Below are 72,089 nucleotides of genomic sequence, written 5' to 3' on the forward strand. Positions count from 1 at the left end.
TTATTTTCCTACAGCAACATAGTAGGAAAGGTGTGAAATTGGTAATTATGTTATATTGTAATCGAGTTATCTTTCCATTATGTCACTGTTTTGTCAAAACAAATAGAGTAGCTAGTAGAGCACTCTTTGCTAGTTAGTGCATGTTCGAATACAGTTATTTTGTAGAAACTCCTGATATCATTTCGGGATGTTCTCAATATGTATATTGTAATAAGGGGTTTAGGCTCTATGTCCCCCCCTCCCCCCCCCCCCCCCCATTTGGTAGTTTCATTAATCAAGGTTTGTGGGCAGCCCACACCAGCTTTTTATTCAACAAAAAAAAAATCTATATGGGTTAAGTATTAGTGGGTTTCTCCTCTAGGTATGAAATCTTTGATCGCTAATGTAATGGATAGTTATACTTGATATTAGTTCAAGTTCAATTCTTGTTCGGCTTGTTTGAGCTGGTTCACAAAAGCGAGTTTAGGCTAATAAAAAGGACAATTAGTTGAGGTAAAATATAACATTAATTTCATCACTGTTTAAGGAAAATTGAAATTGGGAGAGAATTGAGTCGTGCTTTCATTGATAATAGGGACCTCTTTATATAAAAGATTACAAGACATAGAATCAGAGTTTTACAAGGAAATATAATCGTACAATTAATCAGATATCTATGAATATCTCCGAGATTATCTCTAATTTTAAACCCTATTACAACTAGGTCAAGTAACCTAGAGTTTGGGCCAGACACATAGTCTGGATTTATTTGAACACTCCCCCTTGTGTCGCCCAAACGTGGTGCTCCTTTCGTTGCCTCATTAAAAATCTTGCCGAGTAACAAAAACCCAGTGGGACAAAAATAACCTCGGTCGAAGGGGAAAAAGAGCACAACACACCCTTCACGTTTCGAGACCATCCGTGCAGACATCTCCCCCTGATGTCTGCATCTCCTCGTGATGACTACGGTCATGGGAGTTCTGATAACTTCCGCAAACGATGCTACCAACACGTTTCTCAAAAGTAGAATTTAGGTTATGACTTAGTGAGCAAGCTTGCCACACTGTCCTCAGATTGAACCTAGTTCACTTTGATCTTGAGGAGAGTCTGTTGTTGTTGATTATCCTTGGTGTTGTCACTTTTGATGTAGCCCTACTTCATTTGTTCAAAACAAGCAGCATTATCCTAAATGCTCGTAGGTTCATCTGTGGTAGACTTCAAACCACAATTGTTTGAACATGCTTAATTATGGATCCAACTCATATACATTCACGAACCACTTCTTGAAGAGCAATGATCACTGCATGGTTCAAAGCTATGGCGACTAGGGTTTGTTATGTAGACCTCCAAGATATCATGGTCTTTACCCATGGTGAACACTTAACCAGTTTGGGAATGACCTTTGTCTGGGTCAGAGAGATACCCAACATCAGCACAACCTTCCAAAACACTTACGTCGTTTTGGGATGGGGATAGAGGACGCAGTCCAATGTTGGTGGCGTTCTTAGTGTGTGATTGGTCCAAATCCATCGTCTCTCTGTAGGGATAGAACAAGCCTATATCAATCATACATCTCATGACAGGACCCGCCCTGGATTTCACCCAGAAATCCGAAGTGGCCCTGCGGGGCCCACCTTAGAAGAAATTCTACCTAAAATTTGGCGGAACTTCCCTTAAAAGTGGACTACCCAAAACCTCGATGCATGCAACGTTTATAAAACATATTTCTTTAAACTCCAAATCTTGTGAAAACATACCAGCCCCGCTGGTTAAGAGAAATCAGACTAGGCCCCGCTAGTCAAGTAATAATAGGATATGGGGAAGAGATTTCACCATTTGGGTATAGGAGCCCTTAGGCTCTACCCTCGACTGCCACCCACACATAGATTGTGTGAGGAGGAGAACTAATAACCTCGACTACCACTCACGTGAGGAGGAGAATCCTCGACTGCCACTCACAAACACAAAGTAAGTGAGGAGGAGACACAATCCGAACAACCTGAGTATGGTGAGGAAAACAATCGAAAACCAGTAAATCCATAAATCCATAAAGCTTCCCCAACATCTCACGAGAAAAAAAGTATATTCCAATGACGTGGCTCCGCACGCCAAAATATTCTCAAAAATCATAACGAATAGGCGAGATCAATTTATAAATCATAACTCAGAAACAAAACCAAAACCACAATCATCAATAAGGCATTCCCAATGCCAAAACCAAAGGTCGATAAACAAATAAGAAAAATATAACTTCATCGAAATCCCATTTCAAAAATCGTTTCAAAATCTCAAATCGACGAATAGAAAAATAAAATAAAATATGAAATTCCTGAAATTACCTCTGAAAATAATTCGTCGAAAATCAACATAAATCATAAATTCGAATCCGAGCATAACAAATTAATATCCGAAAGTCATAACCGAGATAAATCATAATCAATCTCTGAAAATCATTATTGAAAGCAAAACCACGAGATAAACTGAAATCAAATTCCGAAATCAATTCATATGCTCGAAAAGTAATATGATAATTAAATAAATCATTAATTCAAGAAAATAGGCGCATGCATCATTATTTAAAACAGAAGTCCACTCACACTACTATTCCGACGATCACGTATATGAGTTCCTTCATCGAGTAAGAGCTCGGTACGTCGCCCTATACACAATTATATTCCGTAATCGACAATTCGACAATTTAAATACGATTCTAATATCTTATCCTCCTAAATCAAACTTCACCCCTAATACCAACTCATTAGTTTAAAGGTTCTATGGCAGAATCAAGAGAAATTCGACGGTTAGATTCTCGTAATTCAATGATCGACATCCCAAACTTCGGTATTACAAAATCGATACAAAACTCCTTCAATTTCCACCAAACTTCACATACATAAGCTCTAGATCAAAAAAAGGATTTAACTAGCAAAAAAAGAAGCCAAAAACCTGCCCTATACGCCTCCACGTGCCACCCACAGTGGCGGCGCGTGGGGCCCACGCGCCGGCGGCCACCACCTCCGATGACCACCAAATTTTGACAGCAACAACTACTCAACACGCCCAACATTTTTCTCAACTACAACACATTCCAATTTTACCTTTAAGTGCACGAAATAGGCCGGTGAAAAAAAAACTTAGAAATTTCAAAACCCTAATTTCGAAATTTCTTCTATTCTCTCTCCACTGCAAATCGAGGCAAGAGGCTAAAGGGGAAATGATCCACGGCTCAAGGCGCTCCGATTAGACCCAACTTCATCGCCGGAGATGGCCGGAATTGGGCGAATTGCCAGAAACTTCTCACAAATACAGTAAACTTCCAGTCGTCGATTCTCACATCTCCGGGAAAATCGTCGTGACCCACTACCACCGGCGTGTGCAGCGGAAGGAGGCGGTCCTAGACTAATACTGACGGCGGCGAATCGAAAGGAGGAAGATGGAGGCCGAAAGGGAAAGAGGGAGAGCTCGGGGGAAAGAGAGAGAAAGGGTGGGTTTCCGGATTTGGAAACCTACCACAGTAAAATTCCAATATATATACAAATTTACCATGAACAGTAGGGGTGAGCATTTTGTGCCGAAAATACGGTTACCGACCAGAACCGCACCGAACTAAAACGGTGTCGTTTTATGATCCCACCGCACCGAACCGTATAAAAGCGGTTTGATTGCGGTTTCGGGTCATAAACCGCCCGATTTAAACCGACCCACACCAAATTTATTTTAATTATATTTTATTTATTTATTATTTCTCCATTGATGGAAATGTTGGTTTTCAATATATAAGAAATCCATTTTTGATTAGGTTTTCAGTTTGTAACAAGTTGTTATGTTTGCTTGACCATTGATATATATATATACAGTCCGGCTACACTAAGGATGTCCTTAGTTTTTCTTAGGTACGAATTTCCGGTTTTCACCCACTTTCCGATCAAATTTTCACATCTTAACCGTTCAGTTTTTAGGTCCTAATGTATAGATCACCTCTGCAAAATTTCAGCCAAATTGGTGATCATTAAGGCATCCAAAACTGCAAATTAGAACAATGTAAATGAACGGTTCCGGTTCGACAGATTCTGTTCATTCGTGTAAATTGCAGTTTTGGACGCCCTTAACGATCACCAAATTGGCTGAAATTTTGCAGAGGTGATCCATACATTAGGACCAAAAAACTGAACGGTTAAGATGTGAAAATGTGATCGGAAAGTGGGTGAAAACAGTAAATCCGTTCCATAAGAAAAACTAAGGACATCCTTACCTGAGAAAAATCCTATATATATATATATATATATATATATATGTGTGTGTGTGTGTGTGTGTGTGTGTGTAATAAGTTGCTATAGTCTTTCTGCAAGTTTCTTGATATTTGGGTGACATTTGCTGATTTATGTGGACTCTAAATGCATTCAAATTTTATTTATGCCTTGTTGAAATTGTTAAGTAAAAATAAGCCTAATTTTGGCTCTCTCTTTGTAGTTGAAATTAATGAATCGCTCCAAACCGAAACCGACCAGCACCGCATCGAAAAATGGTGTAACCGAAATAATCGGTTCAGCCCTTTTGTAATGCAGATGCGGTTTGATATATAGGCCAACCGAAAAAAGCGATTTGGGCCTCAAACCAAACCGAACCGCACCACGCCCACCCCTAATGAACAGTAACTTTCATTTTTCACTCATAACTTTCGCATACGAACTCCGATTTTTACGTACCACATATGCACGCGCTCGGTTTAACGTCCTCTACGACTTCCATGAAGAAAATTTTCTCAAATTTCGACCCGAACAAAAAGTCATCTTTTAGGGCCCCCTAAAAGTACCGAAACAACAGTAAAAGTGAAAGTAAAGGTCGTTTACCGTTCAAATGACTAGTAAATCGGTAAACTCAGGTTCGGGACGTTATATCTCAAGTACCGAAAGATATCTTTTACACCAATCTAATGGCGTCGCGTTGGCGCAGAGCTATACCTTAGCTAACAAGTTCACTGTAAATGAGATGTCTGGTCTTGTGCATTGAGCTAAGTACAATAATGGGCCTATTATACTTAAGTAAGGCAGTTCTGCCTCTAGCACATCTTCATCATCATCTTTTGGATGAAGAGGATCCTTTTCAGGATCAAGACTACGGACGATCATGGGGATGCTTGAAGGTTTGACCTTGTCAAAATGCCTAAGCATATATCAACACAATGCTCAAGTTCCAAACTATGACATAGTCGTGTTCTCCCAAAATCATTCATCTCAAACTTGGATTTCAAGTGTTCAGCGATTTCCTTTAACTCTTTAAGGGCTTCCAATGAAGATCATGTCCATCATGAAACGCGATAGAATCTGAAACTTCTTATGGATATGCGCGGGCATATCCCTTCCCAATCAAGTAGTCACTTTAGTGAGCGTTTCAAACTTATTGTAAACAAGCTCCGTGGTCTAGAGCCACTTGACTTGGGTAAATGAAGTTCACAATGAACCTTCATGTATATTAGATCCCTATCGAGATACGTAGTGACCACATTCGTAAGCTGCATGTTCAGGTATTCGAAAACTACCAAACTGACAAGGTAGTGGAGTGCAATGACATCCATTACGAGAGAATATGTCTCATTGTAGTCGATTCCAGGGCATTTTGTGAGAAGCCTTGCGCCATAAGGCGAGATTACTATATCTTTTTCTTAACACGCTTTCTAACGAAGACCCATTAGTCAATAGGTTTTATGTTAGGAGGTGTTGGCATCACTGGCTCAAAAACCTTCCTCTTCATTAGAGAATCCATCTTAACCTGGATCGCATCTTTCCATTTAGGCTAAATTTCTCTACGTTGGCATTCATTCATCAACGGAGCGTGGTTTGATATCATCAGACTCAACAGACTCATTCGCAACTACATCATCAATTATGATGGAGTTTCTATCCCACGTCTCATGTACACTAGTGTAATTTTCAAAGAGCTCTATATTCTCAGGAATAGGTTCTGCCGTTGAGGCATCCCCCAACGATAACTATAACCCAGAAGATTCTCATGAGACGGATTTTGAGTCTTGATGATCAAAGGATAGGAATGTGCCAAAGTATCCTTCGAATCCACAGGCATCCCACTCATTCTAGCTGGGGCCAAGGCCTATACCGCCAGAGTGCCACTTTCTTTGGCGTTGGTGCCATGCCTACCTCCATGTAGGGTGGCGCTACGTTTTCTCGTCGGGACGTCCTTCCTTGCAGGCATGTTTGCATCAGATATGTATGATCTCGTCACATTATTGGGGATCGAGATGAGACATAGTGAGGACAGGCCACGACAATTCCTGTTTTTCCTGCTGAACATCCGTGTTCTTATCTCCCCCTAACGATGGGAAGACTGTCTCATCAAAGTGACAACCCGCAAATTTAGCAGTAAGGAGATCGTCTTGCAAGGGCATTAAGTGGCGAACGATTGTTGGAGTCTCAAATCCAACGTAGTTTCGCATTCGTCTGTAAGGACCCATCATAGAGTGTTGTGGCGGTGTAATTGGCACATAAATGGTACACTCAAAGATGCGTAAGTACGATACTTATACCCAGTCACTAGCTGTAACGCAGAGGTAGATTGAGTGGCAATGGGTCGTAGACGAATTAGCATAGTTGCATGCAATATTGCATCACCCCAAGCAGATATAAGGAGACTGGTGCACATTACCAATGTCCGGGCTACCATCGTAGTCTTTTCTGTGAGACCATTGGGTGTGTTCATGGGAATATGATGTCCAACATCAGTCCCAATGCAATAACAATCGAAAGTCTTCGATGTAAACTCTCTAGCATTGTCAATTCCAATTGACTGAATAGGATGATCCGAGGAGTGAGCCCGCTGTTATATGGTATAGGCTAGGAGTGTAGTATAAGCAGCATTTACAAATGGACAATGGCACAACACGTGACCAGCGTGTTTGCTTGTCAACCAACATCATGAGATATTTAAAGGTCCGCAAGTTGGTTGAACTAGTCCACGGAATCCCTACGGATTCTACGTAAGAATAGAATGAGTATTTTCATATCCTTTTCATAGGATGGTCTCAGTCCTAACTTCCCTAAGGAACAGGCTTTTGTAAAATGAGCGACAGCCTTTAGAACCAACCAATGAGGATTTTGGTTGGGCTTGAGCGTCTGAAGCGTTATTTGAAGCAAAGTTGGTGATTGCAGCATCACCTAGGGTGCCATCATCATAATGGATGCCATCCATGGCGTCATGGATAGGGACTGTGCCAGCCCTAGGCTGGTGGTGGACAGTGGCGGTCACACTTAGTCTAGGAATCAACTTTTGATTCATGCTTCGTTTCGCTCTAGAGAAAGGATGTCCATGTGAAGTCTTGAGTAGATGGATCATCATCTCTTGACTAGGATGACCTATACAGTCGTGACAAAGCCAATATGTGTCTAAATCCAAGAGATCTCTCATAACGTTATTGGATTTAATAGCTCGAATAATGATATAAAGTCCACTAGAGAGACACATAAACTTCTCTAAGATGCACCTTTGTTTGCAATCGTTAAAGGCATTGCAAAGGAACTCATTTCCGTTCTCTACATGCGTTTTCGCATGGAATCCGTTGGTTATTCATAGGTGCGATTTGCCCTAGGAGCGTAGAGAGTTTATGTGACAGTAATCATGGTGCCATTTGGCAAGGGGAACTTGTGCTATTCCATGTCCTTGAATTAATACTGATGGCCCAGCCATCGTAGTCACAAACTAATATGCTCATAATCAAAATGAAGTCATAATGAAAAGAACTCGAAATTTTATTCATAAGCCAACGAAGTACATCATTGTCTCTTAACCATTAGGAGAATATAATCCAAATGCTAGCTAATGCAAAACAATGGTAGTCATTTGACTTCTTTCTGTAACTCCAAAATAAATATGACCAAGTGAGTAGAGAGATGCCGGTGGAGCAAAACTGGCTTAAGTACCACTTATCTCAAAACCTTCCTAGACATCATACTCACTTTGGATGAGCCTATATGAAGAAAAACTAAACCAATGACATTTACTACAAATAAGTATATGGCAATTGCTAATTACATCTCTTAGAAAAATAAAGACTTAAACAAAATTGGCGATCTATTGATCCTAGCTAGATTTGTAGTCTTTAACCCTTCACTCTAGATCATCTTCTTTATCTTCTTGTTCCGCATAGTGAGCTTCTCTTGCTTCACAATATGCTTTTTAGGCGGTGACAATTTCTTCACGAGCTCTACAAATGAGTGCCCAATGACCGGATACTCCACATCGAGAACATACATCTCTCTGCTCAGACTCCATTGATTGAGGCGCTTTGAAAGCGTCATTTAGATGGCTCTTAGTGTTGGTGGCGCCACCGACATAGCCAGAGGGGTTGCCTCCCTCTCTCTTTCCACGTTGACCTCTTCGGTTCCGTGTTCGCCTATTTTGGCGGTTACCTTCCCAAGTAAAGCGATTATGGGGACCAGAACGTCAAGAAGTATCATTAAGATTAGGGTTTCGCTCTTGGCACCCTCTCTTAGGGGCGCGACTATAATTGGATTCCGGAATATGCTTTTTTCCACGGATCTCGAATTATAGTTCTTCACAAGGATGTTGTCATGATTTTCAGCGACATTCATAACTCCAATGAGCTCATGAAACCTTGTGATCCGTCGTGCAGTAACATCGATTCGATAGTTCTTAGTAATGCAAAGATGGGGAAGGTAGAGAGAGTCTTCTCAATCAACATCACATTTGTGATCTCTTTACCACATAATTCCATTAAGGATTTAATGCGAAGTGCTTCCAAGTTGTAGTCAAGAACTAACTTGAAATCACAGAAGTGGAGGCTATGCCATCTCACTTCTAGGTCAGGAAGCAGGGAGTCATGGACGTTGCCAAATTTTTCTTCGAGTGAGACCCACAGCCTTCTGGGGTCTTCTTCATTCATACACTCGTACTGGAGCGAATCATCCATATGACGAGTCAGTAGGATGATGACTTTCGCCTTATTTGCCTCTAAGGCTGCTCTATTTGCATCCAAAGCTGGAGCTTGCTCAATAGTTATCACGTCCTGGCTAGGCTCGAGAATCGTATCTAGGATTCCATCGGCCTTGAGATGCTGGCGAACATCACGAACCCACCTGTGATATCCAGAGCCGGTTGTTCCCAATGGAGCAAAGTCCAATTTGTTCAGGTTACTCATGCTGAAAGAGAACAAGAAATTAGGGTTAGTTTCGGAGCGAAAAATGCTACCACGAAAACAATAAAAAAATTTGAGCATAATCGCTTCCAAGAAATTCAATTCCAAGAGGTATTGGATTATATCGAAACAATGACGTAAGTGGTCGATCATAAATTCTCTACAAACTCTAAGTTTGGAGATCTCAACAAGCTCCAAGCTTGGAGTGAGCACGAACCTCCACAGTTCGGCTTAATTAGGTCTTTCCTATGATGAAGAAAGGGGGGTAGAAGAAGGGAGTTTGCAAGTCCCCGAAAAAAGAAGAGAAATTGAAAAAACTCAAAAACGGGAACTTTTAGTAAAACATACCTCTTAGGGTTGCAATGTGCCTTTGATCCTTGTTGTAGGATTGCAGACGAACTTTCTATCCTTGGTCGGGATTGTAGAAGCTGCTTCAATCCTAATTACATGCAGTAGAACTTCAATCTTGGTTACGTGAAGTCGAACTTTAATCTTGGTTACAGGATTGTAGAGGCCGCTTCAATCCTTGTTACGTGCAGTCAAACTTCAATCCTTGGTATGGGATTGCAGAGGCTGCTTCAATCCTGGTTGCCACAGATGGCGAAGCAGATTGCGTGCGTAGCTGATGCCGAGGGTTGAGGAGCCGAGGAGGGGTCCTTAATGTGCAACGACAACGAGGGTGTAGGGGCGGTGGCTAGGGACAACAGAGGCGTCGGCGGTGGCTAGGGTTTTCGGGTTTTGGTTTTTCGAATTTCAAGGTTAGGGCTTTGTGCTGATAACGTGAATAAGGAAAACTGAAATTGGGAGATAATTGAGTCGTGCTTTCATTGATAATAGGGCCCTCTTTATATACAGGATTACAAGACATAGAATCAGAGTTGTGCAAGGAAAGATAATCGTACAATTAATCAGATATCTACGAATATCTCCGAGAATATGTCTAATTCTAAACCCTATTACAACTAGGTCAAGTAACCTAGAGTTTGGACCAGACACATATTCTGGATTTACTTGAACAATCACATCAATTATCACAACGTACATGAAAACCGGAAAAAATTGAACAATTCTTAGGTTCACCCCTAGGCTGAACAAGCATATTCACCTTCACTTTTACTTAATAAATTTATAATCAAACAGTCCATATCTTAAATTAGCCTTTAAAGATTATCTCTATAAAAAAATCAATAGAATTGAAAATTATTTAATTATCTAATTGAATCAAACAAATGGACGGTTCTAATAACACTTACTGCAATTATGATGAACCGTCAATGTATTTCAGAGAAATAAATAACTAAAAGGTCTTCAATTTGATTGATTTTTTATAGAGCTAATCTTTGTATTACATTATACAACATGAATGGTTGGATTAGAAAATTATAAAGTTATTATGTGTTAATCACAAGCGAGGGTGAATATGCTAATTCACTTAAGGGGTGAACTTAAGAATTGTTCGAAAAAATTATCGACTTTTTGGCATAATCACATACGAGAGTGAGATTGCACTAGGGTTTGCACCAAGGTTTTAAAACGCTAAAGGCGTACCCGAGGCGTTTTCGGGAGAGCCTTGCAGCCTTGAGGCATAAGGCGCATAAGGCGTAAGCCTTACGATATAAGAGCAACCAAAAGAACATTAAGAGCAACCAAAAGATCACCATCCAAACTATCACTACCATCACTATCATCCCTGAAAATTCTCTGCAGTGAGAACAACTTGTGAAAATCATAGCAATATAAGCAAACATCCTAGCCTTCATATATCTGTTTTAATCAGACAGTAACAAATTAATGCAACTCAGGCTCCATTTACTGTGAAGTATTTGATGGAAGATAGAATATTTCAGCAAAGAAATGCTTTTCCCAAATAACTAGAACAGAATCTAATTCTGCTCAAACAAAATTTAATCCTCAAACAATGATCAGGTTGCTCAAATTTCCTAATGAAGTGGGTACAGAACCAGAAAGTTTATTTTCATGGAGATACAAATCATACAATGAAGTTAGGTTCTTCAAATCATAGAAGACCAATTTCTGGTGGGATTTGCCCAGACAACTGGTTAACAGACAGATCAAGATATTTAAGAACCAAAACGAGTTGCAAACATAACCAGTCAAAATGTATATGTCTCCAACTTCTCCAAACATAACCAGTCAAATTTTGCAAATTTCCTATGAAAGATTATAACCCACATCATCTCGATGTCCACCCATCAACAAGTGATGCCCAAAAGTAAGACTTCTCCTTCAGACCCAGATACATATAATCATATTCATATATGATTGTCTAGACGGGAACAAGTCGAACAACTCAAACCCAGATCAATATAGCCTTGGTTCAAACACTATTTTCAAGATTTATAATGGAATCAATTGGAATCATACCTTTCAATGGCCTGTTGCGAATCAAGCTCCAATACCTTCAAATGGCCTGCTGCGAATCGAACTCCAATACCTTCAAATGGCCTGCTGCGAATCGAGCTCCGACACCTTCAAATTGACTGCTGCGAATCGAAATCGAGCTCCAAACTCGAACTCTGGGTTAGGGATCGAATTTGGTACCTTTTGGAAGAGAGAGGGCTGAAATCGGCTGTCCAAAGTCGAAACACCTTCAATCGCGACCTTTAAACCCATTTTGTTCCAAAAGACCAAAACGACGCCATTTTTCTTCTTTTCCAGAGCGTACGCCTTTATCGCCTTGAGCTCTGTTTTGGACGCCTTAAGCGCCTTGAAGGACGCCTCAACAGCCTCGTCGGCTAACCAGTGAAACACACTCAGTTTCAAGCCGGAAATCCGCTTTTTGAGCCTCAGGGGCGCGCTTTTTAATTCATTGGTTTGCACAAGCAAATGAAAGGAGGTCCTCTTCACTCTCAAATATAGCCATTTCTTCTTCATCCAGTGTCACCCACACTTCGATGCCATCTCCATGTTTTGTGTCGATCAGGAGAAATAGATTCTTGTGGTTGCTTTGGCTAGTGACCCAAGTTGGTTTCCCCCAACCAAAATCAATTTCATATACGGGGAGCTTGCACAAACTTGTACCCCTATAAAGATTGATGCACCCCTTTGTGCTCTTAAAGAACTCACCCCTCTCTCTAAGTGACTCGGACACCACCCGGAATCCATTTTCGCCTTTGAATCTGTCCGCCTTCTCCTTGTAGAAGTCTGTTACTCCTTTCCTCATTTTAGCAACCAACTCCTGCAGTTATGTCTCGTTTTGTTTGAATACCACTTGAACCGACCAAAACCAATTACCCATGACATTTGGTGCTACCGCGGCCCGCGGGGACTATTCTGTTGCGGAAACTTACTATTTGGGACAACACAGTTGTGCTTGAAGTAGTCTCCGGCTTCGATTTATGAGAAGCAGCAAGAGCACTTCTGAGGATGATTGCCGAAACAAGTTCTACATGTGTAGTTGTGTACCTCCGATTTTGGCCTGGAGACTTCCAATCTTTGTGACATCAAACACGAACCTCCTTGTTGTCAACTTTTGATTTGGGATTAATCCCAAGTTGTTTGGGAGTGACAATTCTCTAGAAGGCAGCACAGATGCTCCATTAAACTCCGGTAGCACTAGTTGATCGGATTCACCACGATGTATGGCTGCCCATGTTTGTATAAATTTGTAATATGCGCCGGCATCTCCGATCTTGTGTATTGGGGAAGCAGCAACAGCTATTCCTCCACAGTTGAAAAGACTCACTTGAACAACCAACACAACTGAACCCAAGGCCAACTGAACTGTTTTAGGCTCAAACTCGGGGATAAGGTTGTTAAGCAACTTGTGCTCAGGAACTTTAAGTAAATCCGAGAGCTGGCAGCTAACTTGGGCCTCAAGAAAATGGGCTCCTTCGTCGTTGCAGTCGACGGAGGCAGCGGTTTTCAGTCGGCCAGCGAGTGGATAGAAGAGAACCAAAGCATTGGAGAGAGATGCTTGCAAGCTCTCTGAAACAGTGGAAGCGGGATCACTAGTAGGGGAAGAGTAGAAAAATATGATAGATGGGTATAAAGTAGGAGGTAGCAGTTGGTCCAGAAAAGAGAGCTGGAGATTTCTTTGGTGATGATGAGGAGTTGGAGATGAGGGTTTAATCATCTTCCTCGAGGTGATTTTTACCAGTGGATGGGTGCATGCTTCAGCCATTGATAATGGAAAACTCGATCTCTAGACGCTCACACTTCAGAATGACCAATCAACTTTTTTTTTTTTTGTCAAAATTAACTTGTTATGGTGCTTTTATGCATGGATTTGTCCTTGCTATATATAGTCGAGAAGTTTTGTGAGACTTGCAACAACACAGTTGAGTCAATTAGTTAAATTCTGGTTTTGCTGGATAAAAGTTAGATTAGTTGTAAAATGAAATTAAATATCATCGAACTCGTGTTTCATTGTTTATTCAGTCAATTAATCTGGCGTACGTCTTCTTTAATCATAAAAATATATATATGAATATAGTCATATTTTATATTTAGTCAACTTAATTTAGCTGGAAACACTAGAGTGATATCACAGCTACTGATGATATCAAGTCATCCACGTACTCGATGATCATATGCTTCCAGCTACTGCATTACTCATTTCGAAAATCTCAATTAAGGAGTCACATGGCAACCTAATACTCTCTCTCTCTCTCTCTCTCTCTCTTAAATCTTGCAAATTGCTCCATGTTCAAGTAAATCCTAATTTGTGTTTGACCCAAACCCTAGGTTACTTGACCTAGTGGTAATAGGGTTAAATTAGAAGGATCTAGATTCCTATTCAATGTACGATTACTTTCCTTGTATGATTAAGATTCTATGCATTGTAATCCTCTATATAAAGAGGCCCCATAACTGTCCCCGCGACCTCGCGACATCCCCGCAGCAGTCGCATCCCCGCAGTGGCCCCGCAACAGTCCTCGCGGCATCTCCGTAGCGTCCTCGCGACATCCTTGCAGCGACCCTGCAGTATCACTGCACAGCCCAACCAACATCTTTTCCGATCAAGAATTCCGGCATCTTTTCAAGGTAAACTTTTCTAAAAGTTCCCATTTTTGAAGTTTTTCAATTTCTTCTTCTTTTTCTCGGGGACTTCCAACATCCCTTCTTCTACCCCCCCCCCCCCCCTTTCTTCTTCATAGGGGAGACTAATAGCCGAACTGTGGGGGTTCGTGCTCACTCCAAGCTTGGAGCTTGTAGAGTCCTCCAAACTTAGAGTTTGTTGAGAAGAAAACGATCGACCACATACATCGTCGTTTCGATCTAATCCAAAACCCCTCTTGGAATCGGATTTTCTTGGAAGCGACTATGCTCAGAAAATCCCTAATTTCTTGGAAGCGACTACACTCAGAAATTTTATAGTTTTTCGTGGTAGCCTTCTTCGCTCTAAAACTAACCCTATTTTCTTGTTGTTTTTCAGGATGAGTAACCTGAACAAGTTGAGCTTCGCTCCACTAGAGACAACAGGCGCAGGATACCATAAGTGGGTCCGTGATGTGCGCCAGCATCTTAAGGCTGATAGGATCCTGAGTACAATCCAAGAGCCAAGTCAGGACGTGCGTACTCCTCAACAAGCTGCTGCTTTTGAAGCAAATAGAGCTACGAGAGAGGCGAATGAAGCTAAAGCCATCATTCTCATGACAAGGCACATGAATGACGCGCTCCAAAATGAGTACCTCAATGAGGAAGACCCAAGAAGACTATGGGTAGAACTCGAGCAGCATTTTGGCAACGTCTGTGATTCCCTGCTTCCAGACTTAGAAGTGAGATGGCATAGCCTCCGCTTCTGTGATTTCAAGTCTGTACTTGACTACAATTCGGAAGCACTTCGTATCAAGTCTATGATGGAATTCTGTGGACAGAACATCACTAATACGATGTTGATCGAGAAGACTCTCTCCACCTTCCCCATCTCTGCATTGATGATAGCCAAAAACTATCGGATTGATGTCAATGCTAGACGTATCACAAGATTTCATGACCTCATTGGTGCCTTGAACGTAGCTGAAAAGCACGACAACATACTTGTGAAGAACTATAACTCCAGACCCGTGGGAACCAAGTCAAATCCGGAGTCTAATTATAGTCGCGCCTCCAAGGGAGGACGCAAGGAGCGAAACCCTAAGAGTAGGGATAATTCTGGACGTTCTGGTCCATATTCTCGCCCTAAAGAGGAAGGAAATCGCCAAGATAGGCGTGCACGGAACCGTGGAGGTAAACGTGTGAAGAGAGAGAGAGGCCAAGCCTCCGGTTATGGTGGTAACGCCACCAAAGGCAATAACCGTCCACAAAACGCTCCCAGAGCGCCTCGATCAAGGGAACCTGACCATAATGATGCTTGTCTCAGATGTGGATCAAGTGGACATTGGGCAAAGAAGTGTACTGCATCCCAGAACGTTGCAAACGCATACAAGATGTATTGTGAAGCAAGGGAGGCAAATTACATGGAACAAGAAGATCAAGATAGAGATCTCGATCTAAGGGTGGAAGACTACAAGGATCAAGACCCAGAAACTGGCGATTTTGATTAAGTCTTTTTATTTCCAAGAGATGTAGGCAATTTCCATATTATTTTTGTAGTAGATGCCAATGCTATTAGTCTTTCTTCAAAGTAGGCGTACTCAATGTGAGTGTGATGTCTAGGAAGGTTTTGAGATAAGTGGCACTTAAGTGAGCCTCGCTCCACCGACATCTCTCTACTCACCTAGTCACATTTACATTGGAATTACCGGAAGGAGTTAGATGACTACCATTGTTTTGCATTAACTAGTTTATTGGATTAGATTTCCTTTTGTTAAAGAAACGATGATGTAATTCCGTTTGGCTTATTAATAAAAGTTGAGTTCTTTTCTTTATGACTCCTTTTTAATTACGAGCTTTTCTTTTAGGAATGGATGAACTTCAATGTCTTGCGGATAGTGCGACTACGCACACCATTCTACGACATAGGCAATTAGTCTTGGAGATGTTGCCTACATATTCATCTGTGACTACGATGGCTGGGCCATCAGGTTTAGTTCAAGGACATGGAATGGCCCAATTCCTTTTGCCTAATGGCACCTTGATTAAAGTCACTGAAGCTCTCTACGCTCCTAAGGCAAATCGAACCTTATTGAGCTTTAAAGATATTAGAGCCAACGGATTCCATGCGGAAACGCATAGTGAGAACGAAATAGAATTCCTTTGCATTACCTCTAATGATTGCGAAAGAAAGCGCATCTTAGAGAAGCTTATGTGTCAATCTAGTGGACTTTATGTCACTACAATTCGACCTATTGAATCCAATAATGTCATAAGAGAAGATCTATTGGATTCAGACACGTATTGGCTTTGGCATGACCGACTAGGACATCCTGGTCGTGATATGATGCTCCGTATACTAAAGACTTCACATGGACATCCATTCTTCAGAGTGAGAAGAAGCAAGAATCGAAAATTGATTCCAGGACTTAGCAAGACCGCAACAATTGCAGCATCTGGCGCTGCAGCCGTCTTGGGACGCCATAGGGCCGCCCAAGTCCCATGTGATGATGCCATCAATGGCGCCAAGCATGAGCATGACGCCATGGTTGTTCCTCCCAATGGCCATGACGCCATAAACAGAAATTCCCATGGCTCGAATGCCATGATGGGAGATGTAGTCACACATTTTGCTTCTAATAGCGCTACAGTCGCTCAGGCCCAACCAAAATCCTCCTTAGTTGCTTCTAAGGCCCCTCGCTCTTTCTGTAAAGCCTGTTCATTCGGGAAATTAGGACCGAGACCGTCCTACGCAAAGGATCCCAAAATACTCATTCCGTTCTTACAGAGAATCCAAGGGGATATCTGTGGACCAATTCAACCATCATGCGGACCTTTTAAATACTTTATGGTATTGGTTGATGCGTCGACACGCTGGTCACATGTCGCTCTATTGTCCACTCAAAATGCTGCTTATGCTAAACTCCTCGCCCAGATTATCCGTCTACGGGCTCACTACCCTGACCATCCTATTAAGTCAATTCGACTTGATAATGCTGGGGAGTTTACATCAAAAACATTCGACGACTATTGCATGTCACTGGGGATTGATGTAGAGCATCCAGTTCCCCATGTTCATACCCAAAATGGTCTCGCAGAAGCCGCTATCAAACGACTACAGATGATAGCCCGGACATTGGTTATGCGGACCAATCTTCCTGTTTCTGCTTGGGGATATGCAATATTGCATGCAGCGACGCTAATTCATCTACAACCCAATCTTACTCTGCGTTACAGCTAGTGACTGGGTACGAGCCTGATATCTCGCACTTACGCATTTTTGGGTGTGCTATTTATGTGCCTATTACGCCACCACAGCGTACTAAGATGGGTCCACAACGACGAATGGGCATTTATGTTGGATATGAATCTCCAACGATCGTCCGCTACCTTGAACCCTTGACAGGCGATCTCTTTACTGCTAGATTTGCAAATTGTCACTTTGATGAGACAGTCTTCCCATCGTTAGGGGGAGATAAGAACACATATGTTCAACAGGAACGACAGGAATTGTCGTGGTCTGTCCCCACAATGTCTCATCTCGATCCCCGTACCGTACAGTCCGAACTTGAAGTGCGAAGAATAATCGAGCTCCAGAACGTAGCAGACACTCTACCTGATGCGTTTTCTGATGTTGCCAAAGTGACGAGATCACACATACCTGCTGCAAACGTGCCTGCAAGGATCGATGTCCCAAATACTGGACATCACGCCTCTCCTGTGACACCAGGAGATGGCGCCATTGCCCAACATGGCAATGATGTGGCATCTATGGCCGCAGGTCCCGCAAGAAAGCGCGGTAGACCGATTGGTTCGAATGATACTCGCCCTAGAAAGAGAGCGAATGAGGCACAAACAAATCCTTTGATCATCGATACTCAAAATCCGTCCCATGAGAATGTTCCGGATTATGGTTATGTCCAAGAGACATCATTGGGGGACGCCTCAATGTCAGAACCTATCCCTGAGAACGCAGAGATCTCTGTTAATTACACTAGTGTACATAGGACGTGGGAAAGAAACTCCATCATCATTGATGATGTATTCGCGTATTCAGTGGCGCGTGAGATTATTGAGACCGATGACATCGAACCACGCTCCGTTGATGAATGCCAACGTAGAGCTGATTGGCCAAAGTGGAAAGATGCGATCCAGGAAGAACTTGATTCTCTAGCGAAAAGAAAGGTATTCGGACCAGTTGTGCCAATACCGCCCAACACCAAACCAGTTGGTCACAAATGGGTATTTGTTAGAAAGCGTAATGAGAAAAACGAGATTGTAAGGTACAAAGCTCGCCTTGTGGCGCAAGGTTTCTCACAACGCCCTGGAATCGACTACGACGAGACCTATTCTCCCGTAATAGACGTCATAACGTTCCGCTACCTTGTCAGTTTGGTAGTTTCCGAAAAACTGAACATGCAGCTTATGGATGTGGTTACTGCGTATCTATATGGGGATCTAGATACAGAGATATACATGAAGATTCCAGACGGAATTCAGTTTCCCAAATCAAGTGGCTCTAAACCACGGAGCGCGTTTGCGATTAGATTGAAACGCTCACTATATGGATTGAAACAATCAGGACGGATGCGGTATAACTGTCTAAGTGACTACTTGATTGGAAAGGGATATGTCAACAATGAACTATGCCCATATGTGTTCATAAAAAGGACAAGTTCCAGATTTGCAATAGTAGCGGTTTATGTCGATGACATGAACATAATTGGCACCCTTAAAGAGTTAAGGGAAACCGCTGAACAGTTGAAATCCGAGTTTGAGATGAAAGATCTTGGGAAAACACGGTTTTGCCTCGGTTTAGAACTTGAGCACTGTAGAGATGGTATCCTGATTCATCAATCAGCTTATACCCAAAAGATGCTTAGGCGTTTCAACACTGACAAGATTAAGCCTTCAAACACCCCAATGGTCGTCCGTAGTCTTGATCCAAGGAAGGATCAATTTCGTCCAAAAGATGACGATGAAGAAGTGCTAGAGGCAGAAGTGCCCCACCCAAGTGCAATAGGCGCATTATTGTACTTAACACAATGCACAAGACCGGATATCTCATTCGCTGTGAACTTGCTAGCTAGATATAGCTCTGCGCCAACACGTCGCCATTGGACTGGTGTTAAAGATATCTTTCGATACCTAAGTGGTACGATCGATATGGGCTTGTTCTATCCCTACAGAGAGAAGATGGATTCGGACCCATCAAGTGCCAGGGACGCCACACATGGTGGATTGCGTTCCCTTTCCCCATCCCAAAACGATATAAGTGTTTTGGAAGGTTTTGCTGATGCTGGGTACCTCTCTGACCCACACAAAGGTCGCTCCCAAACTGGTTATGTTTTCACCATGGGAAAGACCGCGATATCTTGGAGGTTTACAAAGCAGACCTTAGTCGCTACCTCTTCGAATCATGCAGAGATTATTGCTCTTCACGAAGCAGTTCGTGAATGTATATGGCTTCGGTCCATAGTTACGCATGTTCGAAGCAATTGTGGTTTGAAGTCTACCATAGATAAGCCAACAAGCATTTATGAGGATAATGCTGCTTGCATTGAACAAATGAAGCAAGGCTACATCAAAGGCGACAATACCAAGCACATATCGCCTAAATTCTTCTACAATCAACAACAACAGAAGCTCCTCAAGATCAAAGTGAACCAGGTTCGATCTGAGGACAATGTGGCAGACTTGTTTACTAATTCATTGCCCAAATCCACGTTCGAGAAACATGTGGCAAGAATTGGCTTGCGGAAATTATCTGAACTCCCATGATCGTAGTCATCATGGGGAGGCGCATACATCAGGGGGAGATGTCTACATGTTCGTCTCGAAACGTGAAGGGTGTGTTGTGCTCTTTTTCCCCTTCGACCGAGGTTATTTTTGTCCCACTGGGTTTTTGATACTCGGCAAGGTTTTTAACGAGGCAACGAGAGAAGCACCGCGTTTGGGCAACACAAGGGGGAGTGTTCAAGTAAACCCTAATTTGTGTTTGCGCCCAAACCCTAGGTTACTTGACCTAGTGGTAATAGGGTTAAATTAGAAGGATCTAGATTCCTATTCAATGTACGATTACTTTCCTTGTATGATTAAGATTCTATGCATTGTAATCCTCTATATAAAGAGGCCCCTATTATCAATAAGAATAGACAGCAAAATTTCTCTCAATTTCAGTTTCTCTACAACACTCCAATAATTTATACAAAAAATAAAATTAGCCAAATCAACTTGCTATTTCATTATACATAATTAAGCAACAAGTGATATTTAAGTACATCTCTTCTGCATTTGAGGAAGCAGATTCCAATGGAAACGGAAATTCCATGACTAGTTGATACAACCTAGTGTAAAACTGAGTCCTCTCATAATCTGTGATACAACCTAGTGTTCCAATTCCAAGTTGAAATTGACCGGAAAAAAAAAATCCAATTTGAAGGGGATAAAAAAATCTAAGTTGAAGGGGATGTCAAAATCAGTGATCTATGATAGCTCAGTGAGTTAGAGCACCTACTATCTAAGATCCAGGTCATGGATTTCAGTCATTATGGGTGTAGGAGTGAAATCTTTTGATCCTCTTTAAATAATAAGGAAAAAAAAAAAACAGTGATCTCTTCATCACAAGTCATGCATACATCCGTAACAATTTACTTGCTTATGTTGAACCTTCTCAACATATGGTAATCTGTTGGCGTTTTATTGAAGATTGTGTTGTAGTATATTATGTATTATACTATAAATGTCTATATCATGTATTAGGTGTAATAGTAAGAGATAAGTGTAATGGAATGTAGTAGTTGTAATAGTGTGTTTTCCATGCTTTTTATCCCTATATAAACCCTCAAATGTGAGAAGAATAAACACACCAATTCACTCTTCATTCTCTCCATCTAAACTCTCTCCCTCTCTCTGTTAGTTTATGATTTTCCTTAAACACGTTATCAGCACGAGATTGCTCTAGAATTAGAATCGAAAATTGACAAGAGTAGAGGGTTCATCATCCAATCGAAGTCATTTTTCCAAACCTACAAAAAACCTCCAAACCCTACCACATATCAAAGCCCTTGATCCAAGAAGCTCAGAACCGCCAGAACCGGCCGGAAACCGCCTGAACCGGCCACCAAAAAAATTGAACCGTTGCCGAGTTCTGCGCAGCAACTGCCGAGCACTTTTTCCGACAACTTTCGGGCGACTTTTTCGACAACTTTCTGGCAACTTATTCGACAACTTTCCGGCGACTTTCCCGACAACTTTCCGGTGACTTTTCTGACAACTTTCCGGTGACTTTTCCGGCAACTTTCCGGACACTTTTCCGGTGACTTTTCGTCATTTCCGACAAACACTATTTCGAGGTATTTCTTACTAAAAGTTCCCGCTTTTGAGTGTTTACTTCTTTTTCCTTTCTTGCTTTTTTTTGGGAACTTGCAATTAGAAAGCGGAATTGTGGGGATTCACGCTATACGAACTAAGAGCGTTCGTAATCAATGAACTAAGAGTGTTCATAAGACTTCGGACTAAGAGCGTCCGTAAGCATTGAATCGTGGGGATTCACGCTATACGAACTAAGAGCGTTCGTAATCAATGAACTAAGAATGTTCAGAAGACTTCCGACTAAGAGCGTCCGTAAGCATTGAATTGTGGGGATTCACGCTGTACAAACTAAGAGCGTTCGTAATCAATGAACTAAGAATGTTCATAAAGACTTCGGACTAAGAGCGTCCGTAAGCATCGATTTATGACCATATAAACATCATTGTTTCAGTCTAATCTAAATATTCTTGGAAGTTGATTTCTTGGTAGCATAGCTCGGAAATCTTATTATTTTAGTTTTCGTGGAAGTTTAACTCCGAAACTAATATATCTTTTCTTCTTATTTTCAGAATGTCGAATAAACCTAGACTCGACTTTCCCATGCTTGACTCAACAGGCTCGGATTACCATAGCTGGATAACCGATGTTGAGAACCATCTCACTTTGAGGGAGATATTGCCCATAATCCAGGCGCCTCACCAGGGCCTTGTGTTCTATTGAACACCCATAGAGCATGCTCAAGCAATTATCTTGATGCGACGTCATATGGACAAAGCACTCAGGTTGGAATATATGTCGATCAAAGAATGCAAGAGAGCTATGGGTAGCGCTAGAAGAGCGCTTTGGCAATATCCACAACGTACACAACCTGCACCTCAAATAAAGGGAGATAACCACAATGACGTGTGTCATCGATGTGGATCAGTTGAGCATTGGTTCAAGCAATGCCATGCAAGTACCCAACTAGCTGAAGGCTACAAGGTGTATAGGCAATTGAGAGAGCAAGAAACCAAACTTGCTGAAGATAAAGATGGTGAAGATATCACTCTCACCACTGAGGACTTCCAAGCTGCAAATAAAGAGCACGAGGATGCCGCAGACTTTGATTAGAATAGTCCTTTCTATTTTCCAAAAACGGCAAATGTGCCTTGGTCAATAAAAGACAATTGTATTAACTCTTTCTCATGTGGCGCACCCAATGAAATATGATGTCTAGGAAAGTAATTGAGATTGGGGTATTTAAGCGAGCCTCGCTCCACCAACATCTCTCTACTTACCTAGTCATATTTTATTGGAGTTACCAAACGGATTGAGTGACTACAATTTTTCTAAATTTGATTTTGGAATAGACTTTGGAAAACATTGATGTAATCATTGGCTATTTTCCTTATTAATAAAGTGTCGCATTATTAATCAATGTCATGGACATGTGTTAAAATTCCGAACTTTATTTGAAAGATATAAACCAATGGTTTTGATGTGGAAACACATGGTGAGAATGGACAAGAGTTCCTTTGCATCACCCCTAATGACTACGGACATAAACGAGTATTAGAGGAACTTATGTGTCGCTCTAGTGGGTTGCATACAACCACTATTTGAGTCATTAAATCAAACCATGTCATAAAGAGATGACTTATGGGATTCTGACATATATAAGCTTTGGCACGACCATTTGGAACATCCTGGTCATGATATGATGATCCATATATTAAAGACTTCACACGGATATCATTCATTTTGTAAAGCTTGCTTTTTAGCAAAGATAGGATCGAGACCATCCTATGCAAAGGACACTAAATACCATTCTTGCAAAGAATCCAAGTTGATATTTGTGGTCCCATTCAACCAACTTGCAGACGTTTAAATATCTCATGTTGTTGGTTGACACGCAAACACGCTGGTCACGTGTTGTGCCATTGTCCATCTGTAAAAGCTGCTTATGCTATACTCCTAGCACATATCATATGACAAATGGGCTCACTCCCCAGATCATCCTATTCAGTCAATTGGGTTTGACTATGCTAGAGAGTTTACATCGAAAAGTTTCGATGGTTATTGCAATGGGAGATGTTGGACATCACATTCCCATATACACACCCAAATGGTCTCGCGGAAATAACTACGATGATAATTCGGACATTGGTGATGCGCACCAAATCTCCTTATAAACCGCTTGGGGTGATGCAATATCGCATACAACTATGCTAAAACATCTCCGACCTACCACCACTCAATGTATCTCTGCGTTACAGCTAGTGGCTGGGTACAAGTATTTTTGTACTTACGCACATTCGAGTGAGCCATTTATGTGCCAATTGCGCCGCCACAGCGCACTATGATAGGTCCTTAAAAACGAGTGAGCAACTCAATTGGATTTAAGACTCCAACAATCGTCCGCCACTTAATGCCCTTGCAAGGCGATCTCCTTAAATATCACTTTGATGAGACAGTCTCCCCGTCGTTAGGGGGAGATAAGAACATGAATGTTCAGCAGGAACGACAGGAATTGTCGTGGTCTGTCCCCACTATGTCTCATCTCGATCCCTATTAAAGTGACGAGATCACACACATTTGCTGCAAATATGCCTGCAAGGAAGGACGTCCCTACAAGGGACGTAGCGCCACCCTACACAAAGGTAGGCAAGGCGCCAACGCCATAGAGAGTGGCACTCTGGCGTTACAGGCCATGGCCCCAGCTAAGATGCGTGGGAGGCCAGTGGATTCGAATGATACTTTGGCACAAACCAATCCTTGGATCACACTCAACATCCGTCTCATGAGTATCTTTTGGATTATGGTTATCGTTGAGGGACGCCTCAAACGTCAGAACCTATTCCTGAGAATATAGAGCTCTATGAAAATTACACTAGTGTACATGAGACATGGGATAGAAACTCCATCATAATTGATGATGTAGTTGCGCATTTTATTACACATGAGTTTGTTGAGTACGATGGTATCGAACCACACTCTGTTGAAGCATGAATACCAACATAGAGAACACTCTGTTGAAGCATGAATACCAACATAGAGAAATTTGGCCTAAATGGAAAAATGCGATCCAGGTTAAGATGGATTCTCTAAACAAAGAGGAAGGTCTTTGAGCCAGTGATGCCAACACCTCCTTACATAAAACCTATTGATTAATAGGTCTTCATTAGAAAGCGTGTTGAGAAAAAGAAATGACAATCTCGCCTTATGGCGCAAGGCTTCTCACAAAAACGCCCTGGAATTGACTACGATGAGACATATTCTCTCGTAATGGATGTCATTGCACTTCACTACCCTGTCAGTTTGGTAGATCCCGAATAACTGAACATGTAGCTTATAAATGTGGTCACTACGTATCTCTATGGGGATCTAGATACGGAATATATATGAAAGTTCATAATGAACTTTCTCCTTGTGACCAAGGTTGTTTTTTCCCACAGGGTTTTATTACTTGGCAAGGTTTTTAACGAGGCAACTTAGAAGCGCACCACCAAGACAATACTATTAACATGAAATATCCAAGGGGGAGTGTTGTAGTATATTATGTATTATACTATAAATGTCTATATCATGTATTAGGTGTAATAGTAAGAGATAAGTGTAATGGAATGTAGTAGTTGTAATAGTGTGTTTTCCATGCTTTTTATCCCTATATAAACCCTCCAATGTGAGAAGAATAAACACACCAATTTACTCTTCATTCTCTCCATCTAAACTCTCTCCCTCTCTCTGTTAGTTTACGATTTTCCTTAAACAAATTGCAGCTTCACACTTCGACTTTTTTTTTTCAGATGATCACAAGCTTTGATCCTTTAGTTGCAAGAGTTTACATGCTGGACAGTCTTTAACAGATGCCATTGTCAAGCTTGCAACTAAATTCTTTATGCAAGAAAAAAAATCTAACTAATATCATGATTACTTTCATATCAGCTAGACTGCTAGAGGAAGATTGTGAAAACATATGCTAATACAATCTCAAGTCGACATGGCCATATATATTCAGACCAAGAGAAAAAGAGAGCTCAGAGGCCTAAAAGTGATTAAACAAAAGTTCCATCAATTTATTTGAAAGAACTTAAAAACATGGTGAGTTTCCATTTCCCAAGCAAAGGTGCATGGTTCGTGTCATGTATAAATTACAACACAGTATCATCTTCCCTTTGTCTCATACATGTTATTACTCTTTGATGGATTACTGTAGTAAAGGTACATTTTACACGTAAAGGATGACCTGGTAATAGCAACTAAAATGATACTCCAACATCCAGCAATGCCATCAATTGCGAGATGAACTCCGGGTGGCCTGGCCAAGCCGCTCCAGTCACCAAATTCCCATCAGTGAAGCAACGATGTATTGGATTGGGTTCAAGCCATGTTGCTCCTGACAAAATCACATTAAGCTTCACCGCAGGGTATGCAGTGCAATTCCTTCCCTGAAATGTAGCAAATTACAAATAATTAAGACATAGTAAAAGGACAGCCTAATGAGAATTTTATTAACCACTACATCTCTGCAAATGGAAATGAAGCTCTCTGCCCTCCACAAATAACTAATACTTCAAAGTTAGCAGTTACAAATAGATCACAACAGAAACGTGGTACAAAGAAAAACTTGTCTGCTTGTTTCTAAAGTAGAAGCTGTTTCTCCCTTTTTCCTTACTTGGTACCATTTACTTGATCTGAAGAACAGAAGAAAATATGGGCAAGTTCATAAAATGTTATAAAAACGTTTACCAGCAAAGCTTAGCTTGAACTTGACTATATATAGGGTACTAAAGACGCGCTTATCCACTTTATAATTTAATTGGGTATTTTATACATGTAGCCTCTTTAAGTCAGTACCTCCTATTTGGTTCCAAAATTCAACTTTCTTAAGGATGAAAATCAAGAAAGAGAAAGGACCAAATTGGAAAAAAGATGAAATTTCAGGAAACAAAGGGTGCACCATGACTAAAAAAAGAAAATGAAAATACTCCTTGAATTTCAAATGAATACCATGTTGCTCCTATGTACTAAAGACACTTGTGTCAATAGCCTACCTGTAGAACGCCAGCAGCAGCTAGAATCTGCTGCCCATGGCAGATCGATGCAACTGGTTTCTTGGCTTCCATAATTTGTTTCACTAGTTCAATAACTTTCTTATCTAGTGCCAAATATTCTGGAGCCCGACCGCCAGGGATTACAAGAGCATCATAACTGGAGGCATCTATACCTTCAAAATCAGCTGTTAAAGTGAAATTATATCCTGGCTTCTCACTGTAGGTTTGATCACCTTCAAAATCATGGACAGCAGTTGCGCACATATCACCAGCTTTCTTCTTGGGGCATGCTCCATCAACATGGCACCCTAGAGCTTGAAGCGACTGAAAAGGCACAGTTACCTCATAATCTTCCATGAAGTCCTACAAATATTGAGGATAGAATGTGAAAGTTAGTAACTTTGAGACATCTAAGACTAGTCATTGGCAGATCATATGTAGACAAGCAGTAATTCATATACCCCTTTTACCTTATCATGGGTTTACTCAATTATTTCTGTTTTCGAAAGAGTAGCCAATCCTGATTTTGTTGAACAAGCACTAATTTGATTCAGAATATAGATATTAGAATATTGTGATGTAGGACATTCTGGACAGAGAACCATAAAACAACATACATGGATAGGGACCAAAAGAAGGGGGCAACAAAAGGCTACAATTGCATATATGATGAGCTGTTAGCTTCTACTTTGATCATATCAGTGTGTTAAAGAGAGGTTTTGGGGTAGAGCAAAGAAATGTAAAAAATGCCAGTAGTGATCAGCACATTCAACAGTATATCCACAATATACAAGTTTTAAAAGTAAAAGCTAACAGGGAAAGCCTATGCATATTGCCAGGTGGCTATATTAAGGTAACATCAAAGTCTGAAAATGATAATAACAACAAAAGTGAATTACAAGAGCTGCCCCTGGAAGGCAACTAATGTAGTAATGCGCTTCTAGGATCTTACACACCGCACCAATTACATGAAAATATGAAAGAGCACTTAGTGGGGTAAATTATTACTGATTCATTTCCATGAAGTGCTCTTTCTTGTCATCCTAATAAGTATTGCATCATTATGATTTTCTAAGCACTATCAATGTTGGACAAGCCAAAACAAGATTAGGCGGGTAAGTGAATAGAAACAGCCAGAATAAAAAAATAACAATAATAATAGTTATAGTAAGTAATAGTAAAAATGATAATATAATGTGACATACCACAGGTTAAATTAACAAAATACGTCTTTGTTTAATAATTTTAAGAGTAACAGTTAACCAAAGATCAACAACATAAAGAACCCAAAATTAACAACTAAGAGTTTACTCTTAGAGGGGAACGTGAATCAGCACAATGAAGAAGTCAAGAAACTGAACTATTTGTCATTAGTTTTTACGATTCTTCTCCAAGGTATTTCAATGACTGTTTGGTTGTGTCACAATTCCTAGTCAAAATCAAATTGACATGCAAAAAACTCAAACTGGCAACACATAAATAGGTGTTCAATTGTGAAATGTGACCAAATAGGCCTACCATTCCACCAATTAAAAAACCACCAATATACTCGTGTGGCATACAGCCATGGAACTAATCACGGAATCCAACAATATGAGATTTACGATGCATCTCATAAAGTTCAATCAGGCTTCCTACCCTCTCTCTTTGATAGAATATGTCAAGGCTACATCTACATCAACTCTCTTTGTTGAAGTTATTTGTATGCCAAATAATGCATGTATGTTTATGGATTGCATATATTGACCGTCTAATGCACAGTATCCAGCAGTCAACAAAAAGGACTTTTAGACCACCGTATTCATATTTGCTTATGCTGGGTTTCCAGCAAATCGGGGGCATAACCCTTGTGTTTTAACTCCAGCATGATCATATGTTTGGCATTGCACTACAAATGGAAATAAATCTAAATGAGGAAACTAAAACTTACTCCACAGAGAAACAGAACTCTTCTATCTGGACCAGTTACGTTGCCTCCTAGTGCCTTCACAAAAGCCCTAATGAACTCGGGATGGCCTTTATATGTAGCCCCTGTGATTATGTTACCATCAACAACACACGCAGCCATGGTCTCTGGTTCCACCCAGTTAGCACCTGCAGCAACAAGTACAGGTCCCAAAGAAGGATAAGCTGTGCACTTTCGACCTTTAACCGAGCCAGCAGCTGCTAGGACCAATTGGCCATGGCAAATAGCTGCAATTGCCTTTGTGGAGTCCGTAAATTTTTTCACCAAATCTACAACTGATGCATCAACAGCAAGATATTCAGGAGCCCGCCCTCCTGGGATTATTAATCCATCATAATTGTCAGCTTCAACGTCATTGAATGTTGCATTGAGTGTAAAATTATGACCACGTGATTGGGAATATGTCTGCAACAAAAAGAATACTTATGAAAACAAGAAACAGAGTAAAACAAAAGGGGCAGGAAATAAATATAGCTTTCATGATTTGTAATTATATGTACATTACAAAGACAGATCATTGATTAGAAAACCTTGTTGGTCAATTATTATCATGTAGATGTGGAACTTATAGGGTGATTTCTTCGCAAAGATATTCTACTGGATCTGTTGCAAATTTCCTTGTCTGTGAGAATGAAGTTAATGTACTATGGTTGTAAATTCCTGCTTTTTTGGACCTTGGGAGAACACACTCTTAGTCACTCTAGAACCAGACCAACAAAACAAACAAAAACATCTCTAGATTAGTTCTGATTGTTTTGATGATAGGGCAATTATTTCACTTAGGCATGATCTTGTGCTCTGTTCATAAGTCCATTACCGGTCATGGCCAGCCTGGATGTATCACAACAAAGAGAGTAGATACTGGAAACAGAGTAGATACTGGAAGAATCTGTATGACCTGAACAAAAACCTAGTGGAAACAGAACTGTCACCCTACAGCTGCAGCAGGAGCTGCATTGCAGTCTAGAGTAATTGAGGAAAGAGTTAAATCTTCGAATCCCACTGACATAGAAACCTACAAAGCACACCAGAGCCAAACTCTCCCAGATTTCTTCCAGCCCGCACCCCTATGTAGTTTTTGCTCCTTTTGCTTTCCGATATTCCTCCATTCGAAGCTAATAAATGGGATTCAGAAAACTCATTGGTGTCTAACAGTTAATTATATGAATCATGTAGCTCGCAAATATTAACTCCTTCATACATCACGGAAGACACAGACGGCCTTAATCAAACCTACATGCATGTGTGTATTACCCACTCTAAAAAGCCAATCTAATGGGATTCTCAATTGTACATGCAACTCCCATATACCCTCTCAATCCAGGTGAAATGGGATTCTAAAGGCATAACAACACCGTCATGTCTGCTATTGCCTCTAGTATTGTCAGTCCCACCACGCACGAGGGTGCATATACTGGGATTCACACACCACAAGGTGGAGGGACTCTGATTCCCAAATGTAACTCCATTTGTGTTACAGACTTACTAGGATGCAACAGTTGGAATTTTTTTGTGGATGTGAATCTACAGTAGATCGCCCTACCCACCTTTGGATTGGACCAAAAATGATATATGGCATCAGAGAACGTCCTCCTTGAGTGGGTCTCCCCCTATATGCCCCTCAGAAGTAGTGGGCAGACTCTCGATCCAACAGGAGGACAATAAGAGTGGTGGCAGCACGTAATGAACAAGAACAAAATAAGAATATAAAATACTAAAGTGAAATTTATGTAAACCTAGACAGTACCATGGTGCATATGCAGAAACTAGACCCAATCATACAGTAGAACAGCAGTCAAATAACAATAGACCAGGTGCCAAGAGTAAGCACCACCTCAGAACAAAGGGAGACATAGGAAACCTCCTTATCCCTGTACCTTAATTTTAGGCACTGCCATCAGAACCAAAGACAGTCCCTACACCTAGACTTAGGCATGGGAAACCTTTGTTTTCTTGGACATCGAAAATAAACTCAATGAGGACTATTACAAGCCTAACTTTGTGATCTCAGTGCATCCAGTCATGAAGGCATACCCAGTTGGACATACTAGATACAAGGGATGAGAATAACTGGATAAAAAGCGACCAAGAGGATTTACATGAGATAGGTAGCTGCTCCTTCCCAAAGCTATTGGGCATTAGACCTTCTCCGCATCAACTAAGTGATTCAATTAGCGTCCCTACGCCATGTATATTTAGATATATGTCCACTTAGTCACTGCAGATTTGATGAAGGTTGCACGAAGCCACTGTTAGGGTCATTAAATCATCCTTCGAATATCCATTTAGTATGACTTATACCCAAGAAGTGACTAAAATCTTGGGTCAATAGACTCCAATAGATGCACCCAACCATTCCGCCCTAATTAGGCGTGGTTTCATCCAAGCTCTCATTACAGGTCGGTTATCGATCTCATAATGAGTGAGAAAGCATTGCATAGTTCCCCAACTCCTGATAGTTGTAACCATTCCTCCTTTACTTTTGCCATATAGCTTAATTTCCTCACAAACTAGAGTTGGTGCCAATTTATTAGTGATAAATGCAAGGATCAATGTTCTCCATTTGACTTTCACAAATTCAACTTAGGTTGCTATCAAAAGATCATACAACAGCATTTATACATAAACACGGTCCGGTACACTTGATCGCCAGATGACCAGGGAATTTGTGGTCATCCTCTGGATTTAGGTTCAAGGGCTGAGATTAAATTGAATGTGTTTTTACTGTTTTACTCCCAACCATTGAAATTAAAGTGTGGATGAACACAAATTATCTGGTCACCAAGTGTTCAGGTGAACGCTACTGTAAATAAACATATAATGCATGCGGACTAAATCAAGAATATTTGTGGAAGGCTAAGTTAGATATTTCCTACTGAAATTTGTCAAATCCAAGCAAATCTAAGCATGAGTATATAGTCCACTAAAGCTAAAGCACAACTATTGGCTAAACTCCATAATAATATTTATTGCTCTTCTCTGTAAATCCAAATCATAAGCAAGCATATATTGGCTGATGCACACTCCAAAGGGCAAATCAAACATGGAAAGGATGCTATCTCATAGACTTCAAAATATTTATTTCCAGTCTACATATTCTCAAATCTTGCATAAGCAACATGTCCCATATCTAAGAATTGCAAGCATTGACGTCTTATGTTCCTATCACAAGAGCACAGCAACTATGACAAACTAAGGCATTATGTTAACAATAATGTCTTGCATTTTTGCGATGCATACATTGATTACATAGATAGCTCTAGTTTGATCTTGAAAATAACTTAGTATAATCAAACTTAAAAGATTGCCTTCTTAATGAATCTGAAAACGAAATGTTACCATGTCAAGTAAAGCTTTGAAATAAAACTAGTTGAACTCTAAGTTGCAAGGCCAGCAGCTTTAAAATTTAGAACTTCAATACATAAAAATAGCTCTAAGTTTGACAAAAACGGAGGGATACAAATGTGAGTACATTAATATCACATCATAAAATATCTAGGTACTTAAAGTGTAAAAAAATCTGTTATATATCTAATTTCAATGAGATGCTTCTATCTTAACTGGAAAAACCACCAATCTGTACACAGGTTGGGTTTCTTGGAAGTAGATAAGTAGTGTAGAAAGCATATTTAGAATATTTGGATCAAAAGCAAGCTAAAAGTTTATATTTACGAGGTGACCACACCTTCCTAAAACAATCCTAATTAAGCCAATTAAGGTATAATCACAATATTTTAGACTATATGTCCAGTAAGCTTAAATATCCAATTGACTTCACAGTAAGCTGGGGATTGACATTCCAACATTCCTACCCAAGAAGAAAACCATAAACCAACTTTTTCAATGGTCAATGGAAAAGAGATAATCTTGGCCAGAAAAGAAAGAAAGACAAACAAAAGAATAGATTTTGAGACTCCCTCCAAGATTAACAAGTTTTTAGTCATTTGAAAAGGAAGAGTTTTCCTTGTTTAGTCACTAGTCTAAGGCATCTAAGCCATACAATAATGATACTTAACTAGTGTATGGCCTTATTGATAATCTGTCAAGTCAATCTACTAGATTTGCTTTATTCACAAGAAGAATCATAATTAAGCAAACATGCAGACTCCAAAGGACAAGTCAAACTTATTAACAGATTGCAAATCTTCCAATGATTTCCGACTTAAACTAAGTAAGCATTGAGTGCATCAAAATTCAAGTTTTGGATGATCAATAAAATAAAAAGAAGAGGTGATCAATGGAGGAGGAGGAACCTGGTGAGAAGGAGAGCGTTGATTAATGGCGGTGCGGCAGATGTCGCCGGCTTTCTTTCCGGGACAGACGGCATCGACGGCAACTCCAAAGGCCTGCAACGCTTGAAAAGGGACCATGGCCTCCTGATCTTCCATGTAGTCCCCGCACAGCATCAACACCCTGCGCTTCATTTCTGAGAGATGATGTGGACTCGGATTCTATGGAACTGGAAGAATTTCTGGACTGAACTAGTACACTTCCTTTGCCCGAAAAAACAAACAACAAATAAACGGATGGACCAACAGAATATATAAGGCATGTAAAAGACAAAATTAGAAAGAGATCGCACTCTCTAGTCTCTAGATACCTCCTAAAAGATAATATATTTAACATAATGGATATGATATCAATTACACTGAGGACATGCATGTGCCAAATATTAGAAAGAGATCGATCCCGCTATTTAGTCACCTCTACAGGAGTTGTCAAAAAAAACAGGTCACCTCTACGGGAGCAGTTTTCCAACATGGCCGCGGTACACGTGTGTGTGGTGCAGCAGGTCAATAACAGAGTGAAGGGAAATTTTGAGATTTTGGAAAAATGTTAAGAACAGTGGACGAGGTGCTGGGGTACTTAGAGTTTATAAGCTATCAAGTTGGCCGGCAACAATACATGGGAGCTTGACAAACCAAATAACAAAGATGTTATTGGTTTAAAGTGGATTTACAAAACCAAGCTAAATGTTGATGGTTCTGTACAAAGAAACAAAGCAAGATTGGTGGCAAAAGGGTACTCACAGATACCGAGAGTTGATTTCAATGAAACTTTTGCACCAGTAGCAAGGCATGAGACCATAAGATGTCTAATTTCCATTGCTGCACAAAGAGGTTGGTTTCTGCACCAACTAGATGTAAAGTCTACATTTCTAAATGGAGTGTTAAAAGAAGAAGTGTTTGTGAAACAACCACAAGGTTTCCTCATCAAGAGTAAAGAGCAGAAGGTTTACAAACTGAAGAAGGCTCTTTATGGTTTGAAACAAGCCCCAAGAGCTTGGTATGGTGAGATCGATTTCTATTTCACAGAAACAAGGTTTCAAAGGAGTGAAAATGAACCTGCCCTTTACACAAAAACTGAAGGTAAATCAAGTATTCTTATTGTTTCCTTATATGTTGATGATTTGGTATTTACTAGAAGTTGTGAAAAAATGATTTCAAATTTCAAGTCTGATATGATGATGAAATATGAAATGAGTGATTTGGGAATCATGCATTATTTTCTGGGAATTGAAATAGTTCAATCAGTAGAGAGAATCTTCATTACACAGAAAAAATATGCAAAGGCAATTCTAGAGAAGTTCAAAATGGTTGATTGCAAATCTGTTGCAACACGTCTAGTTGTCAATGAAAAATTTCAAAAAGAAAATGGAAGTGGTAGTGCAGATGAAAGTATATACAGAAGTTTAGTGGGAAGTTTGCTTTACTTGACAGCAACAAGGTCTGACCTTATGTATGCTGCAAGTTTGTTATCTAGATTTATGCACAAACCAACCAAAATACACTATGGAGCTGCAAAGAGGATCCTGAGATACATTCAAGGTACTATTGACTTTGGAATTATGTACGAGAGGAATGTAGAACCAAAACTCTTTGGTTTTTGAGATAGTGATTGGGGAGGCAGTGTTGATGATTTGAAAAGCACATCTGGGTACTTTCACACTTGGCATTGGTGTATTCTCTTGGGCTTCAAAGAAGCAAAAATCAGTGGCCCTATCTACAGCTGAAGCTGAATATGTGTCTGCATATATTGCTACTTCTCAAGCAATTTGGCTCAGAAGAGTCATTGAAGATTTTGGTGAGAAACAAGAATATGCAACAACCATTCTCTGTGATAACAAGTCTGCAATTGCCATGAGCAAGAACCATGTATATCACAGTAGGGCAAAGCATATTGCTTTGAAGTTTCACTACATTAGGGATGCAGTTGATCGAAGAGAATGAGGTGGATTTGGTCTACTGCAATACTGAAGACCAAGTTACAGATATATTCACCAAACCTCTACCAAGAGAGAGGTTTGAATACCTCAGAGGTCTACTTGGAATGAAGAAGTAAAGCATTAAGAGAGAGTTTTGGAATTAATGTTTTCCTACTCCAACTAGGAAAATGCAACAGTGAGTTAACTGCAGAATACTTAGCTGTGGTGAATAGCTGCAGTGAAAGATATTTTCTACCACTTGCTGCACTGTTTATTCCACTCAAATTAAGCTAGATATTTTACTTGTTTAATCTAGTTTAATATGTTCAAATCTAGATATTTTGTAGGTTAACTTTGAACCCTATATAAAGGAAGTGTTAGTTGATGTAAAAGGTGAATCAGATAAAAAATTCAAGCACACAAGTTTGCTGAGTTTTTTGTTCATCTGTTTATGCTTCAAACTGCTACTGCAATTTTCAATCAAATATCTATATTGTGTTAATTGATTGTGGTTTGTTCATTATCAAATTGAAGCTAGAACTCTAACAATTATTCCATCATTAGTTGGTATATGCAATGTCATCAAACGTTGCATTTAGAGCAAAGTTGTGACCACGTGATTCCGGATGAGTCTGCATGGAAAAAGAAGAAGCAGATACCAAAACAAACAAAAGGAATTGGTATTAGATAATCAGAATAGCCTTCACAATTTGTAACATGTCAAAAACATATACCTAGACTCTGAGTTTCACACTCTTTCATTCTTTTTTACAGAAACTAGTTCTAGTGTATGGTTACTTAGTTTATCAGTCAAAAGTGATGATATATGGATGACCTGGTGAGCAGAAGTGTGTTGATGAATGGCGGTGCTACAGTAGCCACTGGCTTTCCTATCGGGGCAGACGGCGTCAACAGTGACTCCATAGGCCTGCAGTGCTTGAAAAGGGACCATGGCCTCATGGTCCCCGCATAGTAACAGAACACGACGTTTACCTTTCCCGCTCCACGTTTTCGTGTCCCTTTCTTGTTCTATGTTTTCCTTGGAGAGAAATAGAGATGGATTTGGGTGGACTCGATTCTGATTTACAAGAATCTCATCATGGCTTCGAGTCGGCGCTAGGCTTACTCAGCAATAGCGAAAATGGGCTCAACACGTCACACTGTCGCAGTGATCGTGTCGTCTCTAAATTTTGCGGTTTTCCTCGGCTTTATATAGCTTCCAGGCTTCCAGCATCATTATATTTCATAACAGCCCCCCGTTTTGGAGAAAATTTTCAGAAATGGTTTTCCTTGGGGACTTGAAAGAAAATTATTTTACTAACTTCAAACCACCTTTTTTTGCATTTAATTAATTCGGGAGGAAATTAGATTGGAAAATGCATCCATCTCTCTAAAAAGTCAATAGTTATGATTGAGAACTTCTTTTAAATACAGTAATCTTTTGATCCAGTGAGTCGAGCGATTCATTACACAAACACCCTACTTAAAATTTGACTCAAAATTGACTCGAATTATTCAAATGAAGAAATATATAATACACATGTTTTATCCTCTATCAAGTGAGAGTGAAACACACTATAGCATACATACTTTCATACACAAATTATTTTATCCCCTCTAAGTGAAACACACTTCCATACACAATTTATTCGCAACATACATGAAATTGTTAAAGTTATAACATGGTTTCACATACAAGAGTGATGATTGACACTGGGGTTTAGAAAAGCGAATGAAAGGAGCTCCTCATCAGTCTCAAATATGGTCGAGTGTCACACATGCTTCGATCCCATCGCCACGTTTTGTATCAATCAACATAAATATGTTCTTCTGGTTGCTTTGGCTAGTAATCCATGTTGGTTTTCCCCACCCAAAATCAATTTCATATACAGGAAGCTTGCACAAACTAGTGGCCCTATAAACACTAATGCATCCCTTGGTGTTTTAACGAGATTTTTGAGACTACAAGATTTCAGAATGATTTTGAAGTACTTGATAGGATATTTTAAAGAGATTTTGAGACGGTTTTTGAGAGGTTTTACAATACGTGTTTGAGATTTCAGTAAAAATAAGGATTAAGAGTATTTTCAAGACTTTACTGCATGCGAGGTTTTTAAGAGAATAATTTGGGAAAGCATTATTTGTTCACTCACTCTAACGGTTTTTTCAAATGCTTTTCCCTAGGGCCTTCGATTTCAAATGCCCAGTTTGCAGGCTAGATTAGTTGAGCTCATGAATACATGGAGTTGAGGCATAACTGTCACAGCTTCCGCATTGTAGAATGTATCGATCCTTTACCTTTCTATTCCATCTTCTTGTATATCTTGTGCATTAGATTGCTCTGATAACCCATGTGATTAATATTCTTGAGCTGAGATTTGTTTTGTGAAATGGAGATGTTGTGATTTGGGGAGCAGGGTGGCTCCAGAAGAATAAGGATGGATTGTTTAGAAGTTTAATTGTCTTTCTACAGATTTTGGATAGTCCATTTTTAGGGGAAGTTCTGCCAAAATTTTTGGAAAAATTTCTTCTAAGGTGGGCCCCGCAGGGCCACTTCAAATTTTAGGGTGAAATTCAAGGCGTCCTGCCAAATATATATATATCACGGTTCGAAAAATCTCTAGGCGCTAGTCGGGCGGTGGGCTGGGGAGGAGCGCCTAGGCGGTTTTGTATTTTTGAATTTATTATTTATTTTTATAGCATATAAAAATATAAAAAAGAGTATATAACTATACATAGACTTAAATGATATATAAAGACTTTTTTATTAGAAGATATATGAAGACTTACTATAATATATAATAAGATTAATAAACACATTTTATAGGAATATAGTTTACTCCTGTTTCCAATGCCGGTCAAACAGTTGACCTTGAATATGGGTTTCCTATTCAAGTTGAACCACAAACTTAAGGTACTCCAACAGATCGACTACTTGGACCACCAGAGTCCCAGAAAAAAAAAGATCTGGAGAACCCAGCAGATGACATCGGCAAACTCATCGTCAAACTCGACAGATTAATCTGGTTCCCTATTCACTTCTCTGCTATTCTCTTGTCTTCTCGCTCCGATCGACCAAGGTGAGCTCCCATCCTCTCTTTCTCTTCCCCTTTCATAATTTTTGTCAAGCTTGAAAAGCCATGGCTGTCTCCACCGCGACTTCAGTTTCACGTTCAGAATTGGTTTGATCGGTGGGTTGGGGAGAGCTGCAGTGTAGAGGTGAGGTGGCTTGGGCAGAGCTCTGGTGCAGAGGCGAGGTGGCTTGGGTGATTAGGTTTCGTCGATTTGGAGTTTAGGTGTCGCGAAAAAAAATATATATATTGAGACCGCCCAGACGGACGCCCAGGCTACCTAGAACACTGATATATATCATTAACAGATCTGTTTAAAGACGCACGAAATGCTAAAAATATCCCCTTGTATGGCCATTCAAGCTACAAAATATACCTACATCATCCCAGATGCTTTCCATGTCCTTGAAGCAAGTTCTACTCGGAACAACGTCACGATCCCCTATTTCACAATTAATGAAAAATACTTATTGCAGATGGAAGTCCAAAATATACATATACAAAATAAGACTTCAAATAATAAGCTTCAAGCAACAAGGGTTCTCACACCCGCTTTCCCTTCAGCTTTATCACAAAAGGCATTGGCTTGCTCAATAGTTGGTATTCTGGTGGTGGTGAACAGTGAATTTGCTCTCAAACTCCCAAAAAAAATAAAAATAAAACACGCACACACATCACACATGTTCACACAGATCTTAGAAAGTCTAATTTTCTCTAAAATTGATGTGTTATAGGTAGCACATGGGGTTTTCACTTTTCAGCATTCGATTTGCTTCTCACACAGCGGACCCTTTTGGGTGCCATATCTCATTTAGGATCCCAAGTGCCTCGAGTAACGGTCAGCAACTCATAAATATCTAAGCAAAAAAAGAGTGCCTATTTATCATTAGCAGCAGTGATAATAAAACAAGTAAGAATGAGTGACTACACAAGTTCAAATCGCAAGTATACACAACAATTCAAGAGAACTGATAAATAGCCACTAAATATAGATGTTGAACAACCAAATTAAGCACAGAAGATGCTAAATGGGGGGAAAATATAGTGAAATGCTAAACGAAAAATAAATAGCAACGAAAAGTTGCTGAGGTATCTTGAATTTTGGTGCATAGGGTCATCTAGCAATCAGGATTCTCTCCTGTATTGATAATTCACTATAATATATGTACAGAAACTCCCCGCTTTCTGATAGGGGCATAGGTTGCAAAGGAGGACTTAATCAAGGAAATTGGGTGTAGTATCCTGGAAATTCATTATTATTTTCTGAATATTTTTTGGAATTTAATTAGTGATTATTGGACGATTTCGTGGTTCGTGGATAAGGCGGAAGTGTTTCAGACGAATTGTTATTCGAAAAATATGGTTTTAGGGGGGCGCGAAGGTTGACTTTTTATACGTTGGGTTTCTCCGAAAACTTCCTTCACGAAAGTCGTAGAGCGCGTCAATATAAGTTCGTGGACATGTGAAACGCGAAAATCAGAGTTCGTATTTGAAAGTTATGGTCTGCAGAAGTTTCGGATATTTTTTGGAAACCACTATAAATAGAACTTTCCATTTTCGGAAGTTACTATTTTCATTTTGGGTTTCCTTTTCCGGAAGCTTGCAAACGCTCTGTTCTCTCTCTTCTTTTCGACTGACCCAACCCGGACCCGCGGTTCCTACCCGGCCGCCATTTCCAACTCCAGCGACCTCCGGCCTTGAAACCTGGACAGACCTCTTCGCCTCCACCGTGCACTCCTCCCTGTGGCATCCTGTAGTGGCGATTCACGCTCACGGCAGCGCTGCAAGGCAGTGAAGTTAGACGCAGTCGAACCCGGTCGGAAATCTCAGTTCCGGCGACGGCAGCGGCTCAAACTTGGCTTGTTCTTCTCGTGGGAGCCTCCTCTGTCGATCCTTGGTGGTGGTTTCGAACGATTCTCAATGTGGAGTTGCAACTCAACGTGAATAGTAATTATTGGGCTTTGGACGGCGATAGGCAGCGATCTAGACCGAGTTGGCTTGAACCCCAGGTATTAAAGTTGCTCTACTTGGTATTCTTGACATTTTGGACGGTTGGATTAAGGTGGTTTTGAGTTTCGTTTGGCGGTGGTTGTGGTAGTTGTGCAACCGCCTGTGGCGGCGCTGTGACGGCATTCCAGCCATGTAAGAAGCAGTTTCTTGTGTTATTTATCATCTACTCGTCGATACGAGCATTTCGATATATAATACGTAATTTTTGGAGATCGTATGAAAATGTTATGATTTTTACTGTTTCGAACCATTCGGTTTTCGATCTGTGTGGATTCGATTGTCCGATCGACTCGTGGTTTTGATATAGAGATCGTAAAAGTGTTCCAGAGACCTTGGGGTGGTCTCGGATGAGGTTTAGCCTCGGTTGGCGTTACTTTTGGGGATTTTAGTTCAAAACGGGGGTTTCGGACTTGAATCGTTTGTGATTTGTGTATTAAGTTGAGACCGTATGTGATTAGGTACTTGACGAAGTATTCTTGGACGGATATTTTGTGGTTGTGCTACTCTGTTCTGTATAGAAGACGCATCAGGATTCAAAGGTGAGTAATCTCACAATGTTCATTTACGAACGGGTTTACCTTATCGTTTTGAGAGTTATTTAGTTAACTGCAAACTATAGTTGGTATTAGTAGCATTCCTGAGTGAATGTTTACGTATATATATATTTACGTGAAATAAATATGTGTTGGTGGATTTGTTGTGATAAAACAATATTTGTGGGTTCGTGCATTTTATTGTTTTGGGGTGTGGCTTTTCGTGAAACAATATTTTGGGAAGTGTTGATTTGTTTGGTTAACTCTGTAATAAAATCTGATTATATGCTTAATTGAATCTGGATGCAACTGTGAGTCAATACTAGTATTATTGCTTGTACATTGGTCTTTGTATGAGTCAATACAATCTGGATTATTTCTGTTTTGTGAAGTATGATTTGGTAGTAGTTATGTGTGCTTTTGATTCTACAAGGTTATGTGGTTGGTTACTACTGAAGCTGAAATTGTTGTTCCCTTTCTGAGTCAAAACAAGTTTTTGTGAGCAATAAATGGGCTGAATTGTTGATTATGTGATCTTGTGGTGATAGTTGCTCTTTTGTTCTTAGTTTCTGATAATGCTTCAAAACTCTTTTTGGAATGGTCTCAATCATGTTCTTTTGTGTGGCTCTTGAAGAATAATTTGGTTAATTATGTGGTCATAGCTTTGTACAAGTTTGAAAAAGGAATGGTTTGTTCTGAACAACAATACCCTTCAGAAAGACACTTTTATAATCATGTGAACACCATATCCTTGTTAATGTAACTTTGATATTTAAATGGCCTTAGTTGTAGTTTGTGGTTTATTTTAAACTTGATATAATAAAATATAAGGTCTGTGCTCATTTTATATTTATTGTTTGATAAAACAGATGTTTCACTTAATTTGCTGGTAGCAGTTTGCTTGTTGCAAATATTGAATAAATGGTGGAGCTTGAATGTTATTGAAGATTCACGAACAGGTAAATTATAAGGATGTCTGTATTAAGGATTTTAATTTGTTGGTTATGGGCTTATTGAGCCTTTCTTTTTCTGAGACTTGATATGACTAGTTGCATGTTAATGCTCCTAGCTAGTTGTCTATGTTGTGATTAATTAACTTGATTTTCTTCATATTCTTTATACTCATTACAATTATAGAGTTTATGCATGACAGCATATAAACAATTGATTGTTTAGAAAGAAAAAAAAAACCCTAGGAGAGTTTTTCTCTCAACCTAGTCTTCTACGGCACCCAAGCCTCCTTCCCTAGCCTCTAGCCTCTTGCTATCGCTTCCTCCTCTCCATGGCCTCCATAGATGCCGCCACAGCAAGCTTTGCTGCTCCTCTTACTCTTGCAGCGGGTGGTAGTGCCCCAGATCTGGGAAAGATTGACGGTGGTCCTGTGTGCAGGTCCTCCCAATCTTTTCTACTTGGCAAACCTTTGATCGAGGATGCCAATGATGTGCCTCTTGTCACTCTGAAGAAGAAGATGGGTAGACCGCCAGAAGTAAGAACAAGAGCCAACGTCCCAGTAACTGCAATTGGAAGTTCGGTTTCTAGCCCTAGAGATAAGGGCAAAGGAAAGCCGTAGGCTTTCCTGGTCTCTTGCCTACCACTTGAAATTGGGTCTTCTATTACTTTCTTCTTAGTTTACTCTAGTTGTACACCAATTGAGGTCTCTAGGCGACTAGGTTTACTTTTCAAAGAGGGGTTAGTAGTGAAGACTTGATTTCTTGTTGTTTAGGCTCAATAAGTGAGCATATGTGTTAACAGTGAAGGTACTTGTCTTTTGCTTGGCGGCTTGTGCCATCTAGATTTTAGGTATGAGACAGCATCTGATGTATGTGCCTTCTGGCCTTTAGTTAATGAAGCTATCCTTTTATCAAAAAAAAATTACAATTATAGAGTTTGGTTGAACTTGTTCTGATTTTGTCTATATTCAATGTTTATTCGGCAAGTTAGGATTTTCATCATGAAGTTGTAATGATGATTTATTCCATGTTTGTCAGGTATTGATTGTTGAAGCTATTGCAGATCATGTTGAGTTTTGTGAATTGTATGTCCACTGTCATCTAGAATTACATAGGATAAGAACTTGTAATTATAAATTGTTTAGTTGATTGTAATTGTAGCTTCTAGTCTTGTGTTACATTTATAAGGATAAAATAAATGTCCTCTTACATTTCTAAGGACATCTGTTGTGGGATTTCAAGAATGCTTTATAATTGTCTTCTTCTCTTTTTAAGGACACTTTATATTGATATGAGAACTTCTTTTTTTTTGTGTTATGTAATAGATACAAGGACGTTTTTTTTAAGATTTGAGGACTTTTTTTTAGCGTCTTAGTAAACATTAGATGACAGTTTCATGAGATTTAAGGATGATTTTTCAATGTCCTAATATACATTAGAGGACACTTATTTTGAGTTTAGAGGATGTTTTTTAAGTGTCTTTATAGATAATAGAGGACGTTTTTCCAACGTCCTTGTAAGTGACTTACAATGACTCCTTGATAGATGACGCTTTTTTCAAGGACATTTTTCGAACGTCTTTAAAGCCGTTTTTTGTAGTAGTTTTACTGTTTCGCGAAGAAAATCGAGTCCGAGAAAGGAGACATCATCAAGACTGAAGCTGATGGCTCTGAGAGAGAGCAAGGTCAAGACTGCTATACTAGGTCGTCCCCGTCCCAAAGTCACATCAGTAAATTTTTACCGCTTGAAATTAGGTTTTGCAATTTAGGTTTTGGTTTTGTAGGAAATTGATTTGTGTTTTTTGTTTCGCGAAGCAAAGCGAGTCCGAGAAGGGCGACATCGTCAAGAACGAAGCTGATGGCTCTGAGAGCAAGGTCAAGACTGCTATACTAGCTTGTCCTCGTCCCAAAATCACATCGGTAAGTTTTCGAAGCCTGAAATTAGGTTTTGCAATTTAGGTTTTTGTTTGGTAGAAATGATACGTGTTTTTCGTTTCGCGAAGCACAGCGATTCAAAGAAGGGCGACATTATTAAGATTGAAGCTGATGGCTCTGAGAGCAAGGTCAAAAACTACTGTACTTGGTTGTCTCAGTCTTAAAATCACATCGATAAGTTTTCAGAGCCTGAAATTAGGTTTTGCAATTTAGGTTTTTTTTTTTGGTAGAAAACGGATACATTTTTTTTGTTTCGCGAAGCATAGTGATTCAGAGAAGGGAAACGTCGCCAAGACTGAAGCTGATGGCTCTGAGAGCAAGGTTAAGACTACTGTACTTGGTCATCCTGGTCCTAAAATCACATTGGTAAGTTTTCAGCACCTGAAATTAGGTTTTGGTTTGGCGAAAATTGATATGTGCTTTTGTTTCGTGAAGAAGAGTGAGTCAGAGAAGGGCGACATCGTCAAGACTGAAGCTGACGGTCCTAAGAGTAAAGTCAAGACAACTATACTAGGTCCTCCCCGTCCCCAAATCACATCGGTAAGTTTCAACGCCTGAAATTAGTTTTGGTTAATGCGCCATACAATTGTATATCAATTTTTGTCTAATCAGTTGACTTATTGAATTTATAGCATGCAAGTTATGGATTGAGATTGTATGTGATGGTGGAAAATTGCAAAGATTTCGTTCGGATTATGTGTGTATTAGAAGTGATTAATCAAAAGTTCAGTCAATTTATTTGAAAGAACTTAAAAACACGGCGACTTTCCATTCCCCAAGCAAAGGTGCATGGCACATGTCATGTATAAATTACAACCACAGTATCATCTTCCCCTAGTCTCATACATGTTATCAACTTATTACTCTTTGATGGATTACTGTAGTAAGGGTATATTTTACACGTAAAGGATCACCTGGTAATAGCAACTAAAATGATACTCCAACATCCAGCAATGCCATCAATTGAGAGATGAACTCCGGGTGGCCTGGCCAAGCCGCTCCAGTCACCAAATTCCCATCAGTGAAGCAACGATGTATTGGATTGGGTTCAAGCCATGTTGCTCCTGACAAAATCACATTAAGCTTCACCGCAGGGTACGCAGTGCAATTCCTTCCCTGAAATGTAGCAAATTACAAATAATTAAGACATAGTCAAAGGACAGCCTAATGAGAATTTTATTAACCACCTCATCTCTGCAAATGGAAATGAAACACTCTGCCCTCTCCCAAATAACTAATATACTTGAAAGTTAGCAGTTACAAATAGATCACTACAGAAACGAGGTACAAAGAAAAACTTGTCTGCTTGTTTCTAAAATAGAAGCTGTTTTTTGCTTTTTCATTACTTAGTACCATTTACTTAATCTGAAGAACAGAAGAAAATATGGGCAAGAATTCATAAAATGTTATAAAAACGTATACCAGCTTAGCTTAGAAACCAGACACTGACCCTGACTATAGGGTACTAAAGACGCACTTATCAACTTTATAATTTAATTGAGTATTTTATACATGTAGCATCTTTAAGTCAGTAGTTCCTATTTGGTTCCAAAATTCGACTTTCTTAGGGATGAAAATAAAGAAAGAGAAAGGACCAAATTGGAAACAAGATGAAAGTTTAGAAAACAAAGGGTGCATTATGACTAAAAGAAGCAAGTAAAAATACTCCTTGAATTTCAAAGGAATCCCATGTTGCTCATATGTACTAAAGACACCCGTGTCAACAGCCTACCTGTAGAACGCCAGCAGCAGCTAGAATCTGTTGCCCATGGCAGATCGATGCAATTGGTTTCTTGGCTTCCATAATTTGTTTCACTAGTTCAATAACTTTCTTATCCAGTGCCAAATATTCTGGAGCCCGACCACCAGGGATTACAAGAGCATCATAAATGGAGGCATCTAAACCTTCAAAATCAGCTGTTAAAGTAAAATTATGTCCTGGCTTCTCACTGTAGGTTTGATCACCTTCAAAATCATGGACAGCAGTTGCGCAGATATCACCAGCTTTCTTCTTGGGGCATGCTCCATCGACATGGCACCCTAGAGCTTGAAGCGACTGAAAAGGCACTGCTACCTCATAATCTTCCATGAAGTCCTACAAATATTGGGGATAGAATGTGGAAGTTAGTAACTTTGAGACATCTAAGACTTTAGTCATTGGCAGATCATATGTAGACAAGCAGTAATTCATATAATTCATATACCCCTTTTACCTTATTATGGGGTTATTTATTTCTGTTTTGGAAAGAGTAGCCAATCCTGATTTTGTTGAACAAGCACTAATTTGATTCAGAATATAGATATTAGAATATTGTGATGTAGGACTTTCTGGACAGAGAACCATAAAACAACTTACATGGATAGGTACCAAAAGAAGGGGACAATAAAAGGCTATAATTGCATATATGATGAGCTGTTAGCTTCTACTTTGATCATGTCAGTTTGTTAGAGAGAGGTTTTGGGGTAGAACAAAATAGGGCGTTGAAATGTAAAATGCCAGTAGTGATCAGCACATTCAACAGTATACCCACAATACACAAGTTTTAAAAATAAAAGCTAACAGGGAAAGCCTATGCATATGGCCAGATAAAGTTACCATTTTATTCAACATGCAGATGGCTATATTAAGGTAACATCAAAGTCTGAAAATGATAATAACAACAAAAGTGAATTACAAGAGCCATCCCTAGAAGGAAACTAATCTAGTAATGCGCTTCTAGGATCTTACACATCCACCAATTACATGAAAATATGAAAGAGCACTTTATTGGGGTAAATTATTTTGTACTGATTCCTTTCCATGAAGTGCTCTTTCTTGTCATCGTAATAAGTATTGCCTCATTAAGATTTTCTAAGCACTATCACTGTTGGACAAGCCAAAACAAGATTAGGCTGGGAAGTGAATAGAAACAACCAAAACAAACAAAAATAATAATATAACTTGACATGCCACAGGTTAAATTACCAAAATATGTCTTTGCTTAATAATTTTGAGAGTAACAGTTAACCAAAGAACAACAACATAAAGCACCAAAAATTAACAACTAAGAGTAACTAAACTCATAGAGGGGTTATGACCAAAAAAAAAACTCATAGAGGGGGACAAATCAGCACTATGAAGAAGTCAAGAAACTGAACTATTTATCCTTAGTTTTTACGATTCTTCTCTAAGGTATTTCAATGACTGTTTGGTTGTGTCACAATTCCTAGTCAAATCAAATTGACATGCAACAAACTCAATCTGACAACACATAAATAGGTGTTCAAGTGTAAAATGTGACCAAATAGGCCTACCATTCCACCAATTAAAAAACCACCAATATATTGATGTGGCATACAGCCATAGAACTAATCACGGAATCCAACAATATGAGATTTATGATGCATCTCATAAAGTCCAATCAGGCTTCCTACCCTGTCTCTTTGATAGAATATGTCAAGGCGACAAGGCTACATCTACATCAACTCTCTTTGTTGAAGTTATCTGCATGCCAAATTATGCATGTATGTTTATGGATTGCATATATTGACTGTCTAATGCACAGTATTCAGCAGTCAACAAAAAGGACCTCTAGACCACCGTATTCATATTTGCTTATGCTGGGTTTCCAGCAAATTGGGGCATAACCTCTGTGTTTTAACTCCAGCATGATCATATGTTTGGCATTGCACTACAAAGGGAAATAAATCTAAATGAGGAAACTAAAACTTACTCCACAGAGAAACAGAACTCTTCTATCTGGACCAGTTATGTTGCCTCCTAGTGCCTTCACAAAAGCCCTAATGAACTCAGGATGGCATTCATATGTAGCCCCTGTTATTATGTTACCATCAACAACACACGCAGCCATGGTCTCTGGTTCCACCCAGTGAGCACCTGCAGCAACAAGTACAGGTCCCACAGCAGGATATGCTGTGCACTTCCGACCTTTAAGCGAGCCAGCAGCTGCTAGGACCAATTGCCCATGGCAAATTGATGCAATTGCCTTTGTGGAGTCTGTAAACTTTTTCACCAAATCTACAACTGATGCATCAATAGCAAGATATTCAGGAGCCCGCCCTCCTGGGATTATTAATCCATCATAATTGTCAGCTTCAACGTCATCGAATGTTGCATTGAGTGTAAAATTATGACCACGTGATTCGGAATATGTCTGCAACAAAAAGAATACTCATGAAAACAAGAAACAGAATAAAACAGAAGGGATAGGTATAAATATAGCTTTCATGATTTGTAATTATATGTACATTACAAAGACAGATCATTGATGAGAAAACCTAGTTGGCCAATTATTAGTGTATTGTCATGGACATATGGAACTTATAGTGATTTCTTTGCAAAGATATTCTACTGGTTCTGTTGCAAATTTCTTGCCTGTGAGAATGCAGTAAATATACTGTGGTTGTAAATTCCTGTTTTGTGGACCTTGGAATCGAGTCAGAGCAGAGTCTTAGTCACTCTAGAACCAGACCAACAAAACAAACAAAAACATCTCTAGATTAGTTCTAATTGTTTGATGATAGCACAATTATTTCACTTAGGCATGAACTTGTGCTCTGTTCACTAGTCCATTACCACTCATGGCCAGCCTGGATGTATCACAACAGAGAGAAAGTAGATACTGGAAGAATCTGTATGACCTGAACAAAAACCTGGTGGAAACAGAACTGTCATCCTACAGCTGCAGCTGCAGCTACATTGCAGTCTAGAGTAATTGAGGAAAGAGTTAAATCTATGAATTCCACTGACATAGAAGCCTACAGAGCAGACCAGAGCCAAACTCTCTCCCAGATTTCTTCCGGCCCTAACCCCTATGTAGTTTTTGCTCCTTTTGCTTTCCAAGATTCCTCCATTCTAAGCTAATAAACGGTATTCAGAAAACTCATTGGTGTCTAACAGTTAATTATATGAATCATATAGCTCGTACACTTTAACTCCTCGATACATCATGGAAGACGTAGACTGCCTTAATCAAACCTACATACATGTGCATATTACCCATTCAAAAAAGCCAATGTAATGGGATTCCCAATTGTACATGCAACTCCCATACCCTCTGAATCCAGGTGAAAAGGGATTCTAAAGGCATAACAACACCGTCACGTCTGCTATTGCCTCTAGTATTGTCAGTCCCAGCATGCACGAGGGTGTATATACTGGGATCCACACACCACAAGGTGGATAGGCTCTGATTCCCAAATGTAACTCCATTTCTGTTACAGACTTACTGGATGCAACAGTTAGAATTTTCTTATGGATGTGAATCTACAGTAGATTTCCCTACCCACCTTTGGATTGGACCAAAAATGATATATGCATCAGAGAACATCCCCCTTGAGTAGATCTTCCCCTAAATGCCCCTCAGAAGTAGTGGGCAGACTCTCGATCCAACAGGAGGACAATGAGAGTGGTGGCAGCATGTAACGAACAAGAACAAAATAAGAATATAAAATACTAAAGTGAAATTTGTGTTGACCTAGACAGTACCATGGTGCATATGCAGAAACTAGACCCAATCATACAGTACAACTCAGAACATAGGGAGACAGAGGAAACCTGCCTTATCCCTGTACCTTAATTTTAGGCACTGCCATCAGAAGCAAAGACATTCCCTACACCTTGACTTAGGCACGTAAAACCTTTGTTTTCTTGGACAAGAAAAGAAAATGAGGACTATTACAAGCCTAACTTTGTGATCTCAGTGATCCACTCATGTGGAAATTTTGGAGGTGTGGTTTAAACCCTTGTAAAAGGCATACCCAGTTGGACACAGTAGATTCAATGGATGAGAATAACTAAATAAAAAGTGACCATGAGGACGCATGAGATAGGTAGCTGCTCCTTCCCAAAGCCATTGGGCATTTAGAACTTCTCTGCATCAACTAAGTGATTCAATTACCGTCCCTACCCCATGTATCTTTAGATATATGTCCACTCAGTCACTGCAGACTTGATGAAGCTTGCACGAAGCCACTGTTAGGGTCATTAAATCATCCTTTGAATATCCATTTAGTGTGACATACCAAAGAAGTGACTAACATCTTGGGTCAATAGACTCCAATAGATGCACCCAACCATTCCGCCCTAATTAGGCGTGGTTTCATCCAAGCTCTCATTACAGGTTGGTTATCGATCTCATAATGAGTGAGAAAGCATTGTAAATAGTTAGTTCCCCAACTCCTGATAGTTGTACCATTCCTGCTTTACTTTTGCCATATAGCTTTCCTCAAAAACTAGAGTTGGTGCCAATTTATCAGTGATAAATGCAAGGATCAATGTTCTCCATTTGACTTTCACCAATTCAACTTAGGTTGCTATCAAAAGATCATACAACAGCATTTATACGTAAATACGGTCCGGTACACCTGATCACCAGATGACCAGGGAATTTGTGTTCACCTTCTGGATTTATATTGAAGGGCTGAGATTAAATTGAATGTGTTTTTACTGTTTTACTCCCAGCCTTTGAAATTAAAGTGTGGATGAACACAATTACCTGGTCACCAAGTGTTCAGGTGAACGCTACTGTAAAGAAACATTTAACACATGCGGACTAAATCAAGAATACTTGTGGAAGGCTAAGTTAGATATTTCCAACTGAAATTTGTCAAATCCAAGGCAAATCTATGCATGAGTATACAGTCCACTAGAGCTAAAGCACAACCATTGGTTAAACTCCATAATAATATTTATTGCTTTTCTCTGTAAATCCAAATCATAAACAAGCATATATTGGCTGATGCACACTCCAAAGGGCAAATCAAACATGGAAAGGATGCTATCTCATAGACTTCAAAATATTTATTTCCAGTCTACATATTCTCGAATCTTGCATAAGCAACATGTCCCATATCTAAGAATTGTAAGCATTGACGTCTTATGTTCCTATTCACATGAACACAACAACTATGACAAACTAGGCATTATGTTAACAATAATGTCTTGCATTTTTGAGATACATACATTTATTACATAGATAGCTCTAGTTTGGTCTTGAAAATAACTTAGTGTAATCAAACTTAAAAGATTGCCTTCTTAATGAATCTGAAAACTAGATTTTACCATGTCAAGTAAACCTTTGAAATAAAACTAGTTGAACTCTAAGTTGCAAGGCGAGCAGCTTTAAAATTTAGAACTTCAATACATAAAAATAGCTCTAAGTTTGACAAAAACAGAGGAATACAAATATAAGTACATTAATATCACATCATAAAATATCTAGGTACTTAAATTGTAAACAAAATCTGTTATATATCAAGGTTTTTTTTTTTTTTTTTTTTTTTTTTATAAGTGATCGACAAGGTTTTTTATTTTTATTTTTTATATATCAAGTGATCGACAAGGTTTTTTATTTTTATTTTTTTATATATCAAGGGATTGACAAGGTTTTTTATTTTTATTTTTTTTTATAAGAACCAGCTTTTATTTTTATTAAACAACAAGCATAATACAAAAGAAATAGACTAGAAGTCCGCATAAGAAAAGAGAGACAGTTTGAGCAAAACAACAAGATACTCAACTGACACTAAAACATAATAAGAAATGAACCCTAGACTACAACAGCTTGCCAATCTAGAATAATTTCTGAAAGAGTGGAATCTATAAACTCTCCAGATATAGATGCCCAGAACTTAACTCTTTGCCACAGCTCTTCCAACTCCACACCACCATAGGCTTCAAACATGCTTTTGTTTCTTTCTATCCATACCAAAAAGTGTAAATAGCATGAAACAGTCGCGTAGCACATATAGTTGAAAGATCTCTCACATGAATTTAATCAAACTGGTAGGGTATAAGACTTGGATCAAATAAGAGATAAGAACAGAAGTGGATCAGATAACTTCCAAGAGAGAAAAATGAAAATGAGGACCGTGCAATAGTTAGGCAGATGACAAGAAAGAGTTGAAGGAATTTAAAAAAAAAAAAAAAAAGGAAAAAAAAGAATCAACAATTCTTCATCTTATGGATGAGGTGAGCTGTGATACAATTGCAGTAAGACACCGGCTATCCCAACTACCTTCAAAAATCATTACCAAGGATTTAAACTTATCTAATTATGCACAGATAAGTCTATAAGGGTGCTACGTGAGCAGGCCTCCTGCTCCTGTATGTCCTAGCTACTAGAGTGTTTACAAAGAACTTCTCTCTGATCTTTCAATCAACTCAAGAAATAGAACGGTAAATATCCAAGTGTCACTGTATATAAGTATTACAAAACTAGTAATAAGCTAAACTTAATTATTAGGTAAATGAAGACTGGCAAAAGAGTATTATTAGGTAAAGTAGTAAAGCATCTCTTGTTTCTTATGTAAAATAACTTAATAACTAATATCTATATACTGAACAAAAATACAGGTGCTTAAATTCCGGCTAGGAGTTTACGAATATATGTGAAGTAGTATCCGATCATTTTGGTGTTAACTATAATCTAAATAACTGTAGACAATTACAAACAACAGAAAAAGCCAGTTGATGGTTTTGGTTCAAACATTGCCGAATGACCAATTACCTATTTCAAAGAGCAGTCAATATATGTTTCATAGCCCATGTATAGACCTAACATACGAGTTCAGATCAATTGCAAATCTTCCGATGATTTCCGACTTAAACAAAGTAAGTATTGAGTGCATCAAAATTCAAGTTTTGGATGATCAATAAAATAAAAAGAAGAGGGTGATGGAGGAACCTGGTGAGAAGGAGAGAGTTGATGAATGGCGGTGCGGCAGATGTCGCCGGCTTTCTTTCCGGGACAGACGGCATCGACGGCAACTCCAAAGGCCTGCAACGCTTGAAAAGGGACCATGGCCTCCTGATCTTCCATGTAGTCCCCGCACAGCATCAACACCCTGCGCTTCATTTCTGATTTCTGAGAGATGATGATGTGGACTCGGATTCAGAATTTCTGGACTGAACTAGTACACTTCCTTTGCCAACAAAAAAACAAACAACAAATAAACGGATAGACCAAGAGACACATACTAGATAATAATATCATGAGGAGTTGAGGACATCCATGTGCCAAATACTAGAAAGTAGACTTGTAAATGGACCGGATTTGGATCGGATCGACCTAAATCCAAATCCGTTTACTTAAAAAAAAATTTGATCCAAACCCGCTCCGTTAACCCGGCGGATCGTTGATAGCTCGATCCAAATCCGTATCCGCCGGGTTAACGGATACCCGATCCGCTTATCTGACCCGTTATAATTTCAAATATTTTAAAATTTTAAATAGTAATATTAAATTTATATCATGATACCTCATAAGATATTAATAAAATATTAAAACAACATGAAAAGTATCACCAAAAGTAGAATTACATTATCAAAATTCTTAATGCTTCTTGGAATCTTGGGTGATAAACTGTTCCTTAGATTTCTGCAAAAAAAATTGTATTAGAAATTTTTCATATTTTATATTTTATATTTTATATTTTATATTTTAAAAAAAGAATAATATATTAAAAAAATATATATTTTTTATTATTATAAAAACGGGCCGGATCATTAACGGATCGGATCGACCTAGATCCATATTTGATCCGTTAAATAAACGGGTTAATGGATTCGGATCATTAACGGATCAACGGATCAAAACTTTCGATCCAAACCCGTCCAATAGTCACGGATCTGGAGCGGGTCCAGATCAAAATCCGGTCCATTTACAGGTCTACTAGAAAGAGATCGCACTATTTAGTAGCCTCTACAGAAGTTGTCAAAAAAAAGGTTCACCGCTACAGGAGCAGTTTTTCAGCATGACCGCCCTACACGTGTGTGCGGTGCGGTGCTACATGTCTTTGTTTGCCAAAAAAAAACAAACAACAAAATAAATGGATAGACCAACAGAATATATGAGGCATATAAAAAATTAGAAAGAGATCGCACTCTCTTAGACACCTCCCAAAAGATAATATTAAATATAGACTAACATAATCGATATGAATCATATGATATCAATTACAGCGAGGACATGCATGTGCCAAATATTAGAAAGAGATCGTGCTAAATATTAGAAAGAGGTGATATCAATTAGTCACCTCTGCAGAAGCAGTTTTTCAGTACAACGTGTGTGGTGCAGCAGGTCATTAAGGGCTAGTTGCTTCTAAAAGTTGCTATCAATTACCCATATTGTTTTTATTTTATTTTTTTTGGTCAAATATTGTTTTTATTAAAGCTGCTTTTTTTTTAGTTTACCAGACAATTTTTTTTTCGAAAAGAGTTTACCAAACATATTAAAACCTCAAATTATAGAAAAAAAACTGACTTTTGTACAAGCGAAGCAATCCAAAACTAGGCCTAAGACAGTGAAATGGAAATTTTGAGATTTTGGGAAAATCTTAAGAATAGTACATGAGATATTGGTCAATCCGAATTAAGATCTTAAAGTTTGTAAAGTATCGTATTAGTACCTTGATTTTACAAAACCGACACACTTTTAGAACCTAACGTCAATAACACTGTTAACTCTAATACCATTACTTTATTTTTCAAAGGTATTTTAGTCTCTCTCTCTCTCTCTCTCTCTCTCTCTCTCAATTTTGACCGAGTATTAACCCAAATTTCATCTTCTACTTATTGTTGATGTCTGTCTTAAGCCAATCTTGGGCTTGGGAACCCACTTCCACCACCACTGAGTCGAAGCTGGAGTTATTGACTCGGGAGTTACTGGAATTGTCTGAGGAATCCAATTAGAGGATTGCAGAGAAAATTTCAGGGTTAACAAGCCTCGAAGGCGTACTGACCAACGGCGATGGAGGCCGTGTGGGTCTCATGGCCATAAGCATCTCTACGATACGGTGTTAATGCTCAAAATACCGCCATATGATGTCGGCTTCCGGTAACATGGAAGGTCCAATCTTCCGATATGTATAGAGTTCACAAAATCCCGCTAATCTGTCAAGAGAAATACAACGGCGTCAAGAGGGGAGACCGCGGTTGGCGGTCTTCGCTCCTCCGATGCTAAAGTTAAACGATGTACTTGTATTGACAAATGTAGCGATAAATAGCTATTGAATGCGTAGTTAATAAAGAGAGAGAAGTGGACCTTTTATAGGTGACATAGTGAGTTACCTCAGTATTGGTTTCGATGTGGGACTGATATACTTTAGTCTGCTGAGTTTTGGTACTTTCTGCAGAGACAACTTTGGTTGGTGCGTGTCGGCGTGTCAATGCATGTTTCGGCCTGGCGTTGGCTTGCCGGTGGAGGTTGTCTTGCTGTGTTTTCAGGGGTTACACCTTTGAAGTCATTCCGACAAGGTGACATGGTCAAGTCTAAGTGCTGATTATGGCCGGCAAGTGCTATGTATGTACAAGTCCCCCAAGTCCCCAGTCAAGGAATGATTTCTTGGTTGGGGAGTTACCACAACTAAGGCGGAATCTTTAGTTACATGTCGGGCATAATCAGTGTGAGTGCGTCGTCAACCATGGATTTTGTCTAAGCGAGCGCTTTTGCCCTTTCGGGTGGGCCCCTGCTAGGCCCTCCAGGGAGTCCCCACTCCCAGGCTAAGAAATTAAGACCTCCGTTTGGTCGGATGATTGTTTGTTGAGGGGAGCTGTTTGACAGCAGGAGGCGGTGGGTAGCGATCCCACTCTTTCGGTGCCTTAGCGTTGGGAAGTTAACGGCCGGATCAGTGGCTGCCGTAAGTTGTGTTAATTGTTCCCTTACTCTTTCCCGGAGGAGAAGAACTTGACTGCACCACCTCGTTGAGGACGGTGTATGGATAATGTATGGGATATCTCCTGTTGGGTGTGTTCCGCGAAATATCAATTGTGTCGGGTAGAGCGACTGTTGATTGTTAGCGGAAGTATTGATGTCGGAGATATGTTGGTCAGTAGTTGTTGGTTGATGAGTGATGGTATGATTGCCTTGCCAATTTGTTGGAGCAAGGTAAGTGTTAGCGGTGAAATAACTTTATTGGCGGTAATACTTAAGTTGTGGCGGTCAGTTGATTTGCTTCCTGGCGATTGGTGGCGGAGGATGGGGTTATTTAGCGGAGGATAAGGCTAAATAGCGGGAGACGAAGCTAATTAGCGGAGGAATAGGCTATTTAGCGGAAGAGAAGTGGCCATGGTTGCTCACCACGCATAGCTTTTCAAGTATAAGCTGTTGTATGTATGTCTTCTTAATATGCTGAGACTTGGCATTTGAGATTGCCCGCATCTCATAGATTTTCAAACTAAATTACCACTGGCCTAAAATATAATTTTCACATGGATGCCACATCCTATCTTCACTCTTTGCCCATATTGCTCACTAGCTATTTAAACTTGCAAAATGATATAGCTATTCTATACCTTTGTGCAGACGCACTTGTCGTGTTGAAACACATACATGGTCTGCTATAATCTAATGTAGTGCCACATATATGCAATGTCATATACCTGCTAAACTCTTGCCCCTTTGTTTATCTACATATGAAGAGATAAACTAAGAGGCAATAGACACCACGTGTCCAGTGCCCCTAAACAATGACCTGCTGAGCATGCTTCTTTTTCTTCTTTCTTATCCTCATGTCATGCATATATTTTTCACTTATGAACATGATACACCATCGTTCAGAGTCAAGTGCAAGCACCAACAACATGATTAAACACAAGTATATATAATTATTTGAGTATATGGTTCTTGTCGCTTAATAAATACTCTTTTATATATACGGTCTCTATGTCATGGAGCATGACCTATTGACACACATCCATACAATTGATTGAACTCGGGCCATCTAGACATTTAGCTTCTTTAGTTTATAAAAAGCCAACAAAAGCTCATGCTCCTAACCATATATTTTATGGGCATGGACCTGTATGCATATATGTATGCTGCCGCATATGTATATCAATGCAAAATGATTATCTCACTTGTGCCATATGACTATGATGCCGTCACTGCTATGTTCTAATTATCATTACTCATAATGACTTTTGTTCCCCACAAATTTGACATTCAAAATGGATATGCATGCAAGTCATTTGTCATCGATCACCATATTACTTACACACTTTGCTTAATATCTTATCAAAATGAAGATATTAGTGTTGATTTTACATACTCATGTATTAATTTTCTATTTTATTTCAAGGAAATCCAACTATTACTATCGAGCATTTAATTACTTGCTAAGAGTACCTAGATGACGAGTTGATACATGTTACTGGAACACCTTATTCACCGAAACAATGGAGCGTCATGCTTGGACAACTCCAACATAATTTGGTACTTCTGTTGATTTCAAAACCCAACCTACTCCAAATAGGCATAAGATAAGTAACTATATCTCTCTCTCTTTTTTACGCTCTTTAAATTTGAGCTAGTGCCATGCTAATGTCATGCTTTCATAACTCTTAAGCATGCCTACAACATCTTGTAGATTTGGCAATGCTTTCTAGGCCTCACATGCTAGATATGTCATGCTTCACATATCGATCTCAATGATCCTTAAGCATGTTCACAACAATGCAAAAATGTTACTAGCATCCACACGACAAGTACATGCTACCTATACCATGTTTCTATTTAATTGCAATCTAATTAAATAAACATGTGACACTCACTTAAGCAAACTATGCCATGCTTGAAACATTGTGACACTAATGACTTAATTAAACTTGTTTGGATTATGACTTGTTTGGGTTACGACTCGCTCGGGCATCGAGTATGGCCACGACTTGCTTGGGCTAAGCCCCACATGCTCGCACAGCGCCTAACCGCTCAACTACACCCAACTTGCTCGAACATATCCAACATGCTTTAGTTAAGTATCACTAGTGCACCATGCTTTATACTATTTACTGGGCACTACCTCCAAATTTTATATGGACACCAATCACACTTGCCACTATATAGTATGCATGTTATATGGCCATAAGATCTACATAATATCACTTGTTATGCTTATTTGTCATTGTTCATACAATTAGCAAACTTTACATATACTCTATATGTAAACATATGGTCTAGCCTTCGAGCACCATACTATTTCAAACTTTCCCCACGGGAAAGAAACCTAAACGGGTCTAGACTCCATGAGTCTGTGTCTACGACCAACCGCCAAGCGGTAAGGCAACGCCTCATAATGACAATGACCAGTATGCGACATTGCAGTCAAGATTTTCTCCTTCGGGAAAGAGTAAAGGGACCGGTTAACGCAGCTCACGGCCGCCATTGATCCGGCAGTTAACCCCCGACGCTTGGGTATCAAAGATTAGGTTCGCCACCTAACGCCCACTACTTATACGCAGCTCCCCTCATCAAACAATTTTCCGACCATACGGAGGTCTATAGCCAGGAGTGGGGGACTCCTTGGAGGGCCTAGCAGGGGCCAACCCGAAAGGGCATAAGCGTTCGCTCTGACAAAATTCTAGATGGACGACGCACTTGCACTAATTATGCTCGTTATACGGCACAAAACTAAGCTTTGGTATCAACCCCGCAAGAAAACCCTCCTTGACTGGGGAGTTCGGGGACTTGTACATACAGCCTAGCATAATTAGCAAATGGTTACACTCATGCCTCATGACATCACCTTTGAGCTACCCGCTCATGCCTCATGGCAACCCCAAGCTTCCCGCTCACGAGCTCTAACGCTCACGCCTCCGCAGCAACCCCAAGCTTTCACGCTCACGCCTCCGCGGCACCCCCGAGCTTTCACGCTCAAGCCTTGGCGGTACACCCGAGCTTCCCGCTCACAAGCTCTAACGCTCACACCTCCGCGGCACCCCGGAGCTTCGCGCTCTTGCCTTCCTGGCATTCGACCTTTAACGCTCTTGCCTTCCCGGCATTCCCGAGCTTTAGCGCTCACACCTTCCCTGTATCCACGAGCTTTATGCTCACGCCTTCCCGACAACCCCGAGTTTTATGCTCATGCCTTCCCGACATTCTTGAGCTTTACACTCATGTATCCTCAACATATTACACATTAATGGAACATTGAGTTCTTCTACCATTTGTCATTCATAACAAATCAAATTCTTTTCACGTTCCATTAATACGAGCGAAAAGCAAACTAACACAAACGTTTGCGTATTCATTGTTCATGAGTTACAAACTCTTGCCTTCACGACACTCATGCAACTTACACCTCACGAGCGTAACCTCGTCAACTCGACCTCGTTAATTTTCTTTCTCGCATTATGCATTCATCATATGCAATTCATATGCTTATTCTTGGTATGTTCACATCACTCATGTAACTTACACCTCACGAGTGTAACCTTGTCAACTCGACCTCGTTTGTTTTCTTGCGCGCATCACGCATTAATCATATGCAATTCATATGCTCATTCTTAGTATGCTCACACAACCATGTGCATTCTCGAGCTCATATGGCATAAACCGATCACATTTGGCACCATTCATATATATACATCATCATGTATCATGCACCTCGTACACTCATACATGCTAATGCATATCGATGCAACTCACATATGTTGTCCGGTACAACAAACATTCTACATGCGCATGCTTCTAGCTTTATTTTGCAGGTACTCTATGTGATTTGAGGATACCCTCCCCTCGTGGTATTGACCTGGCAAGGTTGAAAAATTTCTTCTTGCTTACGGATTTTGGGGACTTATAGGGGCAGGGCGCCGCCCGGATGTCACTTATGCTTGATGACATCATGTTTATAACTCCCCAACCAAGAAGCTCCTCTTACTTGGGGACTTCGGGGACTTGTAGATACCTATATTATAACTACGTCACCAAGCATAAGTAACCCTCTATTAGTGGGCCCACGAGCCATGGTGGGACCTGACCACGATATACATCTCGTACCTCGACGCCCAAGCTATCCCGTGGTAGTCGAAGGCGGCCAAAACCTCACCGGGAGGCCACCCTCTCAACATCATCAATATGTTTCATGATAAACTTTTATGCACTAGAATAGGGCTTTAACATCCCACATTGGAAAACATGTAAAGGAAGGAGCCTCCCTTCTCTATAAAAGGGGACTCCTTCCCCATTCACTCAACACATTATTACAACTCTTGTAATCCTCCCAAACACTAGTAGAGCTTTCAAGTGGACGTAGTCTCCCCAAATCGGGAGGTGAACCACTATACTTTTCGTGTTCAAACTAACACTAATATCTCAATTCTCTAACGTTAACTTCACAACGTTAACATACGGGAATTCAACTAAACGTTGATTGCAGTTATCAAACCGTCGGCTTTGTGAATGCAATAGACGCTTGAACAGACAGTGATCTTTTATGCAGGAACTATATTGTTTAGCTACAAAACGATATGGTCACTAAATTCTCTCAATATCAAAGCACCAGCTTCCCCAAAATCCCATAAATAAAAGCACGAGTCGATTCAAAACCATACTCGGTAAACCTCATGATAACTCAAATAAATCAATGACGTGTCCCACACGAAAATACTCTCACTAAGAGTAGAATCATATGAGAAGTTCAAATGCGAGATTAAAGAAATTCATCATTCAATTAATAACCATAATCTGGGAAAATTCATCAGAAGGTTCAATCACAAAATAGATAATAAGACAATTCCATTCCCGAAATCATAATCGAAGTCAATAAACGACTTTCTGATAAAAAATCATATATTTCAAATAGATAAATAAAGGCATTCACTTAAAAATATATAGTTGCATGCATAGTCAATTTCAAAACAAAAATCCACTCACAGTATACGACTAACCTGGCACCCAAGCGTACGGATCCTCATCGAGCGATGGGTCAGTATCAGGTCCTGTACAAAATTATATTTCGTAAACAACAATTCAAAAATTAAATACGATTCTTAAACGAAACCTGAAAATCCCTTGTAATCCAACATCTCCATTTCTTCTCGGATTCATCCCAAACTTCACCACTAAGATCACAATCGATAACCAAAACTCCGCACTTCGGAAAATCACAATCGATACCAAATATTTCCTCCAATTTCCACCAAAATCATACCTACAACTAACCAAAACAGAAGGCCAAAATCTAGCCTCATGAGCCACTAACAGTGACGGCACGTGGGCCCCACGCGCCACCTTTAGTTGTGACGCCCAAATTGGGTCTCACCACCTACATCAAAATGATCCTTACAATATCCGCAACAACTTTCTCAACTACAACAAAGTCCAGAAATGCATAGGTTGGCCTGAATTTACCTCGAAAGCCGATGAGTTCAATTTTTCTTCAAAACTTCCGAAGCTTGATTCTCCCTCTACACTTCGAATCGTCCCAAGCCATTTGGATGGTTTGATCAGCATCTCATGATCTCCAAAACCTATTAGGTATTGCTACCGGAGGTGGCCGAAAAACAAAGTTCTGCCTGGGTTGCCGAATGTTCCACCGCGATCTCTTCTTTGCCTTGTTGCGTTGTCTACACCTCAAATCGAACCACAAGACCACCATATACTTGAAGAGGAAGAAGAGATAGTTCGAATGGAACTGGTGGGGTCTGGATTAGTGGTAGGACGGTGGAGAAACGACCTGAGAAAGAAAATGGATCAGGTTCGAGTTCGTAGGTCAGAGAGAGAGAAATTGAACAATGTTAAAAAGGTGAGTTTTCGGAAATTGCAAGTTATTGAGGTGAGTTTTCTATATAGGAGAAATGATCATTTACCCAATTTTAGCTTAAAAATTGCCCACTTACCCAAACACTTTAAGAGATTGCCCACTTACCCAAACACTCTAAGAAATTATTTCCCTATTACCCAATTAAGTATTTTTTTTATTCTTTTTTGTTTATTTTTGGGACAATTTTGCCCTCTCCTTCTTTGTCACTTAGATAGAGAAGTGATAGGAGACCTTGCCGGACTCCAGTGACCAGTGGCCGGCCGCGGACTCCGGTGACCGGAATCCGGCAACCGGTCGCTGGAATCCCGAATCCCGCTACCGGACTGGTGACCGGACCCCCTAATAATACCCAGTAATCATATTATTGCCTCCCAATAAAAAAGTTATTGGCCCCCAATAACAAGTTTATGGGGATCAATAATTAGTGGAAAATTAAGATGTTTTTAATTTTGAAATTTTTAGGAGGTTTATCCAAATAAATAATCTTATTATTGCCTCCCAATAATCTTATTATTGCTCCCCAATAATCTTATTATTGCCCCAATAAACATTTTATTGCCCCCCAGTAATCTTATTATTGTCCCCCAATAAACTTGCAACAAGACGATTACAACAGTTAAATATTAGTACAGGCAGTCACCAATCTACAAAATCTACCAAACAAATGCTATTCTAGTACATAATTGGAATTAAAACATTTTTTCTGCATATTTTCACATACTAGACAACTTGTGGCCTGTGTTTTGCCCAAAAAAAAAAAAAAAAAGAACAGCCTGTGGTCGCCGCCCACTATGCTGAAGCTGATGAGGTGGCTGTCCTCGTCCAGCAAGTCTAACCTCTCCATGCTGCTGTAGGTCGAAACCTTACGAAGAATACTGACGTCGCCATTCCCCGATGATGACATGGCAGATCTTAACGAAGGGCTTGTATGCTTAGTCGTGGGTTGTCAATCGCCGAACCGGACCGGCAACCACGTGGTGGAGACGAGAGCAACCATCTCCTGCGTCACGAGGAGCAGGATCGGGGCGCGCGGCTTCTTGATCATCATCCCTAACCGAGATCTCCAATCATCGTCCTCGCTCGGCAAAGATGGTGGAGGGACGCCTTCTTCATCCCCAATTGCCTCGCCAATTCCTCATCCCCAATCGAGATCTCCAATAGCCGTCCTCGCTTGGCATAGATGGTGGAGGGACGCCGAGATCTTCATCCCCAACTGCCTCGCCAACCTCGTCCGGCAGAGATGGTGGTTGGTGTCCACTGGTTACGACTCCCTGAGTCGACTCGGTCAAGGAAGGAAGAGAGAGAGAGAGAGAGAGATAGAGAGAGAGAGAGTCTCTGAGAGGAGTCGTGATAGAGAGAGAGTGGGGAGTAGTTTGTTAATTAAAATGAGGGTAACATTGTCATCTATGTTTAAATTGGGTAAATGGGGTTAAAAAACTCTTAGTGGAGGAAGTGGGCAATTTTTAGCCTAAAATCGGGTAAGTGGTCACGGCCCCTTCTATATATAGACAATTTACTGGAACAGTAACTTTTATGTTTTAGACCATGACTTCTCCATACGAACTCGAATTTGAGCATGCCACGTGTCCATGAACTCGGTTTAATGTCCTCTACATCTTCTGTGAAGAAAATTTTCTCTAATGACGAGCGAAATAAAAAGTCAACTTTTTGGTCTACTAAAAGTACCGAAACAAAGTAAAAAGTGAAAGTAATTGTCGTTTACCGTCCAAATGACTAGTAAACAGGTAAATTGAAGTTCAGGATGTAACACAGCCATATCAGATTTGCTCTCCTTTTTCGTGAGTTCAAACTCCCTCTCACTTAGCACCATCATAATTGGAGACGACTGTTAAATTAGCACATTTAATCTGCAGAATCTTTACGCGTAAAGCTTCTAAGCATGGAAATTGTAAACTACGCGAGAGAACATATCTAAGAAGAGGTTGAAGATGAGCCAACACTTGAGGGGGTTGAAGATGAGCCAACACTTGATAGGATGAAGATGAGTCAAGACTTGATTTTGCTTCTCCTATCAAGTCTTGACTCATCTTCAACCTCATCAAGTGAATCCAAATTTTTCATTTCTTGATCAATTTGGATTCTCAGACAGAAAGCTCAAATATCTTGACTTGTGTTTTGCATTAGCTAGAAATAGTCATGGAGTTGTTCTTAGAAGTGAGTCAGTGATAAGGTATGCTCTGAGTCACCCCAATGGGTTGGTTCAAAAATCAAGAATTTTATACCTATGTGAGCATTGACTGTTTGTTAGAATTTTAGAACTATGTGAGCAGTGACTGTGACATCTCTTGGAAGCTTTTTAGAAAAGTCAGTAAGAAATTAGAGCATCACGGTGCACAGATATAGAAGCAGATTCACGTTGCATAACAATATTAATACCATGTCGATCAATAAAAAAAATGAGAATAGATTCAATTGAAAACATTAATCAAGATAGTGAAAATATCTAACAAATATACTCCTCTAGTCTCGTTCTTCTCCTATCGGTTGAAGCCGAAGCTTCGGATGATCAATCCAACAAATTGAAAAATATATACGAATGCTATAACATACAAGGGATTAGGGTTAAAATAAACTCCAAGACAGTAAGTTCGAACAAAAAAAATAACAATTCACAAATCCCCAATAGACCAATTCTCAAACAATTTGTTACTTACCTAGACTCGATAAAACCAAAGAAAAATATAACTGGGGTGATGAATGTGATGAATAGGTTGATAAAAATGCAATATTTTGATTAGAAATTCTCAGTTCACTTTAGTTGTGATTGGCGGGACTTTTATAGTTTTAACTCATCAGCGAAAATGAGTCGCTAAAATAAATAGCATTGTTTATGTAAATCCAGAATATGTGTCTGGTCCAAACTCGAGGTTACTTGGTCTAGTTGAAATAAGGTTTATATTAGAGATATTCTCGGAGAATCTTAGGAGATATCCAATCAATGTACGATTATGTTTCCATGTACAACTCTATCTCTATCTTTGTAATCCTCTATATAAAGTATGACTCAATTCTCTCCCAATTTTGGTTTTCCTTAAACACGTTATCAGCACGAAATCCCAACCCTGAAACCCTAAATTCGTAGCCTTCAAACCCTAGCAACCACCGCCTCATATATTGAAGCCCTCAAACCCAGGATTCTAGAACTGGAGGCGGAACCATCATAACCAGCCGGAAAACCACCGAACCGGCCACCGGAAGTATCGAACCAGCCCTTCAAGAAGAAAAAAAGGGATCCCTGCACCGGTTCACCACCTTCCGAACCTCCGATTGCTACCAAATTCTTCCACCAATAGCATCTTGACCCTAGGTTTCTGGAACCGGAACCAGATCCTCTAGAACTCGCCAAAAATTGACCAGACCGGCCAGACCAGTTGATGAGTTCCGGGCAAGCGAAAAAAAAAAAAAAAAAAAAAAAAGGAGAAACTAACGCAGCCCAGCATCCACCGAGCCCAACGTCAGGAACCTAGAATAAGAAAGCTCTCGGCCTAGAGGCCCACTAACCCAAGCTCAGAAGCCTGGTGACGTCAGCCCAGTAGCACCTGACACGTCATCATCCACGTCAGCACAGGGACCCACATCCATGTCAGCAATCAGACCCCACTGCCACGTCAGCATCGGTCAACTCCGGTTGACGGTTTCCAGTCAACTTTCCTGCGACTTTTCCTGCTACTTTCCGACGACTTTTCCAGTCAAATTTCCGGCGACCTATTTAGAGGTATTTTTTTACTAAAAGTTCCCGTTTTTGAAGTTTTTATTTCTCTTCTCTTATTTTTCTCGGGGACTTGCAAACTCTCTTCTTCTACCCCCTTTTCTACATCATAGGGGAGACCTAATTAAGCCGAACTGTGGGGGTTCGTGCTTACTCCAAGCTTGGAGCTTGTTGAGATCTCCAAACTTAGAGTTTGTAGAGAATTTATGATCGACCACTTACATCATTGTTTCGATCTAATCCAATACCTCTTGGAATTGAATTTCTTGGAAGCGATCACGCTTAGAAATTCTTAATTTCTTGGAAGTGATTACACTCAGGAATGTTATATGTTTTCGTGGTAGCTTTTTCGCTCCGAAACTAACCCTTTTTCTTGTTCTCTTTCAGGATGAGTAACCTGAACAAATTGGACTTTGCTCCATTGAGAAAAACTGGCTCTGGATATCACAGGTGGGTTCGTGATGTTCGCCAGCATCTCAAGGCCGATGGAATCCTGGATACGATTCTCGAGCCTAGCCAGGACGTGCTAACTGTTGAGCAAGCTCAAGCTTTGGAAGCAAATATAGCAGCCTAAGAGGAAAATAAGGCGAAAGCCATCATCCTAATGACTCGTCATATGGATGATTCTCTCCAGTACGAGTATATGAATGAAGAAGACCCCAGAAGGCTGTGGGTCTCACTCGAAGAAAGATTTGGCAACGTCCGTGACTACCTGCTTCCTGACCTAGAAGTAAGATGGCATAACCTCTGCTTCTGTGATTTCAAGTCAGTTCTTGACTACAACTCGGAAGCACTTTGCATTAGATCCTTAATGGAATTCTGTGGTAAAGAGATCACAGATGCGATGTTGATTGAGAAGACTCTCTCTACCTTCCCCGTCTCTGCATTGATGGTTGCTAAGAACTATCTAATCGATGTTATTGCAGGACGGATCACAAGGCTTCATGAGCTTATTGGAGCTATGAATGTCGCTGAAAAGCATGACAACATCCTTGTGAAGAACTATAATTTGAGATCTGTGGATACAGAGCATATTCCGAAATCCAATTATAGTCGCGCCCCTAAGAGAGGGTGCCAAGAGTGAAACCCTAATCTTAGGGATACTTGTAGACGTCCTAGTCCATATAATCGCTCTACTTGGGAAGGTAATAACCAAAATAGGCGAACACGGAACCGAAGAGGTCAACGTGGAAAGAGAGAGGGAGGCAACGCCTCTGGCCATGTTGGTGGCGCCACCAATACTAAGAGCCATCTAAATGACGCTTTTAAAGCGCGAGTCTGAGCAAAGAGATGTATGTTCTCGATGTGGAGTATCCGGTATTGGGCACACATTTGTAGAGCTCGTGAAGAAATTGTCACCGCCTACAAAGAATATTGTGAAGCAAGAGAAGCTCACTATGTGAAACAAGAAGATCAAGAAGATGATCTAGAGTGAAGGGTTAACGACTACAAATCTGGCTAGGATTAATAGATCGCCAATTCTGTTTAAGGCTTCATTTTTCCAAGAGATGTAATAGGCAATTGTCATATACTTTGTAGTAAATGCCATTGGTTTAGTTTTTCTTCACATAGGCTCATCCAAAATAAATATAATGTCTACGAAGGTTTTGAGATAAGTGGTATTTAAGCGAGATTAGCTCCACCGACATCTCTCTACTTACCTGGTCATATTTCTTTTGGAGTTACCGAAAGAAGTTAAACGACTACCTTTGTTTTGCATTAGCTAGCATTTGGATTAGATTCTCCTAATGGTTAAGAGACAATGATGTACTATGTTGGCTTATGAATAAAATTTTGAGTTCTTTTCATTATGACTCCATTTTGATTCTGAGCATATTGCTTTTGTGACTACGATGGCTGGGCCATCAGTATTAATTCAAGGACATGGAATAGCCCAAGTTCCCCTTGCCAAATGGCACCTTGATTACTGTCACAGAAACTCTCTACACTCCTAGGGAAAATTGCACCTATGAATAGCCAACGGATACCATGCGAAAACGCATGTAGAGAACGGAAATGAGTTCCTTTGCAATGCCTCTAACGATTGCGAACAAATGCGCATCTTAGAGAAGTTTTTGTGTCCCTCTAGTGGACTCTATGTCATTATTCGAGCTATTAAATCCAATAAAGTTATAAGAGAAGATCTCTTGGATTTAGACACATATTGGCTTTGCCATGATATGATAGGTCATCCTGGTCATGATATGATGATCCGTTTACTAAAGACTTCACATGGACATCCTTTGTTTCGGGCGAAACGAAGCATGAATCAAAAGTTGATTCTTGGACTACGTGTGACCGCCGCCACTGCCTCTACCGCTGCCACTGTCCACCACCAGCCTAGGGCTGGCACAGTCCCTATCCATGATGCCATGGATAGGGTACATCATGATGATGACACCCCAGGTGATGTTGCAATCACCAACTTTGCTTCAAATAGCGTTTCAGACGCTTAGGCCTAACCAAAATCCTTATTGGTTGATTCTAAGACCTCTCGCTCGTTTTACAAAGCCCGTTCCTTAGGGAAATTTGGATTGAGACCATCCTATGCAAAGGATATATAAATACTCGTTATGTTCTTACATAGAATCCATGGGGATTCTATGGACTGATTTAACCAACTTGCGGACATTTAAATATCTCATGATGTTGGTTGACACGCAAACACGCTGGTCACGTGTTGTGCCATTGTCCACTTGTACTGCTGCTTATACTACACTCCTAGCACATATCATATAACAACGGGCTCACTCCCCGGATCATCCGATTCTGTCAATTGGACTTGACGATGCTAGAGAGTTTACATCGAAGACTTTCGATGGATATTGCAGTGGGACTAATGTTGGACATCATATTCCCATGTACACACCCAAATGGTCTCGCGGAAACGACTACGATGGTAGTCAGGACATTGGTAATGCTCACCAATCTCCTTATATTCGCTTGGGGTGATGCAATATCGCATGCAGCTATGCTAATTCGTCTACGACCCACCGCCACTCAATCTCTCTATGCGTTACAGCTAGTGACTTGGTACAAGTATCGTACTTACGCATCTTTGAGTGTGCCATTTATGTGCCAATTGCGCCACCACAGCGCTCTATGATGGGTCATTACAAACGAATGGGCAACTACGTTGGATTTAAGACTCCAACAATGATCCGCCACTTAATGCCCTTGCAAGACGATCTCCTTACCGCTAGATTTGCGGGTTGTCACTTTGATGAGACAGTCTTCCCGTCATTAGGGGGAGATAAGAACACGGATGTTCAACAGGAACGACATGAATTGTCGTGGCCTGTCTCCACTATGTCTCATCTCGATCCCTGTTAAAGTGACAAGATCACACATCTGCTGCAAATATGCCTGCAAGGATGGACGTCCCTTCGAGAGGACGTAGTGCCACCCTACACGGAGAAAGGTATGGGGCCAATGCCAAAGAGAGTGGCACTCTGGCGTTATAGGCCATGGCCCCAGCTAGGATGCATGGGAGGCTCGTGGGTTCGAAGGATACCTTGGCACAACCCAATCCTTTAATCATCGACACTCAAAATCTATCTCATGAGAATCTTCTGGATTAAGGTTACCGTTGGGGGACGCCTCAACGTCAGAACCTATTTTTGAGAATATAGAGCTCTTTGAAAATTACACTAGTGTACATGAAACGTGGGATAGAAACTCCATCATAATTGATGATGTAGTTGCGCATTTTGTTACACATGAGTTTGTTGAGTCCCATGATATCAAACCACGCTCCGTTGATGAATGAATGCCAACGTAGAGAAATTTGGCCTAAATGGAAAGATGTGATCCAAGTTAAGTTGAATTCTCTAACGAAGATGAAGGTTTTTTGAGCCAGTGATGCCAACACCTCCTAACATAAAACCTATTGACTAATGGGTCTTCGTTAGAAAGCGTAATGAGAAAAAGAGATGGCAATCTCGCCTTATGGCGCAAGGCTTCTCACAAAACGCGCTGGAATCGACTACGATGAGATATATTCTCTCGTAATGGATGTCATTGCACTCCACTACCCTGTCAGTTTGGTAGTTTCCAAATAACTGATCATGCAGCATACGAATGTGGTCACTACGTATCTCTATGGGGATCTAGATACGGAATATACATGAAGGTTCATGGTGAACTTCATTTACCCAAGTCCAGTGGCTCTAAACCACGGAGCGCGTTTGCAATAAGATTGAAACGCTCACTAAAGTGACTACTTGATTGGGAAGGGATATGCCCGCGCGTTTCCATAACAAGTTTCGGATTCTATCACGGTTCATGTTGGACAAGATTTTCATTAGAAGCCCTTAAAGAGTTAAGGGAAACCGCTGAACACTTGAAATCCGAGTTTGAGATGAAGGATTTTGGGTGAACACGATTATGTCTCGGTTTGGAACTTGAGCATCGTGTTGATAGATGCTTAGGTATTTTGACAAAGTCAAACCTTAAAGCACCCCTATGATTGTCCGTAGTCTTGATCCTGAAAATGATCCTCTTGGTCTAAAGGATGATGACGAAGATGTGCTAGAGGCAGAAGTGCCTTACTTGAGTACAATAGGCGCATTATTGTACTTAGCTCAATGCACAAGACCTGACATATCATTTGTCATGAACTTGTTAGCTAAGGTATATCTTTGCGCCAACGCGACGCCATTAGATTGGCGTAAAAGATATCTTTCGGTACTTGAGATGTACGATTGATATAGGCTTGTTCTATCCCTACAGAGAGATGATGGATTCGGATCCATCACACACCAGGAATGCTGCCAACACTGGCCTGCGTCCACTATCCCCATCCCAAAACGACATGTGTTTTGGAAGGTTTTGCTGATATTGAGTATCTCTCTTACACACATAAAGGTCATTCTCAAACTGGTTAAGTGTTCACCATGGGTAAAGACCGTGATATCTTGAAGGTCTAAAAAAATAGACCCTAGTCGCCATATCTTCGAACAATGCAGAGATTATTGCTCTTCACGAAGTGGTTCGTGAATGTATATGGATTGGATCCATAATTATGCATGTTCAAACAATTGTGGTTTGAAGTCTACCACAGATGAGCCTACTAGCATATAGGATAATGCTGCTTGTTTTGAAGCAAGGCTACATCAAAAGCGACCACACCAAGTATAATCAGCAACAACAGACTCTCCTCAAGATTAAAGTGAACTAGGTTCAATTTGAGGACAGTGCAGCATACTTGCTCACTAAATCATTGCCTAAATTCCACTTTCGGGAAACATGTTGGTAACATCATTTGCGGAAGTTATCTGAACTCCCATGACCGTAGTCATCAGGGGGAGATGCAGACGTTAGGAGGAGATGTCTACATGTATGGTCTCGAAACGTGAAGGGAGTGTTGTACTCTTTTTCCCCTTCGACCGAGGTTATTTTTGTCCTACTGGGTTTTTGTTACTAGGCAAGGTTTTTAATGAGGCAACGAGATGAGCACCCCGTTTAGGCGACACAAGGGGGAGTGTTCAAGTAAATCCAGAATATGTGTCTGGCCTAAACTCGAGGTTACTTGCTCTAGTTGAAATAGGGTTTATATTAGAGATATTCTCGGAGAATCTTAGGAGATATCCAATCAATGTACGATTATGTTTCTGTACATACCTCTACTAATATGGAGGATTTGCTATCATCAACAAGCATAAGCAACACTCTCTTAGTGGGCCCACAAGCCACGGTGGGACCCGACCATGATATACATCTCGTACCTCGACACTCAAGCTACCCCGTGGTAGTCGGAAGCAGCCAAGAGCTTACCGGGAAGCCACATTCCCGGCCTTGCCAAGATGCCTCCATGATAAGCTTTCTACAGTAGGATAGAGGCTTATTGTCCCACATTGGAAAACATGTAAATGAAGGAGCCTCCCTCCCCTATAAAATGAGACTCCTTCCCACTTACTCCACATCCCATGATAACTCATGTAATCCCCTTTGGGCCGCAAGGCCCAACACACCTAGTTAAACATTCAAGTGGACTATACATCTAGTGTCACACACACTCTCTCTCTCTCTCTCTCTTTCTCTCTCTTTTATGTTAATTAGACCCTTCAGTCAACAACATTAACAGTTTCCATGTACAACTCTATCTCTATGCTTGTAATCCTCTATATAAAGAGGCCCCTATTATCAATGAAAGTATGACTCAATTCTCTCCCAATTTTGGTTTTCCTTAAACATTTATCAAATTTTGCATGAATTTGGTACTTGTTGTTGTTGTTGTAAAGAAGAATAATTAACTTCTTCAAAAAAAATAATAGTAATAATTAACTGGTTTTAAGGTAGGGATGAATATAATATTCCAAATAAAAAGGAGGATGATGATTTTTTTTTTTTTTAGTAGAATGAGGTCATCCCTTTATTTAGAATTGGCAAACTTACAAAGCAATAGAGTCAGCTACAAGAGCAGCTAAGAGAAAAGTAGGTACAGAAAAGTAAAATGTCTCTTGCTGAAGAGCCTTAGCATGGTCTGCAAGGGAATGAGCAACTCCATTGGCACCCCTCCTTGTATGACTGATCCTCACATTTGGATGTAACATCAACATATCTCTAATATCATCATATAACCTCCCCAACTCAGAGGTATTCGAATGATCTTGAGCAGAAACCTGCTGCAGCACCAACACTGAATCTGTTTCAAGCAGCACAGGCATCATATTTTGTTGTAGTATGTACAAACCTGACTGTAGCTTGGCATGCCAACACTTCTGCGTGTTCAGCTGACTGCAAATTTCGAAGAGGACAAGCCCCTCCAGCTAGCATAGCACTAGTATAGTCACGAATCACAAAACCCAGACCACCTTTCCTTGTTATAGGATTGAAAGAGCCATCTAAATTAACTTTAAGCGTGCATTCCAGAAGATGGACACACCCACTTCTCCACACTAGCTCTCTGACGAATACACCCTGCTTTCCCATTGTGAACTCGAAATTCTGCTAGCCTTGTACAAGCTTGTAAAGCAACATCATAGGCTTGTGACAACTTTTGTTCCCATACCCTGGAATTTCTCTCTTTCCAGATACTCCATAACAAAAACATAAGGTCCTCAAAGGCCTGCTTCTGTAAATGTTGAGCACAAAAACTCAACCACTCTACTACATTCATGCTATCAGTTCCGGCATCCAAAGCCACTTGGCTTACCTATCTGTTGGTTTGTAACACTGTCTTGGTGTACGAACAATGACGACACAAGTGCAATATAGACTCAATCTTAACCTCACATAATGTACAAATTTGGGAATCCAAAATTACATGTTTAGAAGCAAGTCGTTCTAAAGATGGTAAAATATTATTGCATACCCTCCAAATATGCATCTTAGCAGAAGTGGGAATCATTCCCTTCCACACCTTCTTCCAAAAGTCACTCGACACATTAAGAGTACTAGGCCTTCTAGAAGGAGAGTTCACAAAAGATTGTCTATAAGCAGTTTTGACAGAAAAGCTCCCATCTTTTTCTAATCTCCACACACACCGATCTTCTACCACTCTAGTACCTAAAGGGATTCTTAATATAGCATCAACTTCTTCAAGAGAAAATAATTCTCTAACCTTAACTTCATTCCAAGTAGAAGGATCAAGAAGAAGATCACTAACCTTAATAGAAGTATTCACCACAGGAACAAGTGCCGCCGATGTATGATTAG

At 40.1% G+C, this 72,089-nt stretch overlaps 2 protein-coding genes, 1 long non-coding RNA gene and 1 pseudogene across 3 annotated transcripts; all 4 read right to left on the reverse strand.

Annotated features, from left to right (window-relative positions):
- Positions 1-10,761: 10,761 nt before the first annotated feature.
- On the reverse strand, positions 10,762-13,350 carry LOC133720838 (acyltransferase Pun1-like; annotated as a pseudogene).
- A 12,138-nt stretch (positions 13,351-25,488) lies between these two features.
- LOC133720839 (protein DJ-1 homolog D-like) lies at positions 25,489-32,980 on the reverse strand. Its single transcript, XM_062147318.1, has 4 exons — positions 32,710-32,980; positions 28,421-28,861; positions 26,491-26,853; positions 25,489-25,884 (listed from the first exon to the last, which is right to left on the reverse strand). The coding sequence occupies exons 1-4, from the start codon at positions 32,878-32,880 to the stop codon at positions 25,696-25,698; spliced, it is 1,164 nt and encodes a 387-aa protein (XP_062003302.1). The 5' UTR covers positions 32,881-32,980; the 3' UTR covers positions 25,489-25,695.
- Positions 32,981-37,412: 4,432 nt separating this feature from the next.
- On the reverse strand, positions 37,413-39,370 carry LOC133723426 (uncharacterized). Its single transcript, XR_009853001.1, has 2 exons — positions 38,280-39,370; positions 37,413-38,174 (listed from the first exon to the last, which is right to left on the reverse strand). It is a non-coding gene; the product is annotated as an uncharacterized LOC133723426 (long non-coding RNA).
- Positions 39,371-43,893: 4,523 nt separating this feature from the next.
- On the reverse strand, positions 43,894-52,133 carry LOC133721359 (protein DJ-1 homolog D-like). Its single transcript, XM_062147945.1, has 4 exons — positions 51,847-52,133; positions 46,873-47,313; positions 44,892-45,254; positions 43,894-44,275 (listed from the first exon to the last, which is right to left on the reverse strand). Exons 1-4 carry the CDS (start codon positions 52,015-52,017, stop codon positions 44,087-44,089), a joined length of 1,164 nt encoding a protein of 387 aa, XP_062003929.1. The 5' UTR covers positions 52,018-52,133; the 3' UTR covers positions 43,894-44,086.
- Positions 52,134-72,089: the final 19,956 nt, after the last annotated feature.

The sequence above is a fragment of the Rosa rugosa genome, chromosome 7 (assembly GCF_958449725.1).
Source record: "Rosa rugosa chromosome 7, drRosRugo1.1, whole genome shotgun sequence".
NCBI lineage: Eukaryota > Viridiplantae > Streptophyta > Magnoliopsida > Rosales > Rosaceae > Rosa > Rosa rugosa.

Coding starts and splice junctions, on each gene's coding strand:
- LOC133721359 (XM_062147945.1), bottom strand. CDS start 52,017: ATGAAGCGCAGGGTGTTGATGCTGTGCGGGGACTACATGGAAGATCAG. Junction 47,314..51,846: donor AACTCTCTCCTTCTCACCAG/GTTCCTCCATCA, acceptor TTTTTGTTGCAG/ACATATTCCGAATCACGTGG. Junction 45,255..46,872: donor GAGTTCTGTTTCTCTGTGGA/GTAAGTTTTAGT, acceptor CAATATTTGTAG/GACTTCATGGAAGATTATGA.
- LOC133720839 (XM_062147318.1), bottom strand. CDS start 32,880: ATGAAGCGCAGGGTGTTGATGCTGTGCGGGGACTACATGGAAGATCAG. Junction 28,862..32,709: donor AACGCTCTCCTTCTCACCAG/GTTCCTCCTCCT, acceptor TTTTTGTTGCAG/ACATATTCCCAATCACGTGG. Junction 26,854..28,420: donor GAGTTCTGTTTCTCTGTGGA/GTAAGTTTTAGT, acceptor CAATATTTGTAG/GACTTCATGGAAGATTATGA.